Source organism: Thalassophryne amazonica, chromosome 9, assembly GCF_902500255.1.
Source record: "Thalassophryne amazonica chromosome 9, fThaAma1.1, whole genome shotgun sequence".
NCBI classification, from domain to species: domain Eukaryota; kingdom Metazoa; phylum Chordata; class Actinopteri; order Batrachoidiformes; family Batrachoididae; genus Thalassophryne; species Thalassophryne amazonica.
Window position 1 is genome coordinate 60,720,139 of NC_047111.1, and position 72,089 is coordinate 60,792,227.

The window sequence follows — 72,089 nt, forward strand, 5'->3', positions numbered from 1 at the left end:
GGCACTCAGATTCCATCCATCACCAACAAATCAAATCAATCAAATCAAATCAATTTTATTTATATAGCGCCAAATCACAACAAACAGTCGCCCCAGGCGCTTTATATTGTAAGGCAAAAGCCATACAATAATTACAGAAAAACCCCAACGGTCAAAACGACCCCCTATGAGCAAGCACTTGGCGACAGTGGGAAGGAAAACTCCCTTTTAACAGGAAGAAACCTCCAGCAGAACCAGGCTCAGGGAGGGGCAGTCTTCTGCTGGGACTGGTTGGGGCTGAAGGGAGAGAATCAGGAAAAAGACATGCAGTGGAAGAGAGCAGAGATCAATCGCCAATGATTAAAGCAGAGTGGTGCATACAGAGCAAAAGAGGTGAATAAAAAGAACACTGGGTGCATCATGGGAAACCCCCCAGCAGTCTAAGTCTATAGCAGCATAACTAAGGGATGGTTCAGGGTCACCTGATCCAGCCCTAACTATAAGCTTTTTCAAAAAGGAAAGTTTTAAACTTAATCTTAAAAGTAGAGAGGGTGTCTGTCTCCCTAATCCGAATTGGGAGCTGGTTCCACAGGCGAGGAGCCTGAAAGCTGAAGGCTCTGCCTCCCATTCTACTCTTACAAACCCTAGGAACTACAAGTAAGCCTGCAGTTTGAGAGCGAAGCGCTCTATTGGGGTGATATGGTACTAAGAGGTCCCTAAGATAAGATGGGACCTGATTATTCAAAACCTTATAAGTAAGAAGAAGAATTTTAAATTCTATTCTGGAATTAACAGGGAGCCAATGAAGAGAGGCCAGTATGGGTGAAATATGCTCTCTCCTTCTAGTCCCTGTCAGTACTCTAGCTGCAGCATTTTGAATTAACTGAAGGCTTTTCAGTGAACTTTTAGGACAACCTGATAATAATGAATTACAATAGTCCAGCCTAGAAGAAATAAATGCATGAATTAGCTTTTCAGCATCACTCTGAGACAAGACCTTTCTAATTTTAGAGATATTGCGCAAATGCAAAAAAGCAGTCCTACATATTTGCTTAATATGCGCATTGAAGGATATATCCTGATCAAAAATGACTCCAAGATTTCTCACAGTATTACTGGAGGTCAGGGTAATGCCATCCAGAGTAAGGATCTGGTTAGACACCATGTTTCGAAGATTTGTGGGGCCAAGTACAATAACTTCAGTTTTATCTGAATTTAAAAGCAGGAAATTAGAGGTCATCCATGTTTTTATGTATGAAAGACATTCCTGCAGTTTAACTAATTGGTGTGTGTCCTCTGGCTTCATGGATAGATAAAGCTGGGTATCATCTGCGTAACAATGAAAATTTAAGCAATGCTTTCCAATAATACTGCCTAAGGGAAGCATGTATAAAGTGAATAAAATTGGTCCTAGCACAGAACCTTGTGGAACTCCATAACTAACCTTAGTCTGTGAAGAAGTCTCCCCATTTACATGAACAAATTGTACTCTATTAGATAAATATGATTCAAACCACTGCAGCGCAGTGCCTTTAATACCTATGGCATGCTCTAATCTCTGTAATAAAATTTTATGGTCAATAGTATCAAAAGCTGCACTGAGGTCTAACAGGATGAGCACAGAGATGAGTCCACTGTCTGAGGCCATAAGAAGATCATTTGTAACCTTCACTAATGCTGTTTCTGTACTATGATGAATTCTGAAACCTGACTGAAACTCTTCAAATAGACCATTCCTCTACAGATGATCAGTTAGCTGTTTTACAACTACCCTTTCAAGAATTTTGAGAGAAAAGGAAGGTTGGAGATTGGCCTATAATTAGCTAAGATAGCTGGGTCAAGTGATGGCTTTTTAAGTAATGGTTTAATTACTGCCACCTTAAAAGCCTGTGGTACATAGCCAACTAATAAAGATAGATTGATCATATTTAAGATCGAAGCATTAATTAACGGCAGCAAGCCAGTGAAGAGCCTGGGGAAGGTTTTTGACTGCAGCCTGAAAGATACAGCAGCCATCCAGTTGACCAACCAGGAGTTAGAAGGTTGGTTAACCACCGTGGACAAGTCAGGTCTCCCGGGCAAGTTCAAGGCCTGGGTGTACCAGCATGGTATCCTCCCAAGAATTCTCTGGCCCCTTTTAGTGTACGAGGTACTCCACAGTCGAAGGCTTTGAGAAGACGATCAGCAGGTTCCTGCGGAAGTGGCTGGGTCTACCGCGAAGTCTGAGCAGCATCGCCCTGTATGGGAAAAACAACATGCTGAAGCTCCCCATCAGCAGCCTGAATGAGCAATTCCAGGTGAGCCACACTAGGGAGGTGCTGCAATACAGAGAGTCATGTGACCCAAAAATCTCTCAAGCTGGGACTGAAGTCAGGACCGGGTGGAAATTGAAGGCAGCAGAGGCCGTAGATGTTGCCGAATTACGGCGGTGGCACAGAGCTCTGGTGGAGACAGTGGTGCGGGGAAGAGCAGGCCTGGGCTGCAGTACAACACCTCACTACGACAAGGCAAAGGGGAAAGATAAGAGAGCACTGCTCCTGGAGGAAGTGCGAGTGGCAGTTGAAGATGAGAGAGCAGGCAGGATGGTGGGAATGCGGCAGCAGGGAGCCTGGACGCGATGGGAGCAGGCAGTGGAGCGCAAAGTCACTTGGACCGAGCTGTGGAGAGCCGAGCCCCAGCGCATAAAATTTCTGATCCAGGCTGTCTATGACGTACTGCCAAGCCCATCCAACCTGTTCTTGTGGGGGAAGGTGGAGTCTCCAGGGTGTGCTCTGTGCCAGAAGAAAGGGACCCTGGAGCACATCTTGAGCTGCTGTCCGAGTGGCCTGAGCGAGGGGCGCTACCATTGGCGGCATGACCAGGTCTTGAAGGCCATAGCAAACACCATCTGCATGGGGATTACGCAGTGCAAGCGTCTTTGCCTAGTGAAGAAGACCATTTCCTTCGTCAGAGCTGGGGAAGAACAAACAGCTGCCGCCAGGACCTCTTCTGCTGGCCTTCTAGCAACGGCATAAGACTGGGAACTGAAAGTGGACCTAGGGAAGCAATTAAGGTCCCCAGAGAATGTAGCCAAAACATCTCTAAGGCCAGATGTGGTGCTGACCTCAGTGAGCTCCAAGCAGGTGGTGCTCCTAGAACTTATGATCCCCTGGGAAGATCGTATCGAGTAGGCCAATGAGCGGAAGAGGGCCAAGTACCAGGATCTGCTGGAGGAGTGTGGTTGAACGGATGGCGAGCAAGATGTGAGCCCATTGAGGTGGGATGCAGAGGGTTCGCAGGCCAGTCCCTCTGCAGGGTCTACAACATCCTGGGCATCACTGGGGCCAACAAGCGTAGAGGCATTAAGGAATCCACAGAGATGGCAGAGGTTGCCTCGCGGTGGCTGTGGATCAGGCGAGGAGATCCATGGGTAGGGTAGCGCTTCCTGGACACAAGCTGGGGGATTGATCACCCCTGGCTGGGTCGCCCAGAGGAGAGTGTATGATGTCTGAAAGACCCGAAACACGCTGTGATCCCGGGTAACATCACTGATGATGTGTCCAGGATGCATCACTAGTTGATGTATGTTACAAGTAATTCTTTCATATCTATCTTTTTATCTTTTAAAATATTACATCCATCTAATATCAGGCTTATTTTTTCTTCTCATTTTATGACAACCTGTTCAAAATGTTGAACTGAATTTTCAATTGATTCTGAAATTTTGGAACTGATCTGGACAAAAGGGGTGGGAATGGTACATTAAATTAAAATCAATCAATCAATCAATAAATCAGTCACTTTTAACATTGCAAGATATGAACTGTTAGCAATCCTAGTCAATAATCAGATTTCTTATTGGTGTTTTTTTTTCCGTTTGTTTTGCGGTAATTCATTTCAATTTATTTTCATTTATATAGCGGCAAACCACAACAAAGCTGCCTCAAGGCGCTTCACACAAGTAAAGCCTAACCTTAACCTGGAGAGCAAGCACACAGGTGACAGTGGTAAGGAAAAACTCCCACTGATGATTTGAGGAAGAAACCTCAATCAGACCAGACTCAGCACCTCAAACAGAGAGAAAAAAACAGATTCAAGCATCAGAAAGACGTGACAGAAGTGACACTGTCACCGTTTAAAAGCGTCACAAATGCTGATTTCAGGTAGCTGCTTTAAACCTGTGATTGTTGCCGCTGGTAATGTCAAAAAAGATAAACCTTCATGTAAATGTACGTAGCTATCCACTAGATGGCGCCTGCGCTAAATTAATCTTTCTTCACATACGGAAGTGAAGGGACTTTTTTTTTTTTACATGCTGTCTGCAGAGCCTGTGTGCTGTAATGGCTAAAGCCACGCTGGATTTGGCTGAAAACCGAAGGCAATAATAACTTGCAGCCCTTGGAGAGCGGAGCGAGGTGTGTGTTTAGTGTTTGTGACATGTGAACATGCAAATGTATTATATTTTGGACATTTTGGTGGAATTAATTTACCTTTGTGGTTCAAGTGCATGTGCATATGGCCAATTATTGAAGTTGTTTTGTATATATTATGTGCCATTTGCATTTGTTTTTGTGGTGCCACTTGGTGCTTGGTGTTTGGTACTGATCAAATCAAATAAATTTTATTTATATAGCGCCAAATCACAACAAACAGTTGCCCCAAGGCGCTTTATATTGTAAGGCAAAGCCATACAATAATTACGGAAAAACCCCAACGGTCAAAACGACCCCCTGTGAGCAAGCACTTGGCGACAGTGGGAAGGAAAAACTCCCTTTTAACAGGAAGAAACCTCCAGCAGAACCAGGCTCAGGGAGGGGCAGTCTTCTGCTGGGACTGGTTGGGGCTGAGGGAGAGAACCAGGAAAAAGACATGCTGTGGAGGGGAGCAGAGATCAATCACTAATGATTAAATGCAGAGTGGTGCATACAGAGCAAAAAAAGAAAGAAACACTCAGTGCATTATGGGAACCCCCAGCAGTCTAAGTCTATAGCAGCATAACTAAGGGATGGTTCAGGGTCACCTGATCCAGCCCTAACTATAAGCTTTAGCAAAAAGGAAAGTTTTAAGCCTAATCTTAAAAGTAGAGAGGGTGTCTGTCTCCCTGATCCGAATTGGGAGCTGGTTCCAGAGGACAGGAGCCTGAAAGCTGAAGGCTCTGCCTCCCATTCTACTCTTACAAACCCTAGGAACTACAAGTAAGCCTGCAGTCTGAGAGTGAAGCGCTCTATTGGGGTGATATGGTACTATGAGGTCCCTAAGATAAGATGGGACCTGATTATTCAAAACCTTATAAGTAAGAAGAAGAATTTTAAATTCTATTCTGGAATTAACAGGAAGCCAATGAAGAGAGGCCAATATGGGTGAAATATGCTCTCTCCTTCAAGTCCCTGTCAGTATTCTAGCTGCAGCATTTTGAATTAATCAATTCAATCAATCAATTTTTTTTTTATATAGCGCCAAATCACAACAAACAGTTGCCCCAAGGCGCCTTATATTGTAAGGCAAGGCCATACAATAATTATGTAAAACCCCAACGGTCAAAACGACCCCCTGTGAGCAAGCACTTGGCTACAGTGGGAAGGAAAAACTCCCTTTTAACAGGAAGAAACCTCCAGCAGAACCAGGCTCAGGGAGGGGCAGTCTTCTGCTGGGACTGGTTGGGGCTGAGGGAGAGAACCAGGAAAAAGACATGCTGTGGAGGGGAGCAGAGATCGATCACTAATGATTAAATGCAGAGTGGTGCATACAGAGCAAAAGAGAAAGAAACAGTGCATCATGGGAACCCCCAGCAGTCTACATCTATAGCAGCATAACTAAGGGATGGTTCAGGGTCACCTGATCCAGCCCTAACTATAAGCTTTAGCAAAAAGGAAAGTTTTAAGCCTAATCTTAAAAGTAGAGAGGGTGTTATGTGTCGGACGCAGCCCGGAGAACCGACCAGCGTTTGAAGGACCCAGTATAAAATAAGCAGAACACGGTACAAAGGTACAGAGTTTAATGAACATAACAGTGCTGTGAAAAAATATAAAAGTGCGCGGTCTGGCGTGGTGGTTTTTGCGGTGCGCTCCCAGCAGCGCCAACGGTCCGGAGCCAGAACCAATTCGGACCCAAGGACCCCGCCGACACCCCCCAGGTGGCCGCGACAAACCGAGTCTGTGAAAGAAGGAATCATTATATGAGTCCACACTCAACACACAGAGAGAACGCTCAAAGGTGTACAAACAGCAAACACTTCCTGGCTCAATTGCAAATCAGCTTCCCACCCTGCAGGCATAGAACACCCTGTTCACAAAACTCCACTGCAGTGGAAGCTGATTTAAATGACCAACATACAGCTCAATATAATAAGGTGTGAGGGACACCACATTTACTGACTGTATAAATGTTAGTCACAAAATCTAACGTACCTCAGGAAGTGTGCTGACGAGCGTGAGACCTCACCCTCTCCTCTTTCACAGACCATGCATCAAACCTGGACGTTCTCTGCATCCACTGATGATGAGATGGCTCCCGAGACGACGATCTCACCCGTCTGGTCACAAGGTCGAGTCTCTGGCAAATACACACTGTGTACTCCAGTCTTAAATGCCACCATGTTCCAATCCATGTAGATGCACCACAGCTGTGAGTCCTGACGAGCCGCAGGTGATCAGCCTCAGGTGATCAGGGTGAGGTCCTGATAAACTCAGCTACACAGCCACTCAGTCCCAAATGCAAGCCACCTGGAAGGAAAAACAAAAGACAGGACAAAAGACAGAAACAAAAAGGCAGCCAGGCCCCCCCAGCCATACAACAGTACCCCACCCTCACGGGAAGCCTCCCGGCGACCACACAAACCTGGCCCAGGAGAACCACCCCCCTCCAGGGACCATGGCTGGAAACCGTATCCGCATTCATCTTCCAACAGAATCTTCATCTAACAGAACGGTTGATGTCCTCTCCTCTGGCTGCATCTTTGCCCCTGTTTCTATCAGTCAATTAGCACAGGTGTGGCCAGGAGTTCGTGAACCTGTGCGGTCAGCCTTTGTCCAACCATGTTCACAGTCTGATTAGTCATAAAACAAAAAAGACAAACACAAACAACCAAAACACCCCCCCTCCCCAGGGGACCGCCCCATCAAACCCCGGGAAGAGGAGAAAAGAAAAACAACCCAAACTTAAACTAGCAAATAAAAACACTAACACCCCCCCCCCCCCCTAACGACATGTAGGGACCAACACCCTCCAGAGGACATCCCGCCAGCTCCAGGAGTAATAACCACAGCCGAGGTCCCTCTGGGACCCAATGTCACCCACTGGGACTCCCAGCACCTCCCAGAGGACCATTCCATCAACCCCAGGAGACGCCTCCCCTCATGACCAACGGACCCAGCCCCGGCCGTCTATGGCTAGATGGACCCACAGCCTTTCCCCCCCAGAGGACACCACAGTCAAACCCTGAGGGCGGAAACTGGGGGGAAAAACAAAAAGAGAAAAAAAAAACATACAAACAAAACAACCCCAACCCCACCCCCTTGGCGCAGTGGAAACTGGAAGCACGTCCAGTGTCACCAACCGTGACTATACCCCAGAAGCCAACCGGGAGGAGTGGAACAGCGGTTATGGCAGACGGCACAAAACGGCGCCACTCCTCCGACTTCCAAACCAGCCACCAGCTGCGGGTATATCCCACTGCCCCAAACCTCAGCCACGCCGATGGCAGACGGCTCAAAGGCGCGCGCTGAAGCCGGAGGTGGAACAGGAAATCAACAAACAAAAACACCCCCCCCCCCCCCAGGTGCAGAGGTTACCTGGGAAACGCCCAGCATAACCAAACTGCACCACTCCAGCAACGCTGACACTACGGCTCACACGGCTGGAGCCAGAGGAGAAGAGAGGGAACAAAAAGAAAATACCCCAAACACCCCCCCCCCTCCCAGGTGCAGAGGTTACCTGGGAAACGCCCAGCATAACCAAACTGCACCACTCCAGCAACGCCGACTCTACGGCTCACCCGGCTGGAGTCAGAGGAGAAGAGAGGGCACAACAAAAAACAAAACAAAAAAAAAAGAAAAAAGAAAAAACAACCCAATTATTCCCCATCACCCCCCAGGGGACCGTCCCATCAAACCCTGGGGAGGTGAAACTAAAAGAAATAAAAAGAAAGACTAACAGACTAACATAAAGTTGCTTGGGTCCTTTTTTGTTGCTCCAAACAGGCTGCAGGGTCACAACCCCAGACACTAATAGTGGAAAACAAAAAATAAAATCCCACACAAAAACCAACTCAAAAAACACCCACACAAAATGAACTAACACAAAACAAATAAGTGATTTATACCGTCAAGCTCAAACAAATGGAACACACCTGTTCCAACTTAAGAGCTTGACGGTAATGCGACTCAGTCACCAACAGAGGGAGCCAGAGTGCTAAAAATGAAAAACCCCCTTTGGTGACAGAAAATAATTCATGCTGCTTTTCCTGTGAGCAGCTGTGAGCAACACACAACCAAAAATGTGATTCAACTAAATAACACCGGAGCTGACACAACAGACGCAGTAGCTATCATTACCCGGGGAAACAGGGCTACGACTGTAACACAGGAAGCACCGCGACCCGTGCCACAGAGCTCCGCCGTGCGCGTTCACCCATTACAGACCCACTCCTGCAGCTCCCGTTCAAACCTCTTATCCGGTCGAAGTGCGACGCGAAGCCGTCGCCAGTCACACTCCACCACGACCCACGGATAAGGCACAAACACAGGAACACGGCTGCACGAGCGCTCAAATCAGTATTCAGTAATGGGTTCTCCAACGCGCACCATCCGGGCGGAGAGCACCCGCAACTGATCCGGATAACTTCTGAACGCCTGCTGCCGCCTTCCCGGCGCGTTACCGTCTCTGCTACCGCTGGGTCCGTGATGTTTGGCCAGAGACTACTGTTATGTGTCGGACGCAGCCCGGAGAACCGACCAGCGTTTGAAGGACCCAGTATAAAATAAGCAGAGCACGGTACAAAGGATAACAGAGTTTAATGAACATAACAGTGCTGTGAAAAAATATAAAAGTGCGCGGTCTGGCGTGGTGGTTTTTGCGGTGCGCTCCCAGCAGCGCCAACGGTCCGGAGCCAGAACCAATTCGGACCCAAGGACCCCGCCGACACCCCCCAGGTGGCCGCGACAAACCGAGTCTGTGAAAGAAGGAATCATTATGTGAGTCCACAGTCAACACACAGAGAGAACGCTCAAAGGTGTACAAACAGCAAACATTTCCTGGCTCAATTGCAAATCAGCTTCCCACCCTGCAGGCATAGAACACCCTGTTCACAAAACTCCACTGCAGTGGAAGCTGATTTAAACGACCAACATACAGCTCAATATAATAAGGTATGAGGGACACCACATTTACTGACTGTATAAATGTTAGTCACAAAATCTAACATACCTCAGGAAGTGTGCTGACGAGCGTGAGACCTCACCCTCTCCTCTTTCACAGACCATGCATCAAACCTGGATGTTCTCTGCATCCACTGATGATGAGATGGCTCCCGAGACGACGATCTCACCCGTCTGGTCACAAGGTCGAGTCTCTGGCAAATACACACTGTGTACTCCAGTCTTAAATGCCACCATGTTCCAATCCATGTAGATGCACCACAGCTGTGAGTCCTGACGAGCCGCAGGTGATCAGCCTCAGGTGATCAGGGTGAGGTCCTGATAAACTCAGCTACACAGCCACTCAGTCCCAAATGCAAGCCACCTGGAAGGAAAAACAAAAGACAGGACAAAAGACAGAAACAAAAAGGCAGCCAGGCCCCCCCAGCCATACAACAGAGGGTGTCTGTCTCCCTGATCTGAATTGGGAGCTGGTTCCACAGGAGAGGAGCCTGAAAGCTGAAGGCTCTGCCTCCCATTCTACTCTTACAAACCCTAGGAACTACAAGTAAGCCTGCAGTCTGAGAGCGAAGTCTTTCAATTAACTGAAGGCTTTTCAGGGAACTTTTAGGACAACCTGATAATAATGAATTACAATAGTCCAGCCTAGAGGAAATAAATGCATGAATTAGTTTTTCAGCATCACTCTGAGACAAGACCTTTCTAATTTTAGAGATATTGTGCAAATGCAAAAAAGCAGTCCTACGTATTTGTTTAATATGCGCATTGAATGACATATCCTGATCAAAAATGACTCCAAGATTTCAAGTATTATTAGAGGTCAGGGTAATGCCATCCAGAGTAAGGATCTGGTTAGACACCATGTTTCTAAGATTTCTGGGGCCAAGTACAATAACTTCAGTTTTATCTGAGTTTAAAAGCAGGAAATTAGAGGTCATCCATGTCTTTATGTCTGTAAGACAATCCTGCAGTTTAGCTAATTGGTGTGTGTCCTCTGGCTTCATGGATAGATAATTCTGGGTATCATCTGCGTAACAATGAAAATTTAAGCAATGCTGTCTAATAATACTGCCTAAGGGAAGCATGTATAAAGTGAATAAAATTGGTCCTAGCACAGAACCTTGTGGAACTCCATAATTAACCTTAGTCTGTGAAGAAGATTCCCCATTTATATGAACAAATTGTAATCTATTAGATAAATATGATTCAAACCACTGCAGCGCAGTGCCTTTAATACCTATGGCATGCTCTAATCTCTGTAATAAAATTTTATGGTCAATAGTATCAAAAGCAGCACTGAGGTCTAACAGAACAAGCACAGAGATGAGTCCACTGTCTGAGGCCATAAGAACATCATTTGTAACCTTCACTAATGCTGTTTCTGTATTATGATGAATTCTAAAACCTGACTGAAACTCTTCAAATAGACCATTCCTCTGGAGATGATCAGTTAGCTGTTTTACAACTACCCTTTCAAGAATTTTTGAGAGAAAAGGAAGGTTGGAGATTGGCCTATAATTAGCTAAGATAGCTGGGTCAAGTGATGGCTTTTTAAGTAATGGTTTAATTACTGCCACCTTAAAAGCCTGTGGTACATAGCCAACTAATAAAGATAGATTGATCATATTTAAGATCGAAGCATTAATTAATGGTAGGGCTTCCTTGAGCAGACTGGTAGGAATGGGGTCTAATAGACATGTTGATGGTTTGGAGGAAGTAACTAATGAAAATAACTCAGACAGAACAATCGGAGAGAAAGAATCTAACCAAATACTGGCATCACTGAAAGCAGCCAAAGATAACGATATGTCTTTGGGATGGTTATGAGTAATTTTTTCTCTAATAGTTAAAATACTGATGCTCAATGATGCCAGTAAAAGAATTTTGCACCCGTCAGAAAATCTCTCTTATTTCTTCCGGGGCCTGCACAGTGAAAACTCAGCCATTGACGAGTGAATACTTAACCACTGATGAGTGAATACCCAATCCCAGAGAACGACAGTCCATTGCCCAGAGAGAAGACCCCTTCAGCCAGGGTACCTGAGTGTGGCCAGTTGATCCATAAGCCAGCCAACAGAGACTATGCCAGTCAAGCTCGTTGCCAGCTTGTCGCCAGCTGCCATCTTGAGTTCTGGAGTCCTACACTAAAGGCTGAGTCCAGTGCTGAGACTGTTGTTAGTCATAACTTGCCCGCGTTCATATTGAGTCAGTGCATTCTCTTAAACTGTTTAGGTCTGTCTGCTATTACTGTTTTAAGAGCTAAAGAGCAAGCCTCAGTAGTGTATCAGCAGTATTTGAGTTCACAACATTTTGCCATACATGTGTTTGCTTTACCCAGTACTAAAAAGGTGTAAATGTCTAAGTTGAGCATTGTGTTCCGAAGTGTAAAAGTTAAAACACAAAACTCATAATAGTAAGTCAAGACTTTATACCAAAGGCAACATACAAGTTAAGAAAACAAAATGTCAATTTCTGCTGAAGAAACAAATACCTCAAAGCTGAAAACAACTCCCTCAGCAGAGTTAAAATCAGACTTTATAAACCTCATAATACTAAGAAAAAAATTAGATCCAACCACTGTTACATCCGAGGTCAGAGTCAAATCAGACATAAGACACATATGGATTAAATTCTCATATGTGTTTTTATTTAGGAAAAAATAAGCAGATAAATTGAACACTGACTGACACGTGTGGTCATAGATCTGATGTACATCTGTCAAATGCTGTGAAAAGGACTACAAGAGACAGATTTGAACTTTTCTTTGCAGTGTAAACGCACTAAATCACACACACACACACACACACACACACACACACACACACACACACACACACACACACACACACACACACACACGAGGTCTGTTAGAAAAGTATCCGACCTTTTTATTTTTTTCAAAAACCTGATGGATTTGAATCACGCGTGCTTGCATGAGCCTACCTTGAACCGTCGTGCACATGCATGATTTTTTTCACGCCTGTCGGTTGCGTCATTTGCTTGTAAGCAGCCTTTGTGTGCAGATGGGTGTAGTCTCTCGTCGTTTTTTCTTTGCAAGGAAAATGGCACAACGACTGGAGCAGCGCGACTGCATCAAATTTTGCTAGAAACTGGGCGACAGCCAGGTGGAAACCATTCGGATTATTCAGACGGCTTTCGGTGGCTTTTTAGTCGTGTGACTATCCGAGAAATTGTGGAAGAGCTGGGCATGTCAGGGCATGTCCTGTGAGGCTTCATGACGGAGGCACTGTTGCTGTGCCATCAGCGTCCTGCCGATGAATTTCGCTGCAACTCTTTTCATGGCAAAATCTTCTTTCTCAGTGGAATGTGTCGAAAAAGTGCTGATGTCCACCTCTTCCGCAATTTCTCGGATAATCACACGACGGTCCCACATCAGCACAGCGTTCACTTTGGAAATGATCTGGTCGTTTCAGCATGTTGATGCCGCTCGGAGCGCAGCGCGCTCTCCACCGTTGTGCGGACGTCTTTAAACCGGTTGTACCGCTCCTTAATCTGTGTAATGCCCAGAGGATTGTCACCGAAAGCCGTCTGAATAATCCGAATGGTTTCCACCTGGCTGTCGCTCAGTTTCTGCCAAAATTTGATGCAGTCGTGCTGCTCCAGTCGTTCTGCCATTCCTTGCAAAGAAAAAACCCATCCACACACAAAGGCTGCTTACAAGCAAATGACGCAACCGACAGGCGTGAAAAAAATCACGTATGCGCACGAAGGTTCAAGGTTTGCTCATGCAAGCACATGTGATTCAAATCCATCAGGTTTTTGAAAAAAAATAAAAAGGTCGGCTGCTTTTCTAACAGACCTCGTATATATATGTGTGTGTGTGTGTGTGTGTGTGTGTGTGTGTGTGTGTGTGTGTGTGTGTGTGTGTGTGTGTGTGTGTGTGTGTATGAATGATGAGACTGCTGTGTGAACAGTCAGCTCAGACTCAGATAACTTCAGTACATGAAGATTAACCATCCAGACAACATCAGATCTGACCAAACAATCACCGACAACTCACAGCATGCAGATGAACAGCTGGAGTAGGTTATGAAATAAGTTTAAACTGGGCTGGTTGGAGATCAGCACTCAGGAGCAGCTGCACCTTAATTATGGTGATGGAGGACAGCTGGAGACAATCAAGATCTATGACATGTCAGTGGCCTCTGAGGAGGAACCCTGAACCTTTAAGGAGCACAGAAAAACAGCTGGAGACTGACTAAAGTGAGATTTTTCTTCCTTAAGTGAACAGCTGCTGCAGGGCTCCAGTTTCTTTGGATGAGGAAGAACTTTGTGATGACTTAACTGTGACGCACACAGGCCATATTTGGTAAGTCGGAACTGTTGCAGGCATTTGTATTTAAAACAGAATTTGTTGTCACGCGTGATGCTGCCGCGCCCTCTGTGTATCAGTGCATATGAAGACTGTCAGGGTGGAGAAAGGATGTGTGTGTGACTTTAATTTTTATTTTTTGTTAAAGGTATTAATGTAAGTGGTTTCACTGATCGTAGTGCAAAGAAGTGTAAGAGTGTTCCGTGATGCATAACACAAAATGACTGACACATCCAAAATGTCCTTGTATTTTGCAAAACTATCAGATCCTTTTACGGCTGTCTAACTGATAAAACCATTTGATCTTTTTATATATGTTTAATTGATAAAACCAAAGTATTCCTGTCTATTTGGAAAAAGAATCAGCATGGTGGAACACTCTGTTTTTATTGCATGAAACTACACTACATACATAAACACACACTATAAGATTTTTACATAACAACCATGAACACACCGCAAAGACACCGCCCACTTTCACCACCCTGCAGCCAGCTCACATAGACAGGTTCAGGACCACCCATATGGGGGTGGCTTAGGCTGATTATAAAAGTTAGAGAACAAAGAAAGTCTGGGTTCTTTGTTCCTGGTGTTTGCATGCGGCCAGGTCAAGATCCCAGCGCTGAGATAACTCTGTACCGGTGCAACAACTCTTTTCAATACAACATCTAAACTTTGAAGTCCGTTTCCTGTCCAATTCTTTTTGGAGGTCTCACCGTGATAAAAGAACCTAACAGAAACATCATGTTTTTGTTCTGTTAAATGGAGATGTTGGAGGAGGATAAACAGATTAGGGAAAAGATGGGGGAGGACCTAATGAGTTGTTTTCTTCCATGACTCCTCCCCCTCCACAGAGGCACTCCTATGTGGCCGTCCTCTTCAAACATCTCTCATTTGGTCGACTTCCCTGACTAACAGAACACTTGCCTCCTTCACAGAGACGAACCTCACTGCTGGACAGGTGTGACGACACATGGAGGCCTTTGAAGCTCAACAGAAAAAAAGGGGGACGAGCTTCAAACAAAGCAAGGGAAAGACCAGACCTGCTGTACAACATAGTGTCCACTGGGTTCCAAATGCTGGGAACGGCCCTGGGTATCCTGGGACGGATCGGTGCCATTGTCGTCTATTCCCATGTGGAAAGTCACCGCCTTTCTCGGCAGCAACATCATCACCTCGCAGACCACTTGGGAAGGCATCTGGATGACTTGTGTGGTCCAAAGCATGGGGCAGATGCAGTGTGATGTCTACGACTCCATGCTTAAACTTAGCAGTGACTTCCAGGCAGCCCGAGCCCTGACGGTCATCTCCATCCTGGTGGGCATCATGGCCATCCTGCTCGCTGTGGCCGGAGGCAAATGTACCAACTGTGTGGAGGATCCGGTGTCCAAAGCCAAGGTCTGGGGTCATGTTCATCATTGCTGGTGTTCTCTGCCTGGTTCCTGTCTGCTGGATGGCTCACACAATCATCAGTGAGTTTTACAACCCGCTGGTGGTCAATGCACAGAAGAGGGAGCTGGGCAAAGTGCTTTACATTGGCTGGGGGGCGTCTGCTCTCATGCTGATTGGTGGGGGGCTACTGTGCTGCAACTGCCCCCGGAAAGACGAAGACTCTTACACAGCAAAGTATAAAGCCACCCCCAGATCTGAGGCATCAGCCCCGATTTCTGGAAAACACTACGTGTAAACCAGTACTGGGAGGGAAATCAACATAGATCGGCATGGACACATGCACTACTGCTTCAAGGATGTGCATTTATATTTCAGGATTTTTTTTTTAATATGAGGTCTGTTAGAAAAGAATGCAACCTTTTTATTTTTCGCAAAAACTATATGGATTTGAATCATGTGTGCTTGCATCAGCCAAGCTTGAACCTTCGTGTGCATGCGTGAGTTTTTTCACGCCTGTCGGTTGCGTCCTTCGCCTGTGAGCACGCCTTGTGGGAGGAGTGGTCCAGCCTCCTCGGCGGATTTTCATTGTCAGGAAATTGGCTGAGCGACTGCCGCTTCACTGCATCAAAATTTTTTCAGAAACTGTGAGAGACAGCCAGGTGGAAACCATTTGGAAAATTCAGATGGCTTTCGGTGAAGATCTTATAGGGATCACACAGATTAAGGAGCATTACAACCGGATTAAAGACGGCCCACAGCGGCTGAGGGCGTGCTGCGTTCCAAACGGCGATCGACAGGCTGAAACGACTAGATCATTTCCAAACTGAACGCTGTGTTGATCCAGGACGTCATCTCACTACTACAGAAATAGCAGAAGAGGTGGACATACCACTTTTTTGGCACATTCCACTGTTACAGGAGTTTCTGTCATGGAAAGATGTGCGGAGGAATTCGTGCGTCGGGACAGAGCCGCATGTAACAGTAGAATGTGCCGAAAAAGTGGTATGTCCACCTCTTCTGCCATTTATGTAGTAGTCTGATGACGTCCCGGATCAACACAGCGTTCAGTTTGCAAATGATCTAGTCATTTCAGCCTGTTGATCGCCACTCAGAGCGGCGCGCCCTCAGCCGCTGTGGGCTGTCTTTAATCCGGTTGTAATGCTCCTTAATGTGTGTGATCCCCATAAAGTCTTCACCGAAAGCCATCTGAATTTTCCAAATGGTTTCCACCTGGCTGTCTCTCACAGTTTCTGAAAAGATTTTGATGCAGTAAAGCAGCAGTCGCTCAGCTAATTTCCTGACAATGAAAATCCGCCGATGAGGCTGGACCACTCCTCCCACAAGGCGTGCTCACAGGCGAATGACACAACTGACAGGCGTGAAAAAACTCACGCATGCGCACGAAGGTTCAAGCTTGGCTGATGCAAGCACACATGATTCAAATCCATATGGTTTTTGCAAAAAATAAAAAGGTCGGATTCTTTTCTAACAGACCTCGTAAAGGCAAAAAGACCACACCCAGAGAGGAAGTACGATTTTTAAGTTGCATCTTTATTTGTTTTAAGTAATTTTCTTAATTGTAACTTTGGCTTTTATTTTATAATGTTCACTTCTAAGCCTTATGTATGTGGGATGTTTATGAACCCGATGCTAATAAATATTGTCTATACACTAAATCGCCTCTCTTATTTTCAGATGTTAAAAATGAGCTGTTTATTACAGCCAGTCATTGGTCAAAAGTTAACTTTGCATTACCTTAACTTAATGTTTTATTTATTTATTTATTCCAAGTAAACATATAAACAATATAAACAAATAGTACAGTTTTATGTACACACTTGACACTGTTCATAAAATGGTGAAAAGAAAAAAGAAAATAAAGACAAAAAAGGCATAAATGAATTAACATAAGACAAACAATCAACTTGGAACGGAGTGGGATGAAGACAAGCTTAATGACTCCTGTTAGATAAAATGTACTGTACAAACATGATTATCATTTATTATCTTTTATTACATCTTTGAAATTGTTCCTTTTGTATCTTAAATTCTGCAAACTGTTTCTCTCAGATATTCCCAGATAGATAGCACAGCTGCAGGAGCCAGGTTAGCCTGTTTACGGTTTGACATTTAGCAAGCTTCAGCAAAACCACTCACTCTGTACCTAAGATCGGAATGATTCAGTTGATTGCAAACGTATCTGCACATGACTAATAGCACATGTTGTAACCGTGAACTCATGTAGCCCCCCACCCTTATCTTTGTTTTTTACACACAATAAAAGGGCCTCGCACAGAATGCCACAGTTGGAGAACTGCACATAGCAAGCTCTGCTGTGTCTCCCCTTTGTAAAGCTCAATAAAGACATCTCAACTCTCTGAGTTCCTGTCTCAAGTGTCATTTCTTGTATGTCTAGGCGAGGTCAAACCTGACAACTCCCACCCCCAATTCCATCCTCAATTAAATTAAATTACTTAGATTACACGGTTGCCATCATTTTGAGCTTAATATGTCATATATATTATATAAAGCATATAAATAATACAGTTATATATGTATGTGAACGTACACCCACACACATCCATATATACACACATACACACACCCATATATACACACACATATACACACATACACACATATATATATATATATATATATATATATATATATATATATATATATATATATATATATATATATATATATATATACATACATACATACATATGTGACGACCCCTACAGGTCACCAACAAAAAAACATTCTCAAACTAGGGTAAAAAGGACAGGCAGAGGCGTGGTTCCAAGTTACAATAATTACAATTTTATTTCCAAATATTTAAAATTGACATTGTTTTGTGGTTAAAAGTAATTAACAAATACTCACAAAAACATTGGGGGATTGGTCAACAGTGAGGGCTTACCGGTGAGAAGGACGCACCAGCAGTGATGGTCCCTAAAGAAAAAGATAAGCACCCCAGCCACACATGACACACGCCACAATCACACTGTGAAGGTCCAATCCTGCAGGGTGGGTGAAACACAACACACCAAAATCGAGGGATCCAACACCCTGGGCCCCTACACCACCACCATTGCCCAACAACTGAAAAACAAAAGAAATCAAGACAATCCCTCAAATGAAACATCATTCAAAACAAAGAATTTAAAATTAACCACAAACAACTAGGCACAAAAAAAAAAACATCAGCCAACATTAAAAAACAACACAAAACAGTTAAAAGAGAAAAAAAAGAATAAAATTAATAAACTCTGGCCCGAACACCCACAAGGGCTACTGCACCAAGAGACCTGGATATATTGCAGGTATCTAAGTTAGCCACCAGAAGGTATGCTAACGTTAGCATGGTCAGAAAACACACGCTAAAGCCAGATAAGGCAAAGCAGCAGTGGTCCTATGCAGCCAATCCAGAACTGCTGTCCACCCCAGGAATCAGTAAAAGAGCCACTTGGTCACAGGAAGGGAGGAAGGAGCGCCACAGTTGATGATGCCGCTGTAACAACCTGTGGATTACGTTTCCCCACAATATGATAGTACAGATTTCCTGTCTGCTGAACTGCAGAAAGCGAGGCGTATACCAAGGTAGCGCATGGAAGGAAGCTGGCAGCTCGCTGCACAATGACGTGCTGCACTGGGAGTGAAGCAAACAACCAGGTGGCGGAAGTGGAGCTGCTAAGAGTGCCTCCTCAATGCCATACAGAACCAGGAAGAGGCCAACCAGTAAGGCACTACTCCTTTTAAAGTGCGCCCCTAGCGAGGATTGGATGAACCAAATGACCATCATGGGAGAGAAGGAGAATACTACTCCTGCTACATTCTACCCCCACCTTTTTCATCATTGCCCCGATGATGCATCGATTCAACCTAAACTAATCCCAAGGTCTAAAAAGTGCAGTCATTGCATTGGACACTGGGCCAGAACCACCCACCATTCCATCCACCGCTTGACCCACGGGCCTGGGTAGGTGGTACTTATTGGAGTGCTGGCCTGCTGTTGACCGTGCAGTTCGCCTAACTGCTCCCCCACTGGCATTCAAGGGAATAGTTTGTGAACTTGTCAATGGGGCAGGTGGCAAATCAGTCACCTCAGGGGCAGGAGAAACTAGCGCCTGACCTGGAAGAACTGCACCACCCCGCAAAGGTGAGGTGCTTGGAATTACTGCCACCATGCGACTAGGGGTCCCATGACCAATTTCATGGGTCACCACAAAAAATCACATTCTGGGGGTTCCTCCTCCAGAAGTTCTCCTTCAGGAGAAAGGGGACCAAGGTCCGCAGGGGTACCAACTCCAGCCACCGCCTTCAACAGGGTTCTGTGGACCATTTTAATTTTGGCATGGTCTTCTGTGGGGGCAATAATATACACAGAGCCCCTGTCTTTTGGTGCTTTCAGGACTTGATACAAAACAGAACTCCAAAAATCCTGAATTTTGTTACGGCCCTTTACATTACAGTCCTGCAGCAACACCAACTGCCCCTCCTGCAGAGGAACATCATGGACCCGGTGATTGTAGTTGTTTCGTCGACGCGCCGTTGCCAACCTCAACCTCTCTCTGGCACCCTCAAATGCCATCCGCAACCGGGCTTGATGCTCCTGGATCCATTCAGAAACACCACCACGAACTGGACTTTGGACACGGCCCAACAAAAAGTCAACTGGGAGCCTAGGCTCTTGTCCAAACATTAAAAAGAATGGAGATTCACCTGTTGACTGATGGGGGTGGTGTTATATGAGTAAAGAAGTTGAGGTAGGCAGGAGTGCCACTCACGTTTCCGAGAGACAGGCAAATTACGCAGCAGGTTGTGGAGGGTTCGATTAAACCGTTCACACTGCCTGTTACCAGCTGGATGGTATGGGACTTTTCAACACCATAAAGACTGGAAAGCTGCTGGATCAGTAAGCTCTCAAAGTTACGACCCTGATCAGAGTGAATACGAGCGGGGACGCCAAACTTACAAAACCATTCTGTAACCAAAACTTGGTCATGGGTGGGAATGGCCAGTGTGTATTTACTAAAAACATCCGTCATGACGAGAACGTTCTCAAGACCTGTAGCAGTAGGTTCCAATACCGTAAAATCCATGGCCAAGTTCTCATTTGGCCAAGATGCGAGCAGGTGCCCCATAAAGCTGAGAGCAGCTGGTTGGGTGTTTTTGGCAACCTGGCACCTATCACAGGACTGGCACCACTGCACCACGTCAGCGGACATGCCTGGCCAGTAACAGCGTAAACGTAGTTCTAAGGTCCTTTCAACACCTTGATGGCCATGTCTCTGGTGTACTTCAGTTAGTACCTCTTCCTTTAATGCCGCAGGCAACACCAACTGCAACACCCCCTCGGTACCTTCAGGGCGGAAGGCCCACCGATACAACCAAGCGGTCCCACTGACAGAGCAGAACCAGGGCAGGGTGAGAGAGTTGTTTGCGCTCCACATAAGTTGGATGCTGCTTCTCCACCCAGAAAGCCAAACGTTCTTGAATAACAGGGTCAGCCTGTTGAAGCTGGGAGAGATCCCGGGGAGCATAATGAGGCAGAGCAACAACAGCACCCTGAATTGCTTCAGCTGCACTAGGCTGCAATACTTGCTGTAAGGCTACAGGAACCGGTGTAACAGGCAGCATAGCTTCCAGGTCTAATGGACCAGGAGGATGTCGCCGGGACAACGCATCAGCGTTCCTGTTAACCCTACCGGTTTGATAACAAATGTCGAAATCAAATTGAGCGAGTTGGGCAGCCCAGCACTGTTCCGTGGCATCAAGCTTAGTGGAGAAAAGGTGGCTCAAGGGATTGTTGTCGGTGTAGACCACACACTTATGACCAAGCAGGTATTCTCGAAATTTTTCAGTCATGGCCCACTTGAGCGCCAAAAACTCCAACTTCATGGAGCTATAATTTTCCATATTGCGCTCCGCGGGCCGTAGACCTCTGCTGGCATAAGTGATTGACCTAATCTGGCCATTCTGCTGCTGTGAGAGTACTGCCCCCAAACCGCCATAGCTTGCGTCAACCTCCAAGATGAAAGGAAGGGAAAAGTCGGCGTAAGCCAGCACAGGCGCGGTGGTGAGTTTGGTCTTCAATGACTCAAAACTCTGATGACACTCATCAGACCAGTGCTCAACCACGGTATGTGATCTATTTCTAGACCTTTTGCCTCCCAGCTCAGCCACCAATCTGTGTAAGGGCGCTGCCAACTTGGCAAAACCTTCCACAAACCAGCGGTAATAGCTGGCAAAATCCAAAAATGACTGCAGTTCGGAAATTGTGGTGGGAGGCTGCCAATTAGCCACCACTTCAACCTTGCTAGGGTCTGTGGCAACACCCTTATCAGAAATCACATGCCCCAAATAACACACTTCCCTCTGAAAAAAAGAGCATTTAGAAAGCTTTGCTTTGAGGCCCTCTCGCTGCAACCGCCCAAGCACCACCTCCAACCTTTGCAGGTGTTGATCAACAGTAGAGGAGAAGACCACAATATCATCCAGGTAAAGCAGCAATGACTGGCATTGCTGATCACCAAAAAGCCTCTGCATCAATCTCTGGAAGGTGCTCGGAGCATTACAGAGCCCAAAGGGCATACGATTCCACTCAAACAAGCCAAATGGTGGAGCAAAACACCGTTTTGGCTCGATCTCCCTCTGCAACCGGAACCTGATTATACCCACTGGCAAGGTCCATAGTTGAAAACCAGCTAGCCCCGGTCAGAGCATCCAAAGACTCCTCAATACGAGGCAGAGGGAAAGCATCCTTCCTGGTTTTACTGTTTAACCGCCTGTAATCCGCACACATGCGGAGGCTGCCATCCTTCTTTTTAACAAGGACAATGGGAGAAGCATACGGACTGCTGCTCTCCCGAATCACCTGAGCCTCCAGCAGTTGGTTTATGTGTGCTTTTACTACCTCATATTCAGATGGAGGAATACGCCTGTAGCGCTGCCGAACAGGAGCATCATCCAACAAAGGGATGTCATGGGTGATCAGGTTTGTACAACCAAGATCACCATCATGAGCAGCGAATACAGAAGCATACTTTGTGAGGAGAGCTCTGACCATACACTGATCTTCAGCAAACAAGGAAGCCAAGGGAAGGGAGGCAATCTGCTCAAGAACAGAAGTGGAAGCCGACTGAGATGAGACTGTGGCCACATTAGATGGTACTTCTGTGATCCCAACAGGAACACTCACAACATCTACCTCAGTTAGGCTGCCAACTACTTTACGGGGATAGAGCAGTGCTTCTGTAAAACCTACATTCACTATAGGAATGTAGGCTGTTCCCCCGACGGCCCGAACCAAGGCTGGTGAGGCAAGTAGTCCAGCAGGGAGACCAGATTCCGAAGGCTCAAACAATGTAGCAGTACCTGAGTAATGTCCAGAACAGGTTGCCACAACAATCTGCATTACCCCACCAGGAATTCGCCACATCCTCCCGCCACACACTTTGATCTCACTAGAGGCAGACCGACGGGTTGACACACTAGCTTGATGGCATGAATGTAGCGCCTGCACAACTGCTTCAGGGGCCTCAAACACAGACGGCAAATCAAACAATGCAAGACCATGTTGGCCAAACAGCTCCTGGTAGCACTTGCGTATGATGTTCATCCCCAAGACACCAGCGGCTGGCACCGATACACTATCAGGAGGATCCTGGACCACCAGAACCCCACACTGTGGCATGAGCTTGCCACAAAGCTCAATTGGAAGCTCCAAGTAGCCAATATAGGGGATAGCCAAACCATTGGCTGCTCTGAGTTGAAGCCACTGGCAAGACTGAAGCTTCTCCTCACCCCATGGCTTAAAGTGTTGAAGGAAGAAACTCTCTGTAATTGTAGAGACCATAGAACCAGTATCCACTAAGCAAGAGACACTGACTCCACCCATGCTCACAGCTAAATGGGGACAAGATGACACAAGTTTAGCAACTACAGAATTGCCAACGGCAAACTTTGAGCCTGTGGCTGCACCCTCCGAACTGTGGCTCTGCAATTCGGCGGGAACTAGTTTTCCAACAGTTCAACAGAATGGGTCTGCCGGCCGGTCATCCGTGCAGGAGGAGAAAACTGAGTGCCCGAGACCACACGAACCCCATCACATTCCCTAGCAAAGTGACCTGGTTGCTGACATCTTTTACAAATAAGAGGGCCACCATGGGAGCGACTACGCTGACGAGAGCTGCGTAACTGGGAGATGCTCTGAATGAGCTGATTGAGCTGCTCCTGCTGAGTTTGAGCATCTCCCTCATCTCAGTTAACTCGGACACATAAGATGGATTAACTGTGGGGCCACTGTTAACTGTCAGTGAAGGGACAGAAGGACTATGACCCCGAGCTCCCCCAGGCAGACCCTCCCGTTCCCACCGAATTGCCTCACCCCGAACCTCAAGTAATGTAGCAGTAGGCTGCTTGCGCACATATTGTGTCAACTCCCGATGGAGGGAACCATCACTAACATGCTCTACGAATTGATCGCGTAGCAGGATGTCAGCATTGGGCATGTCGCCCGAGGCACGCTGTTGAACAGATGCCATTAAACTCATCAATGCTAACGAAAACTCTTGCAACGTTTCACCTTCTTGTTGTCGTCAGGAGAAGAACGCTTCCTGCAAAGCAACATAAGAATCACAACAGCCATACAACTCGTGCAACACAGCAATAATTTTATCTGGGTCTTCCTGCTCTGCCCTCGGCCGAAATTTAATCTCTTCACACGCCTCCCCCTCAAGGTGATCGAACAAAAAGAATGCCCTGTCAAATGTAGATAGATGACGCGCTCTCATACAAGCCTCTACCTCCTCAATCCATTCACTCAGTCCTATCCATGATCTTCCCCTAAACATAGGGCATTTCCTGTCCCGAGGCACCAAAACTAGCCTCTCAGGAAGGGGAGCAACGGGAGGTCCAGCAGACACTAAAGTGCTAGGGCCCGACCCAACTGCGGCCTGCTCCTGTCACAACCCCTCATTGTCTGCCTTCAACTGAGCGATTAACTCTCTTAATTCCTGCAACTGTTCCTCCATGGCTACAACTTAACCAAAAAAGAAAAAAAAACGTCGGTGACGACGCCGTGTGGACACACCTTCTGTCAGCAGTGTCTAAAGAGGTGTTTGGACCACAACCCAAACTGTCCACTCTGTAAAGAAGAGCTGTCTGAGTACCTGGTCCAGAGGCAGTACTGTAAAACAGAACTAATGGAACAGCACCTTCAACTGCACCACAGACTAAAACAGTTAAATGTGGTCTATTAAATATTAGGTCTCTCTTCTAAGTCCCTGTTAGTAAATGATATAATAATTGATCAACATATTGATTTATTCTGTCTTACAGAAACCTGGTTACAGCAGGATGAATATGTTAGTTTAAATGAGTCAACACCCCCGAGTCACACTAACTGCCAGAATGCTCGTAGCACGGGCCGAGCTGGAGGATTAGCAGCAATCTTCCATTCCAGCTTATTAATTAATCAAAAACCCAGACAGAGCTTTAATTCATTTGAAAGCTTGACTCTTAGTCTTGTCCATCCAAATTGGAAGTCCCAAAAACCAGTTTTATTTGTTGTTATCTATCGTCCTCCTGGTCGTTACTGTGAGTTTCTCTGTGAATTTTCAGACCTTTTGTCTGACTTAATGCTTAGCTCAGATAAGATAATTATAGTGGGCGATTTTAACATCCACACAGATGCTGAGAATGACAGCCTCAACACTGCATTTAATCTATTATTAGACTCAATTGGCTTTGCTCAAAATGTAAATGAGTCCACCCACCACTTTAATCATATCTTAGATCTTGTTCTGACTTATGGTATGGAAATTGAAGACTTAACAGTATTCCCTGAAAACTCCCTTCTGTCTGATCATTTCTTAATAACATTTACATTTACTCTGATGGACTACCCAGCAGTGGGGAATAAGTTTCATTACACTAGAAGTCTTTCAGAAAGCGCTGTAACTAGGTTTAAGGATATGATTCCTTCTTTATGTTCTCTAATGCCATATACCAACACAGTGCAGAGTAGCTACCTAAACTCTGTAAGTGAGATAGAGTATCTCGTCAATAGTTTTACATCCTCATTGAAGACACTTTGGATGCTGTAGCTCCTCTGAAAAAGAGAGCTTTAAATCAGAAGTGCCTGACTCCGTGGTATAACTCACAAACTCGCAGCTTAAAGCAGATAACCCGTAAGTTGGAGAGGAAATGGCGTCTCACTAATTTAGAAGATCTTCACTTAGCCCTGGAAAAAGAGTCTGTTGCTCTATAAAAAAGCCCTCCGTAAAGCTAGGACATCTTACTACTCATCACTAATTGAAGAAAATAAGAACAACCCCAGGTTTCTTTTCAGCACTGTAGCCAGGCTGACAAAGAGTCAGAGCTCTATTGAGCCGAGTATTCCTTTAACTAGTAATGACTTCATGACTTTTTTTGCTAATAAAATTTTAACTATTAGAGAAAAAATTACTCATAACCATCCCAAAGACGTATCGTTATCTTTGGCTGCTTTCAGTGATGCCGGTATTTGGTTAGACTCTTTCTCTCAGATTGTTCTGTCTGAGTTATTTTCATTAGTTACTTCATCCAAACCATCAACATGTCTATTAGACCCCATTACTACCAGGCTGCTCAAGGAAGCCCTACCATTATTTAATGCTTCGATCTTAAATATGATCAATCTATCTTTATTAGTTGGCTATGTACCCACAGGCTTTTAAGGTGGCAGTAATTAAACCATTACTTAAAAAGCCATCACTTGACCCAGCTATCTTAGCTAATTATAGGCCAATCTCCAACCTTCCTTTTCTCTCAAAATTCTTGAAAGGGTAGTTGTAAAACAGCTAACTGATCATCTGCAGAGGAATGGTCTATTTGAAGAGTTTCAGTCAGGTTTTAGAATTCATCATAGTACAGAAACAGCATTAGTGAAGGTTACAAATGATCTTCTTATGGCCTCAGACAGTGGACTCATCTCTGTGCTTGTTCTGTTAGACCTCAGTGCTGCTTTTGATACTGTTGACCATAAAATTTTATTACAGAGATTAGAGCATGCCATAGGTATTAAAGGCACTGCGCTGCAGTGGTTTGAATCATATTTATCTAATAGATTACAATTTGTTCATGTAAATGGGGAATCTTCTTCACAGACTAAGGTTAATTATGGAGTTCCACAAGGTTCTGTGCTAGGACCAATTTTATTCACTTTATACATGCTTCCCTTGGGCAGTATTATTAGATGGCATTGCTTAAATTTTCATTGTTACGCAGATGATACCCAGCTTTATCTATCCATGAAGCCAGAGGACACACACCAATTAGCTAAACTGCAGGATTGTCTTACAGACATAAAGACATGGATGACCTCTAATTTCCTGCTTTTAAACTCAGATAAAACTGAAGTTATTGTACTTGGCCCCACAAATCTTAGAAACATGGTGTCTAACCAGATCCTTACTCTGGATGGCATTACCCTGACCTCCAGTAATACTGTGAGAAATCTTGGAGTCATTTTTGATCAGGATATGTCTTCAAAGCCCATATTAAACAAATATGTAGGACTGCTTTTTTGCATTTACGCAATATCTCTAAAATTAGAAAGGTCTTGTCTCAGAGTGATGCTGAAAAACTAATTCATGCATTTATTTCCTCTAGGCTGGACTATTGTAATTCATTATTATCAGGTTGTCCTAAAAGTTCCCTGAAAAGCCTTCAGTTAATTCACAATGCTGCAGCTAGAGTACTAATGGGGACTAGAAGGAGAGAGCATATCTCACCCATATTGGCCTCTCTTCATTGGCTTCCTGTTAATTCTAGAATATAATTTAAAATTCTTCTTCTTACTTATAAGGTTTTGAATAATCGGTCCCATCTTATCTTAGGGACCCTCATAGTACCATATCACCCCAATAGAGCGCTTCGCTCTCAGACTGCAGGCTTACTTGTAGTTCCTAGGGTTTGTAAGAGTAGAATGGGAGGCAGAGCCTTCAGCTTTCAGGCTCCTCTCCTGTGGAACCAGCTCCCAATTCGGATTAGGGAGACAGACACCCTCTCTACTTTTAAGATTAGGCTTAAAACTTTCCTTTTTGCTAAAGCTTATAGTTAGGGCTGGATCAGGTGACCCTGAACCATCCCTTAGTTATGCTGCTATAGACTTAGACTGCTGGGGGGTTCCCATGATGCACTGAGTGTTTTCTTTCTCTTTTTGCTCTGTATGCACCACTCTGCATTTAATCATTAGTGATTGATCTCTGCTCCCCTCCACAGCATGTCTTTTTCCTGGTTCTCTCCCTCAGCCCAACCAGTCCCAGCAGAAGACTGCCCCTCCCTGAGCCTGGTTCTGCTGGAGGTTTCTTCCTGTTAAAAGGGAGTTTTTCCTTCCCACTGTCGCCAAGTGCTCTGCTCACAGGGGGTCGTTTTGACCGTTGGGGTTTTTAACGTAATTATTGTATGGCCTTGCCTACAATATAAAGCGCCTTGGGGCAACTGTTTTGATTCTTCTGTTGTGATTTGGCGCTATATAAATAAAATTGATTGAATTGATTGATTGCAAACCCACTGCTGCTTTACCTCAAAACAATACCAAACAAACAAAAAAAAAAAACAAGTTGAGGAACACAGGTCTCTGCTCTTACCCTATGAGAATCCTGTTCATGATGCCAGATTGTGATGACCCCTACAGGTCACCAACAAAAAAAAAGATTCTCAAACTAGGGTAAAAAGGACAGGCAGAGGCGTGGTTCCAAGTTACAATAATTCACAATTTTATTTCCAAATATTTAAAATTGACAGATTGTTTTGTGGTTAAAAGTAATTAATAAATACTCACAAAAACATTGAGGGATTGGTCAACAGTGAGGGCTTAGCGGTGAGAAGGAGGCACCAGCAGTGATGATCCCTAAAGAAACAGATAAGCACCCCAGCCACACGTGACACACACGCCACAATCACACTGTGAAGGTCCAATCCTGCAGGGTGGGTGAAACACAACACACCAAAATCGAGGGTTCCAACACCCTGGGCCCCTACACCACCACCATTGCCCAACAACTGAAAAACAAATAAAAGAAATCAAGACAATCCCTCAAATGAAACATCATTCAAAACAAAGAATTTAAATTAACCACAAACAACTAGGCACAAAAAAAAACAAAAACATATCAGCCAACATGTTGTGTGTTGCCCTGGTTTCTGCTCCTCTTCTCTCTCTCTCTCTCTCTCTCTCTCCTCTCTCTCTCTCTCTTCTCTCTCTCCTCTCTCTCTCTCTCTCTCTGGTGGCATTCCTTGTGACCCCTGTGGAGAGGAACTATGATGTTGGGAACCGTGAACTTCTGGCTGTTAAGGAGGCTCTGGCGGAGTGGAGACATTGGCTGAAGGGGGCCACAGTTCCATTCACCCTTTGGACAGACCATAAGAACCTGGAATACATAAAGACAGCCAAACATCTCAATTCCCGTCAGTCCAGGTGGTCCTTGTTTTTGGACGCTTCAACTTCCATCTTACCTACCGACCCGGAACCAAGAACGGAAAAACCAGGCGCCTATCCCGCCAGTTCAAAACTCACAGATCCCCCCTCCATGTCGGACACCAATCCTGCCTCGTTCCATGGTCATAGGGGCCCTTACCTGGGATGTTGGGAGAGTCGTCCGGGAGGCTTTGGACAGACATCTGGATCCTGGAGGAGGGCCTCCTGGGCGGCTTTTTGTTCCGCCAGAAGCTTGATCGGACGTCCTCACCTTCTGCCATGCGTCTAAACTCGCCTGCAATCCCGGGGTTTCCCGAACCATAGACCTGGTACGTCATCGCTTCTGGTGGCCCTCAGTCCAGGCGGATGTGCGTGCCTACGTCCAAGCTTGTACCGTCTGCGCCAGGGGCAAGTCTCTTCATCGTCCAAAAGCTGGGTTTCTTCATCCGCTTCCCACACCAAGCCATCCCTGGTCCCACATCTGTCTGGACTTTGTCACAGGACTACCTTCACCCCAGGGTAACACCGTGGTCCTCACGATCATGGATCGATTTTCTAAGGCGGCACACTTTGTGGCTCTGCCGGTTATTCCAACGGCCCAGGAGACAGCAGACCTCCTAGTCCACCATGTGGTGCGGTTGCATGGCATACCCTTGGATGTGGTGTCAGACCGAGGTCCCCAATTCACCTCTCAGGTCTGGAGGAACTTCTGTGCGGCACTCGGGGCCTCGGTAAGCCTCTCCTCCGGTTACCATCCTCAGAGCAATGGTCAGGTGGAACGGGCCATCCAGGACCTGGAATCCACCCTGAGGTGTGTCTCGTCCTCCCATCTGACTGAATGGAGCACCCACCTTCCTTGGATTGAATATGCTCACAACTCTCAGGTCTCCTTGGCAACTGGTCTTACTCCTTTCGAAGTGTCACTGGGTTATCAACCTCCCCTATTCCCTCTACAGGAAGCAGACATTGCAGTGCCTTCAGTTCAGGCCCACCTCAGGCGTTGTCGTCGGGTGTGGAGGACAGCCCGTTCTGCCCTTCTGTGGGCGAAGGAGAGGATGGGACATCATGCTAACCATCACCGCGCCCCGACCCCTGTCTAGCAGCCCGGGCAGGAGGTGTGGCTCTCTTCGCGGGACATTGCTCTACAGACGGAGTCCCCCAAACTCACTCCTCGCTACATTGGTCCATTTGTGGTTGATCGGGTGGTCAACCCTACCTCTGTGCGTCTCTGTCTGCCTCGTTCCCTGCAGATCCACTCGGTCTTCCATGTGTCCCGGCTCAGGCCCGTATGCTCCAGTCCTCTGTGTTCACCGGCTCCACCGCCTCCTCCTGCCTGGATTGTCGGCGGTCATCCGGCCTGGACAGTCAACAAGATGTTGGATGTTCGTCGGCGTGGTCGGGGTTTTCAGTATCTGGTGGACTGGGAGGGTTATGGGCCTGAAGAAGCTCTTGGGTCAAGCGGGGCCTTATCTTGGACCCTTCCCTCCTCCGGGACTTCTACCGGGAGCATCCTGATTGGCCCGGTAGGTCGCCTTGGGGCTCCCGTTGGGGGGGCGGGTACTGTTGTGTGTTGCCGTGGTTTCTGCTCCTCTGCTCTCTATCTCTCTCTTCCAGGTGGCATTCCTTGTGGAGCTGATGAGCACACCTGTCTACAATCAATCTGCCTCCATATACACCCTGGTCCAACAGCTCATCTGTGCCAGAGACTCAGTGTTCACAACCTGGTACCTGGCCTCTCTATTTGTGGATAGAGTCAACTATTTGCGTTCCATCGCAGTTACTCCTGGACTCAGTGAATGTTATCAATCTGATTTTTGACTCCTGTGCTATTTTTTGGTTCTTAGCTCTTGCACACTGCTACCCTCATACTGTTTCTCCGTCTCTATAGTGAAACCTCCCTCTGTCAGCTCCACTGGAGGCCACCTGGACCCCGGACCTCACAAAATTCCACACCTGGGAACCCTATCTGCACACCGGATCCACTTGGGGCTGCGACCTCCAGTTTCCACCGCAACGCGGGCCGGGTTTTCACTTGGCTAACCTCCAAGACTGAACTCACCATTCCCACAGCATTTGTTCCTGTACAATAAATCTGGTTTTCTTTTTCCATTCAGCCTCCCTGCTTTGGAGTCTAACCCAGGCTTTTGGGGATCAAATTCATAACACAACATTAAAAAAACAACACAAAACAGTTAAAAGAGAAAAAAAGAATAAAATTAATAAACTCTGGCCCCTACACCACCACCATTAGGGCTACTGCACCAAGAGACCTGGATATATTGCAGGTGTCTAAGTTAGCCACCAGAAGGTATGCTAACATTAGCACGGTCAGAAAACACACGCTAAAGCCAGATAAGGCAAAGCAGCAGCGATCCTATGCAGCCAATCCAGAACTGCTGTCCACCCCAGGAATCAGTAAAAGAGCCACTTGGTCACACGAAGGGAGGGAGGAGCGCCCCAGCTGATGATGCTGCCGTAACAACCTGCGGATTACGTTTCCCCACAACACGATAGTACAAATTTCCTGTCTGCTGAACTGCAGAAAGCGAGGTGCATACCCAGGTAGCGCACGGAAGGAGGCTGGCAGCTCGCTGCACGATGACGTGCTGCACCAGGAGTGAAGCAAACAACCAGGTGGCGGAAGTGGAACAGCTAAGAGTGCCTGCTCAATGCCATACAGAACCAGGAAGAGGCCAACCACTAAGGCACTACTCCTTTTAAAGTGCGCCCCTAGCGAGGATTGGATGAACCAAATGACCATCAGGGGAGAGAAGGAGAATACTACTCCTGCTACACATACATACACGCATGCGCATACACATATACGAGGTCTGTTAGAAAAGAATCTGACCTTTTTATTTTTTGCAAAAACTATATGGATTTTTCATGCCTGTCGGTTGCGTCATTCGCCTATGAGCACGCCTTGTGGGAGGAGTGGTCCAGCCTCCTCGGTGGATTTTCATTGTCAGGAAACTGGCTGATTGACTGCCACTTTACTGCATCAAAATTTTTTCAGAAACTGTGAGAGACAGGCAGGTGGAAACCATTCAGAAAATTCAGATGGCTTTCTGTGAAGATCTTATGGGGATCACACAGATTAAGGAGCATTACAACAGGATTAAAGACGGCCCATAGCGGCGGAGGGCGCGCCGCGCTCCGAGTGGCAATCGACAGGCTGAAACGACCAGATCATTTGCAAACTGAACGCTGTGTTGATCCGGGACGTCGTCTGACTACCAGAGAAATGGCAAGAGAGCTGGACATAGCACTTTTTCGGCACATTCCACTGTTACAGGAGTTTTTGTCATGGAGAGAGGAGCGGAGGAATTCGCCATGGAGCTGCTAATGCCGCGGGACAAAAGCACCTCCGTGTTGGTCTCACAGGACATGCCCTGACATGCCCAGCTCTTGCACCATTCGGAAGATTCAGACGGCTTTCGGTGGCTTTTCAGTCGTGTGACTATCCGCGAAATTGTGGACGAGCTGGACATGCCACAACATGTCCTATGAGGCTTCATCACGGCATTGCTTTTTGTTCTGCACCATGCGCCTCCGTCCCGACGTGCAAATTCCTCCGCAAGTCTTTTCATGCCGAAAAAGTGCTGATGTCCAACTTTTCTGCCATTTCTCTGGTAGTCAGACGACGTCCCGGATCAACAAAGCGTTCACTTTGGAAATGAACGGCACATTCCACTGTTACAGGAGTTTTTGTCATATGTCATATGACATAAGGACAACACACCAAACAACAAGGACAAACACACAAACATGTTGGTTATCAATCTAATCTGTGTTATATTCATATTACTATATAATATAAATAGATATTTCATTAAGCCACTTAGTGATGTGTCGTGTGCCAATGCCATCGCCAGGTACCACAGTGGGCATGAGTGCAACTGGGAGCAGCAGCGTGAAGGCCTCGCTCTTTGGAAAACCTTTATTTGACTTCGACTGTGTTCACTGCAGCGTTGAAACTGGGCGTTGTGAAGTAGCTAGCCACCGTCATGTTTGTAGTTGTATTCACTGAGTCACCGGTGTTGTTCAGACTCTGGCTCCTCACCTGCAGTGAAAGATGGAGAGCCAGCAGCAGCACAACCACAAAAACCAGACACAGCTTCATCTCAATACAGTCAGCACTCAAACCCAAGGCCCACTTTGGATCCTCTAATCACATATATAATCAATAAGACACTATAATATAGGCAGTTATTTATATTGTTTTACATTCCTGAAACTGTTCTAATTTTTTTTTAAATATATAATCATGACCCTCCTAACCAACAGCCCTATTGTGACCAAATCATTTCCTTATACTTTGATTTGAAGTAATGAATATTTGTACATTGCTTAAATTGCTGCCCCAGTCGGTTCCAGAGTTTAACCCCACACACAGACACAAACTTTTCCTCGTAGTTCTTACTGGCTGAATCTTAAAGTTACTACAGCCCCTCAGGCTATAACCCCCTTCTCTGTGTGTGAAGAGCTTTTGAATATCAATAGGCAGGATATTTCTATTTGCTTTGTACAGAAGTTGTGCCGTATAAAAATCGACTAACTCATATAGTTTTAACAACTTAGACTGCAGGAATAGATTATGAGTGTGCTCGTAATATCATACCTTGTGTATAACTCTAATAGCACGTTTCTGGAGTATAAAGAGGGGATGTAGTGAACTTTTATAGTTATTGCCCCAAATTTCAATGCAGTAGGTTAGGTAGGGCAACACTAATGAACAATACAGTAAATACAATGCATTATAACCTAAGAAGTATTTAACCTTGTTAATAACTGAGACACTTTTAGAAACTTTACTTTGTATGTGTCTGATGTGTGCTTTCCAGGTTAATTTGCCGTCTATAGTTATTTCTAAGAATTTTATTTCTGATACACTATCTATACTGACACCATCTATATTTATTATCTGATTTAATTTTTCCTTGTAGTGTCCAAAGAATATTACTTTAGTTTTATTTAAATTTAGGGAAAGTCTGTTAATATCCATCCATAATTTCAGTTTAAGTAATTCATTATTTATACTATGAATTAGGTCTTGATAATTGTCACTAGAATAGAATATATTAGTATCATCTGCAAATAGAATTAGTTTTAACAACATTGGACCCAATACAGATCCCTGTGGGACCCCCACAAGCAATGCCCAAATACCCTGACTGAAATTCACCCATCTTCACAAACTTGTCTCTCTGTTAAATAACTTTGGATCCAGTTCAAAGCCACTCCCCTAATGGCATAACTTTCCAATTTTTTAAGTAAAATTCCATGATTAAGAGAATCAAAGGCTTTTTTGAGATCAATAAATATTCCAGCTGCATATTTCTTCTTGTCAGATTTATTTGTGATTTCTTCAACCGCTTCAATTATGGCCATTGATGTTGACCTGGCTGACCTAAAGCCATACCGACTTTCATTAATTATGTTCTGTTTATCTATAAATTTCTCTAATCTGTTGTTAAAGAGTTTCTCTAATATTTCTGAAAACTGATGGAGTAGAGAGACTGGTCTGTAGTTAGTGAGGATGTGTTTGTTTCCATTTTTATACAATGGTATTACTTTTGCAATTTTCATTTTGTTTGGAAATGTTCCTGTTTGCAATGATAGGTTGCATATATATGTTAAAGGTTTAGAAATAGTCTGCATAATTCTTTTTATTACAGTCATATCTATATCATAACAATCAGTAGATGATTTGCTCTTACACTTATTAACAGTGTCTATTAGTTCAGCCTCGGTTACTCCAGACAGAAACATTGTCTTTGAATTATTTTCTATGGGTGAATTGTCAAGCTGATTTTCTTTGCACTTAGGAATTTTATCAGCCAAGTCTGGTCCAACATTTACAAAAAAATTGTTAAAACTATTTACAATGTCATTCATATTATAGTTATCAAAATTCTTATCAGTAAAATAGTCTGGATATGATTTATTACTTTTACAACCCTTAACAGTATTCAATATTCCCCAAACCTTTTTAGTGTTATTCCTATTGTTATGTAATAAATTGCTATAGTTTTTTTTGCTAGTTCTCATGGTATTGGTCAGTTTATTTTTATAAATTTTATATTTATGTTCAGATTCCTCAGTCCTTAAACTAATAAACTGTCTATATAAATTATTTTTCTTTTTACAAGCATTATGTAACCCCTTGGTCTTTTTATAGCTATATTGTTTTTATTAATTTGACAAACTGGGCAGTTTTTATTATATACTGAAGTAAAGATTTCTAAAAAATTATCAAATGCTGAATCCACATTTCTTTCCCTATATACTGTATGCCAATCTTGTTCTAGCAGGTTATGATATAGTGAGTTGATAGCATTGTCATTTTTTATTTGTTTGTATATGGGTTTTTGGGGTGTTTTACAGTGATTACAGTTGTCATCATATACTATAAAGACAGGCAGGTGGTCAGATATGTCGCAGATCATTAGGCCGCTGATACTTGTAGACTGCATGTCATTTGTGAAATTGTTGTCAATGAGAGTAGCACTATGAGATGTAATTCTACTAGGTTTAGTGATAGCTGGATAAAAACTCATACTGTGCATCCTATTGATATAGTCATCGGTTGGTTTGTGATTATTTGGGTTCATCAAATCAATATTGAAATCTCCACAGATAAATATTTTTTTGTTACCTATTGTGGAAAATGTTTTTTCCACCCATTCTGTAAAAAATTCCAGACTTGAACCAGGTGACCTGTATAAGCAACTTACAATAATATTTTCTTTTTTGCATTGAGTATCTCTATTGTTATGCATTCTAATGTGTCATATATTGTCACTGTCATATTTCCTATTACTTTGAATTTAATGTTATTATGGACATATATAGCAACTCCACCTCCCATTTTATTTCCTCTGTTTACATAGTTCAAGCTATAACCTTGTAACTCGAAATCTATGCCTTTATCCTCATTAAACCGTGTTTCTGAAATCGCAATAATGTGGCGGGGTAAATTGTTGTAAATAATCTTTGATGTGGATGAAGTTACTATATAAGGTGCTCCTACTATTGAAATGAATAATTGAGAGTTTCCCTTTGGAGTCAACAAAATAGTTATAATCATCTTCAGATAAATATTTGCAATCTATTGGGTTGGATAACAAAAACAGGTTGCTATCAGGATCTAATTCATCTTCCAAATCTAATTCCCTAGTGTACTCAAATGATTTCAGTTCCAAGTGTCCATAGTCCAGAATCCTTTGTTGTATCCCTACATCATTTTCTTCCATGATAGAAGAATTATTGTTGGATGTCATTATATCGGTGCAATACAGTTATGTTTTATCCTCATTCTTATTTTTTTAGTTCTTCTATGTCTTTGATGACGAATACTTTGGCTTCCTCAGGTGTACCTTTAAGTTTAATGTATACTTTGCAGTTCATAACCCATGTGTTCTGTATTTTGTTTTGTTTCCGTAAATATCTGGCTTTCTTAGCAATGTCCGCAATCCTTTTTGTTAAGTGGTCATTCAAGTAAACATTCATGCCCTTTAGCTTTTTCCCTTGTTTCATTTTGTTTTTCCTGTTTACAAACCTCAAGATCACAGCTGGCGTGCTGTTGTCCCTAGCTGGCAGAGGGTGGCAAGCCTCGATGGTATCCACGTCCAGATTAATGTCTCTGGTTGCGAGAAAAGCTGCCACTTGTTGTTCCACGGAGCTCATCTCCAGCTTGCCGGCTCTGTCCTCGCTGTCTGCGGTCACAGCATGCGCGTATGACCGGGGTCTTAACTTCAACCCGGTCACAATAACATCATTTATTCTTGAATATTGCTCCAAGTCATCCACTCTTCGCTCCAGTGCTGCAATCTTCCTGTCCCTCTCCTCGACTTGCGCCCGTAGTTTTGCGACTTCTTCCACAAGTTGCAAAATCTTGTCTTGTTTAGACTTAATCTCATAAACGTCATGTGAGAGAAAGTCGAGTGCCTTCCTAATGTCCTCATTTTCCTCGGTTAATGGGGTTTTTTGGTGGCATGACAACGAGAAGACTGAGTTAGCGGCTAACCGATAGCTAACCTTTAGCTTCTGCTCACCAAACAGCATAAAATGACACCCAAATTTACACACAGAGGTTTAATCAGTGTCCGATCTTAACAGCAAATATCCACAATCCTTACTCGTAATCCTTAATCGTTCAAAATATTTCTGTGAACAAGTACTCACGCCACAATTCAAAATGACGTACAACCATACACCGGAACCCGTAAATGTTCACGACAGGCTTTGAGACGTATCTATTGTCCTCTGTTTCTGGTTGATAGGTTTAAGTGTGGCGGAAAACTGGTTGGCTGATCTGCTTTTTTTCTACAAAATTAAACAACTGAATGAACATCCTCTGAGGCCGGTGATTCCATCATTTTTGCCAGGGGTTGTACACAAACTTTAAATAGGATTCCAAAATTGTTCTGTCAACTTGGAAAAACAGTTCAAAAATAGATGATGTAGTCCGTGATGCTTCCAAAAAACCCCAAACTAAAACAAAAATAAGTTCCTCAGTCCAGCGAAAAATTGTATCAGAAATTTGTCCAGGCTTTCATCTGAACAGCTCTTCATGCCTCCAGATGGCTTATGGCATAGTGGATTTGTTTGTGTGTGTGTGTGTGTGTGAGAAGAATTAACGCCGTCAATTAGCTTGTTTAAATCGTCATCCTTCAACAAAACAAACTCTGCCATGTTTAGCTGGGCGGGGATCGCAGCGTGCAATGGTACAAAACGTATGGAACCACATTTTCACAGTAAATGTAACCATGTCACGTGACATACAAAGCACCAATCAAATGACAAGGATCCACTCAGCCATTACATAAATAACATTAGCGGATCGATCAGACGCAGGTGACCTTGAATGCACCTGTTGGCAAAATGCCTTGCAGTAAATGCACCGTTGTTACATTCTGAATGCACATAGTCGATGTGCGTAAATCTCACGTGACTCCAAGCCCCGCTGTCGACATAGAGGGAAAGTGCATATTTGTCCAAAATGCGTGGGGTGCGGCTCTCTGGAACGCAGACTAGGACCTGATGCCATCCATATCCAAGACCGATGGTCCCTCTGATATGGATACTTTGGTTTAGGTTAAATTCAGGAGGTCTGAGAGAGCCGCTGGGGAGAGACAAGGGCAAGCCGAGCGACCCCAAGAACTCAGAGCACAGGGACAATATCCAAGAGGTGAGTTCAACTTCAGCAGCTTTCAATGCACCTTTTACTGTTTTTAAATGCCTGAACGATATTGTGCTAGTGTTTTTTGTTCATGACGACTGGAGCAGTGCACTTTCTTTTTGATGAATGAATGGAACATTGCATTTTTAATAGCGCTCTACAATCTGCCTGAGAATGCTCCGTGATGGAAAACGCTGCTGTTTTTCTGACTTTCCTCCCAAACACAGCTATCATTTGTGCAAAGTACTTTTGAATTAAGACATTAAATGTAGTTTCACACAAGCTATTTTTATTTTTGTGATGTTGAATATTTTTCATGAAAAAAGCCGTGAAAAAAATGCGCACACAGTGCGTACAGGATTACAACTCTATGCACCAATGTTCAATATTGTCTTATTGTTCTGATTGTCCCATCTTGGACACATTTAAGGGACTTTGTCCACCCTTCACTGGGCAAGTTACAGACTTTTGTTTTTAATTTATGTGGAATGGTTTGTTCCACATAAGCGGAGTACTCAGCTGCATGTGCCAAACCATTTACCAACAGTCTATTCACTGTTTCCCATGGGATCCTCTCAAAATACAGACTGTATCAGCAATAGTTAACTGTAATTTTGTGATATCCTATAGAAATAAATGTACTTCATATCAACTAGATTTCAACACAAAGCAGAGTCTGTTTGTAGAAAATCATAAAGGAACACAGCTTTAAGGATATACAGTGCCACCTCTGGAGTGTCTGGCTACAAAATCAACTTAGAATACCTATATGAGCTTACTGAAAAGATGCATAATATAACCCTGTGAAGACAAAAATCCAGCCAACAGGTGAACAAACGACAAGGTGTGGGTGTGGGTGTGTGCATCTATGGGCACAGGTGAGACAGGGATCCATTGTTCGTTCCTGAAGCAGTGCTTCGGTGTAACAATGAAAAGTAAGAAAACAAGGGTTTTGGATATCAGGTCTCAGCTTTCAGCTTTTGTTTGGAAGTGCAGAAAAAAACTCCTGAAAGCACAACAGAAGGCAGTTATCTTCTCACAGTGAGACCTGGGAGCATTAGAAGCAAAGCCCCGTGTTTTGAGACTCAGTTGTGCCTTTGACACATTCACTGTCCATTTCACGTTGGACGCTCCTTCAAGTTTCCTAATCGACTCTGGACTGCAGTACCGATGGCTTCTCTGGGTCTCCAGATCATGGGCATGCTGCTGGCCTTCATTGGCTGGCTGGGCACCATCATCACATGCATACTCCCCATGTGGAGGGTCACTTCGTTTGTCAGCATGAACATTATCACTGCCCAGGAGATCTGGGAAGGTTTGTGGATGAGCTGTGTGATGCAGAGCACGGGACAGATGCAGTGCGATATGTACGACTCCATGCTGTCTTTGCCTCAGGACCTGCAGGCTGCCCGGGCCATGGTGGTTGTCTCTGCCATAAGTGGTGTGTTCGGGGTCTTCACAGCCGTGGTTGGAGGAAAATGCATGAACTGCATTGAGGATGAAACAACCAAAGCCAAAGCCTGCATTATGTCTGGGGTGATTTTCATCATAGCCGCTCTACTGGTCCTGATTCCAGTGTCGTGGTCAGCTCACACAGTGATCCGGGACTTTTATAATCCCCTGCTGACCGATGCTCAGAGGAGGGAGCTCGGGGAAGCCCTCTACATTGGCTGGGCTTCCTCTCTTCTGCTGCTGCTGGGAGGAGGTTTGCTCTGCAGCAGCTGCCCCTCGGGAGACAGCAGACCCTACGTACCTTCTAAGTTTGTTCCTGTGAAAAAAACATCCTCGGCTGTGGACTATGTGTGAGTGTTTAAAATGAAGCTGTGGGATGAAATGTTTTTCTTATGTTATGACCAAATCCACTGGTTCTTTTTCGCACTCAGACTGTAGCTGTGAAGTTTCATGCCAAAAACCTCAAAAAGACACAATTTTGTGTTGGAATAAAATATATTCTGTGCAAACTATGTTCAGAGCATTTTTTCATCTGCAAATAGTTTAATTCTTTCATATCTATCTTTCTATCTTTTAAAATATTACATCCATCTAATATCAGGCTTGTTTTTTCTTCTCATTTTATGACAAACTGGTCAAAATGTTGAACTGAATTTTCAATTGATTCTGAAATTTTGGAACTGATCTGGACAAAAGGGGTGGGAATGGCACATTAAATTTAAATAAATCATTCAATCAATAAATCAATCACTTTTAACATTGCAAGATATGAACTGTTAGCAATCCTAGTCAATAATCATATTTCTTATTGGTGTTTTTTTCCGTTTGTTTTATGGTAATTCATTTCAATTTATTTTCATTTATATAGCGCCAAACCACAACAAAGCTGCTTCAAGGCGCTTCACACAAGTAAAGTAACCTTAACAACCTGGAGCGCAAGCACACAGGTGACAGTGGTAAGGAAAAACTCCGTCTGATGATTTGAGGAAGAAACCTCAATCAGACCAGACTCAAAGGGGTGACCCTTTGCTTGGGCCATGCTACCAACACAACTGACAAAACAATCTACAAAACAAATATACAGGAAATGTTGCCGATGCGCAGGACGGGAGGCCTGCAGAAGAAGACACCGCTCCCATCTCTGGATGGAGTTGCACCATCAGAAAGATGTGACAGAAGTGACACTGTCACCATTTAAAAGCGACAGATATCCCATCACAATTGCTGATTTCAGGTAGTTGCTTTAAACCTGTGATTGTTGCTGCTGGTAATGTAAAAAAAGATAAACCTTCATGTAAATGTACGTAAGCTGTCCACTAGATGGCGCCTGCGCTAAATTAATCTTTCTTCTTCACATACGGAAGTGAAGGGACTTTTTTTAACATGCTGTCTGCAGCATAGGCATATATATGAATAGACCCCGCATTGGCTGCTGTGGCACAACAAATGCGGCCGCCATCTTGGAAGGGGCGTCCTACCAATTAGTCCTATTGTAAACAAAACAAGTCCACAAAGTCACAGAAGATGCCTGCCCACTGTGCGGCCTATTTTTGTTCACATAGGCAGACTATTGGCAGCAGGGATTAGGGGATTACTTTTCACAAGTAAGATTGAACATTATTATTGTATTTTGTGAATAGAATATTACTTACTGTACCACTAGCGAGATGCCGGCCGGCTAACTATAGTTTAGTGCCGGAGGCTAACTGAGACATAACAGCTGTATTACAACTGACAAAAGAATGCTCCTGTCGAAATAAAATAAATATTACTGGTATAACAATGATCAGCTAATTTTACACAGGTGGCAGAGACTGCATTATTCACATGTAGCTAATTATTTCACTTTAAAACAGTATAGGCTACCTCTCGTGTCTCAAACCCACCCACTTACATCCTTAAAAATCCTGACAACAGAATATCTGATTGTAGAATAGTTTGCAAAACAAGCTTACTCACAGTTTTCAGCAGCTTTGTCTGACTGCGGGATGGTGTTATTCCATCCATCTTCAGCTTCCCGGTTCACCTCCAAAGAGTAGGTGTAGGCTTTAGTGTTAAAAAATGTGCTATATATATATATATATATATGTGTGTGTGTGTGTGTGTGTGTGTGTTTGTATGTCTGTCTATCTATCTATCTTCATTGCATGTGAATTTGAATGATTTGTCTATAATACTAAATACATGTCCCACGTCCCACTTTAGGACAATGCTGAATGGGTTGTCTGAGAAATGTTGGCACTCTTACTATAAATGGTCTAAGTATTTCATTCTGGAGTGTGAGGTCTACATTTTCTTTTTTTATTTGAGTAGAAAACAAAGTAAGGATTACAAAAATGTTATTGAGTGTATATATAGTCAATTGAATTCATATCACAATTTACTTCAATATTCTGAAATGCAAAAAATTAAGGCAATGCACCCTATAGGTATATCAGAATATATTACTTCTAAGCCCACTATAAATATTAAAATTACATACATTGAACCATGTGCCCTGCCTCATGGCTACATGCATAACGTTTGAAACAAACAAACAAAAAAAAATCGTGAAAATCTGTTTTGTATACAGCGAGTTATGATTGATTAAACGCACTGACACTTCATTGCACCTGTCAAATAGATGACACTTAGCGGAGCAGGTGCCCCTTCCAAGATGGCGGCCCTACGGCTCGCCAACGCCAGTAGGAAGCAGCGGTCAATGCGGGGTCTACTCTTATATATGCCTATGGACTGCAGAGCCTGTGTGCTGTAATGGCTAAAGCCACGCTGGACTTTGGCTGAAAACCGAAGGCAATAATAACTTGCAGCCCTTGGAGAGCGGCGCGAGGTGTGTGTTTAGTGTTTGTGACGTGAACAATCAATCAATCAATCAATCAATCAATCAATCATCAATCAATTTTATTTATATAGCGCCAAATCACAACAAACAGTTGCCCCAAGACACTTTATATTGTAAGGCAAGGCCATACAATAATTATGTAAAAAACCCCAACGGTCAAAACGACCCCCTGTGAGCAAGCACTTGGCGACAGTGGGAAGGAAAAACTCCCTTTTAACAGGAAGAAACCTCCAGCAGAACCAGGCTCAGGGAGGGGCAGTCTTCTGCTGGGACTGGTTGGGGCTGAAGGAGAGAACCAGGAAAAAGACATGCTGTGGAGGGGAGCAGAGATCAATCACTAATGATTAAATGCAGAGTGGTGCATACAGAGCAAAAAGAGAAAGAAACACTCAGTGCATCATGGGAACCCCCCAGCAGTCTAAGTCTATAGCAGCATAACTAAGGGATGGTTCAGGGTCACCTGATCCAGCCCTAACTATAAGCTTTAGCAAAAAGGAAAGTTTTAAGCCTAATCTTAAAAGTAGAGAGGGTGTCTGTCTCCCTGATCCGAATTGGGAGCTGGTTCCACAGGAGAGGAGCCTGAAAGCTGAAGGCTCTGCCTCCCATTCTACTCTTACAAACCCTAGGAACTACAAGTAAGCCTGCAGTCAAAGAGCGAAGCGCTCTATTGGGGTGATATGGTACTATGAGGTCCCTAAGATAAGATGGGACCTGATTATTCAAAACCTTATAAGTAAGAAGAAGAATTTTAAATTCTATTCTAGAATTAACGGGAAGCCAATGAAGAGAGGCCAATATGGGTGAGATATGCTCTCTCCTTCTAGTCCCCGTTAGTACTCTAGCTGCAGCATTTTGAATTAACTGAAGGCTTTTCAGGGAACTTTTAGGACAACCTGATAATAATGAATTACAATAGTCCAGCCTAGAGGAAATAAATGCATGAATTAGTTTTTCAGCATCACTCTGAGACAAGACCTTTCTAATTTAGAGATATTGCGTAAATGCAAAAAAGCAGTCCTACATATTTGTTTAATATGCGCTTTGAATGACATATTCTGATCAAAAATGACTCCAAGATTTCTCACAGTATTACTAGAGGTCAGGGTAATGCCATCCAGAGTAAGGATCTGGTTAGACACCATGTTTCTAAGATTTGTGGGGCCAAGTACAATAACTTCAGTTTTATCTGAGTTTAAAAGCAGGAAATTAGAGGTCATCCATGTCTTTATGTCTGTAAGACAATCCTGCTGTTTAGCTAATTGGTGTGTGTCCTCTGGCTTCATGGATAGATAAAGCTGGGTATCATCTGCGTAACAATGAAAATTTAAGCAATGCCATCTAATAATACTGCCTAAGGGAAGCATGTATAAAGTGAATAAAATTGGTCCTAGCACAGAACCTTGTGGAACTCCATAATTAATCTTAGTCTGTGAAGAAGATTCCCCATTTACATGAACAAATTGTAATCTATTAGATAAATATGATTCAAACCACCGCAGCGCAGTGCCTTTAATACCTATGGCATGCTCTAATCTCTGTAATAAAATTTTATGGTCAACAGTATCAAAAGCAGCACTGAGGTCTAACAGAACAAGCACAGAGATGAGTCCACTGTCTGAGGCCATAAGAAGATCATTTGTAACCTTCACTAATGCTGTTTCTGTACTATGATGAATTCTAAAACCTGACTGAAACTCTTCAAATAGACCATTCCTCTGCAGATGATCAGTTAGCTGTTTTACAACTACCCTTTCAAGAATTTTTGAGAGAAAAGGAAGGTTGGAGATTGGCCTATAATTAGCTAAGATAGCTGGGTCAAGTGATGGCTTTTTAAGTAATGGTTTAATTACTGCCACCTTAAAAGCCTGTGGTACATAGCCAACTAATAAAGATAGATTGATCATATTTAAGATCAAAGCATTAAATAATGGTAGGTGTTATGTGTCGGACGCAGCTCGGAGAACCGACCAGCGTTTGAAGGACCCAGTATGAAATAAGCAGAGCACGGTACAAAGGCTAACTGAATTTAATACATAACAGTGATCATAATATAACAAAAAGGTGCGGTCTGGCGTGGTGCGCTCCCAGCAGCGCTAATGGTCCGGAGCCAGAAGCTGTTTCGGACCCAAGGACCCCGCCGACACCCCCCAGGTGGCCGCAACAACCGAGTCTGTGAAAGAAGGAACCATTATGTGAGTCCACACTCTACACACAGAACACTTAAAGGTGTACAAACAGCAAACACTTCCTGGCTTGATTACTGATCAGCTTCCAACCTGCAGGCATGGAACATCTCGTTCACAAATCACCACAGCAGTGGAAGCTGATACATGACTAACATACAGCTCAATACAATAAGGTGTGAGGGACACCACATTTACTGACTGTATAACTGTTAGTCACAAAATCCAACGTACCTCAGGAAGTGTGCTGACGAGCGTGAGACCTCACCCTCTCCTCTTTCACAGACCGTGCATCAAACCTGGACGTTTCTCAGCGTCCGCTGCTGATGAGATGGCTCCCAAGACGACGATCTCACCCGTCTGGTCACAAGGTCGAGTCTCTGGCAAATGCACACTGTGCACTTCAGTCTTAAATGCCAACATACTCCAATCCCTCCAGATGCACCTCAGCTGTGAGTCCTGACGAGTCGCAGGTGATCAGGGTGAAGTCCTAACAGCCTCAGCAACACAGCCACTCAGTCCCAAATGCATGCCACCTGGGAGGAAACAAAAGGCAAACAAACCAGCAGCCAGGCCCCCCCAGCCATACAACAGTAGGGCTTCCTTGAGCAGCCTGGTAGTAATGGGGTCTAATAGACATGTTGATGGTTTGGATGAAGTAACTAATGAAAATAACTCAGACAGAACAATCGGAGAGAAAGAGTCTAACCAAATACCGGCATCACTGAAAGCAGCCAAAGATAACGATACGTCTTTGGGATGGTTATGAGTAATTTTTTCTCTAATAGTTAAAATTTTATTAGCAAAGAAAGTCCTGAAGTCATTACTAGTTAAAGTTAAAGGAATACTCGGCTCAATAGAGCTCTGACTCTTTGTCAGCCTGGCTACAGTGCTGAAAAGAAACCTGGGGTTGTTCTTATTTTCTTCAATTAGTGATGAGTAGTAAGATGTCCTAGCTTTACGGAGGGCTTTTTTGTAGAGCAACAGACTCTTTTTCCAGGCTAAGTGAAGATCTTCTAAATTAGTGAGACGCCATTTCCTCTCCAACTTACGGGTTATCTGCTTTAAGCTGCGAGTTTGTGAGTTATACCACGGAGTCAGGCACTTCTGATTTAAAGCTCTCTTTTTCAGAAGAGCTACAGCATCCAAAGTTGTCTTCAATGAGGATGTAAAACTATTGACGAGATACTCTATCTCACTTACAGAGTTTAGGTAGCTACTCTGCACTGTGTTGGTATATGGCATAAGAGAACATAAAGAAGGAATCATATCCTTAAACCTAGTTACAGCGCTTTCTGAAAGACTTCTAGTGTAATGAAACTTATTCCCCACTGCTGGGTAGTCCATCAGAGTAAATGTAAATGTTATTAAGAAATGATCAGACAGAAGGGAGTTTTCAGGGAATACTGTTAAGTCTTCAATTTCCATACCATAAGTCAGAACAAGATCTAAGATATGATTAAAGTGGTGGGTGGACTCATTTACATTTTGAGCAAAGCCAATTGAGTCTAATAATAGATTAAATGCAGTGTTGAGGCTGTCATTCTCAGCATCTGTGTGGATGTTAAAATCGCCCACTATAATTATCTTGTCTGAGCTAAGCACTAAGTCAGACAAAAGGTCTGAAAATTCACAGAGAAACTCACAGTAACGACCAGGTGGACGATAGATAACAACAAATAAAACTGGTTTTTGGGACTTCCAATTTGGATGGACAAGACTAAGAGTCAAGCTTTCAAATGAATTAAAGCTCTGTCTGGGTTTTTGATTAATTAATAAACTGGAATGGAAGATTGCTGCTAATCCTCCGCCTCGGCCCGTGCTACGAGCATTCTGACAGTTAGTGTGACTCGGGGGTGTTGACTCATTTAAACTAACATATTCATCCTGCTGTAACCAGGTTTCTGTAAGGCAGAATAAATCAATATGTTGATCAATTATTATATCATTTACTAACAGGGACTTAGAAGAGAGAGACCTAATGTTTAATACACCACATTTAACTGTTTTAGTCTGTGGTGCAGTTGAAGGTGCTATATTATTTTTTCTTTTTGAATTTTTATGCTTAAATAGATTTTTACTGGCTATTGGTGGTCTGGGAGCAGGCACCATCTCTACGGGGATGGGGTAATGAGGGGATGGCAGGGGGAGAGAAGCTGCAGAGAGGTGTGTAAGACAACAACTCTGCTTCCTGGTCCCAACCCTGGATAGTCACGGTTTGGAGGATTTAAGAAAATTGGCCAGATTTCTAGAAATGAGAGCTGCTCCATCCAATTATCTATGAAGCCCACCTCATTTTTTGGACACCACTCAGACAGCCAGCAATTCAAGGAGAACATGCGGCTAAACATGTCACTCCCGGTCTGATTGGGGAGGGGCCCAGAGAAAACTACAGAGTCCGACATTGTTTTTGCAAAGTTACACACCAATTCAATGTTAATTTTAGTGACCTCCGATTGGCGTAACCGGGTGTCATTACTGCCGACGTGAATTACAATCTTACCAAATTTACGCTTAGCCTTAGCCAGCAGTTTCAAATTTCCTTCAATGTCGCCTGCTCTGGCCCCCGGAAGACAATTGACTATGGTTGCTGGTGTCGCTAACTTCACATTTCTCAAAACAGAGTCGCCAATAACCAGAGTTGATCCTCGGTGGGTGTGTCGCCGAGTGGGGAAAAACGGTTAGAAATGTGAACGGGTTGGCGGTGTACACGAACATGCAAATGTATTATATTTTGGTCGAATTAATTTACCTTTGTGGTTCAAGTGCATGTGCATATGGCCAATTATTGAAGTTGTTTTGTATATATTATGTGCCAATTGCATTTATTTTTGTTTTCCTTTTAGTTTTCACGGTGCCACTTGATGCTTGGTGTTTGGTACTGATGCTCAATGATGCCAGTAAAAGAATTTTGCACCCGTCAGAAAATCTCTCATATTTCTTCTGGGGACTGCTACACTTCACTTTTTAGTGTCATCCACAGAGACTTTGTGAGAGCGCAGAAGTACAATAGAATAGAGCCTTTATTGTTACTGTACATACAACGAAATTTGTCGTCTGCATTTAACCCATCCTAATTACAGTTAGACACAATCCAACCACTCGGACCAGTGGGCAGCTACAGTCTGGCGCCCGGGGACCAACTCCAGATGTAGACTCTACCTTGGTCAGGGACAGAGAAAGGAGCAGACTGTAAATAAGCATGTTTTTGACTGTGGGAGGAAACCCGGACAGACACGGGGAGAACATGCAAACTCCACACAGAAAGAGCAGGAAGCGATCCCATGACCCTCTTGCTGTGAGGCACCAGTACTAACCACTAAGCCACCGTCCCCCCAACGTCTGTATGTATCTGGACAGCGACGCAGCTTTTAGCATCAACAACAACACCTGAGAGTTGAAAGCCAAAGTCAACATGAGGTAGCAGGACAGACAGTCTTTGAGTTTTCCACATCATCACATCACTGTCTTTGTGTGTGTGTGAGTGTGTGTGTGAGTGCAGTCCCCCATTTTTAAAGGGTGAAAAGTATAATAGAACAATCAGCAAGTATTTGTGTATTATTAATTTTACAAATCAATAGATAAAAAGTCTAGATTTGAGTTCAGTTAATTTGGTCATTAAGAAACCTAAAGAGTACGGCACAGTAAGATTAATCTTTCCACAATATTCCGATGATGACTGTGCATGAAAAAAGGACTGCATTAACATCTTTGCATGTTAAATTGTGATATAATAAACAAAAAGACTTTTGATAGCAGTTACTCTGATATGTGTAGAAATGATCAGGTGAAAAACGGTGTGATGAATGAATTTTTTTTTTTTTGGATGGGACACAGCTTGGAAAAATGGGAGGGGGGACTCCCCTATAAATTAATAGTGTGAAACCATTAAAATCACAATAATGTCATCAAATGTTGAAAAATGAATGTTGCTTTATTTGTGTATGGTGAGAACATACTGTATCTGGCTGACATGTTTGAGGTGCTGTAATCAACTGCTTTTGCAATAAAGTGCTGAGTTACAGTTTCTGTCTTGAATAAAACAGATGTGAGTGCCCACATTGTGGGCCTTTGGCTTTACGTTGCCATGGATTCCTTTTCTTTGTCCCAAGAATGAATATTTACACACTGACAACAGCATATCTGCCGAAGTCTTGTCTGGGTGTTTTACTGTGCAAAGATCTCGTTTGCTTTTCTTTTTGTTCATTGACATTTTGACACCACATTCACATGAAATAACAGTCCTGTGCAAAGGAATGGTTTTAAAAAAAAACAAGAGCAATTAGAGATTTCTGACCAATCCACCGATCCGGATCACCTCCAAAATTCTTCTTCTATGTCTTCTATGCACTAAAAACTATCTGTGGTGCAAATTTGGTGAGTATTTGTTAAGTAGTTTTGCTGTAATCCTTCAAAGCCTATATAAAGGGAAATCTTGATCCAGAATCTGGATCCGGATCACCTCGAAAATTTATTGGAGTCTTCCATGGCATAAAATGTATCTGTGGAGGAAATTTCGTCAAAATCCATGCAGTAATTTTGATGTAATCCTGCTAACAGGACAGACAGATAAATAAATAAATAAATGCAGATGATTTATTATGTCTTTGGCGGATGTAAAATTGTTGTTTGATATTCTTGAAATGTAAAAATATTATTCTAAATAGAGAAACTTTTTATGGATGGGCTTGTGTGATGGTGGTGGGATTTAGCACAGACTGTAATTCCATTACAGTACTTTTGTTTTACTTCAACAAAACTGATTTTTTTTCATCCATTTATTCCCCATTTTCAAATAAAAAAAACAAAGAAAAATAAGGTATTCCTTTTTCTTTGCAAGTGTACTTTCTGGTAGGTGACAAAATACTAAGATGGTTGCCAACAGTGACACACTGATACAATGGTATACATACATACCCCCCCACCCCCACCAAAAAATGGACCAGAATATTTTCATTATGTCCCATGTAAAATTCCTGAGAAATGAATGACAACATCACAAATTTTTCTATGCTGTAGCATTAAAAGTCAGGTCAGGCTATGCTAGTGTTACGCGTTGCCACAACCACCACACTATGGAACCGGCTTGGGGCCTGGATGGTAACCGCCAAGCAGAGAACCAGTCCATCACCAATCCAGTTCTCAAAAATACAGTGGGGTATAAAAGCATTTAGTCAGCCCTTGATTGTGCAAGTTCTCCTACTTAGAAAGATGAGCGAGGTCTATAATTTTCATCATAGGTACACTTCAACTACGAGAGACAAAACGAGAAAAAAAAATCCAGAAAATCACATTGTAGGATTTTTAAAGAATTTATTTGTAAATTATGGTGGAAAATAAGTATTTGGTCTCCCACAAACAAGCAAGATTTCTGGCTCTCACAGACCTGTAACTTCTTCTTTAAGAAGCTCTTCTGTCCTCTACCTGTTACCTGGATTAATGGCACCTGTTTGAACTCATCTGTATAAAAGATAGCTATCCACAGCCTCAAACAGTCAGACTCCAAACTCAACCATGGCCAAGACCAAAGAGCTGTTGAAGGACACCAGGAAGAACATTGTAGATGTGCACCAGGCTGGGAAGAGTGAATCTACAATAGTCAAGCAGGTTGGTATGAATAAATCAACTGTAATTGTAAGAAAATGGAAGACATACAAGACTACCGATAATCTCCCTCAATCTGGGGCTCCACGCAAGATGTCATCCCGTGGGGTCAAAATGATCATGAGAACGGTGAACAGAAATCCCACAACTACACGGAGGGAGCTGATGAATGACCTGCAGAGAGCTGGGACCAAAGTAACAAAGGCTACACACTATGCAGAGAAGGACTTAAGTCCGGCAGTGCCAGGCGTGTCCCCCTGCTTAAGACAGTACGTGTCCAGGCCCGTCTAAAGTTTGCCAGAGAGCATGGACGATCCAGAAGAGGACTGGGAGAATATCATGTGGTCAGATGAAACCAAAATAGAACATTTTAGTAAAAACTCAACTTGTCATGTTTGGAGGAAGAAGAATGCTGAGTTGCATCCCAAGAACACCATACCTACTGTGAAGCATGGTGGTGGAAACATTATGCTTTGGGGCTGTTTTTCTGCAAAGGGGACAGGACGACTGATCTGTGTACTGATCTGAGTTAAGGGAAGAATGAACGGAGCAATGTATCGTGAGATTTTAAGCCAAAACCTCCTTCCATCAGTGAGGGCATTGAAGATGCAACGTGGCTGGGTCTTCCAACATGACAGTGATCCCAAACACACCACTCAGGCAACGAAGGAGTGGCTCCGTAAAAAGCATTTCAAGGTCCTGGAGTGGCCAAGCCAGTCTCCAGACCTCAACCCCATAGAAAATTTGTGGAGGGAGTTGAAAGTCCGTGTTGCCCAGCGACAGCCCCAAAACATCACTGCTCTAGAGATCTGCATGGAGGAATGGGCCAAAATACCAGCTACAGTGTGTCCAAACCTGGTGAAGACTTACAGGAAACGTTTGACCTCTGTCATTGCCAACAAAGATTATGTTACAAAGTATTGAGTTGGACTTTTGTTATTAACCAAATACTTAGTTTCCACCATAATTTACAAATAAATTATTTAAAAATCCTACAATGTGATTTCCTGGATTCCTCATTTTGTCTCTCACAGTTGAAGTGTACCTATGTTGAAAATTACAGACCTCTCTCATCTTTCTAAGTAGGAGAACTTGCACAATCAGGGACTGACTAACTACTTTTTTGCCCCACTATAACCATCTATCTTTGGCAACCAGATGAAATGGGGACATCTCCTTGGCTTCTACAGCCACTGTTGTCTCAGTGTCACATGACCAAACCATCATTGCTGATGTTCCCTCACGATGCACGTGCTACTCCTCATCTGAGTCACCCTAAGTAATCTTTTGTTTGACACAAAGTCACTCTAGTGATACCCAAGGATCGTCTCAAGAAACTTTCTCTCTCTGTTTAGCAGTTTTACTTGAAATGTGCCTTTACTTCTCGAGTAAATGTGCCTAAAACCTTTGCACAACACTTTTTTCCTTCTTGGTTTTCACTTGCCACTAATTGTGGTCATCAGAGAGATCCTTTACCTCCCTCATCCCCCTCCCTCTAGTTCTACATGGTGAAACACACTGACACACAGCATTGGATGTTCCCAAGTGGTCTCCCAGCAACCAATTCTTTTTTATTTTTAACTCTGTTATATATGAGATCGGCTGTGCTCTGAGCTGCAGCTTCACAACAATCCACGGGCCTGATTTGTGAAGATCCCAGATTTGCTTTTCACCTTGATGAATCATGTTACGTATGCAAACATCCCCTATTTGCATGTTCCCTCCAACAATTTTGTGCACTTGGGTGGAAAAACCCAAATATGCATATTCATGAAGCGAACACGCTAAATCAACAGTGCACACTATTTTGCACATTTGAAAGATGAAATCCTCAGTACACACTGTTAGTAAGTCAGCATGCACATTTTTAGTGAGTGTTAGGTTGTTTTTGCATGTTTTAACACACGCAAACCTTAAGTAAATCAGACCCTAAATCTGTATACACGTATAACTGTATATAGCTTTTTTGTTGTGATTTTACGAGGTCTGTTAGAAAAGTATCGTACCTTTTGATTTTTTTCAAAAACTATATGGATTTGATTCATATGTTTTTACGTCAGCCAAGCTTGAACCTTCATGCGCATGCGTGAGTTTTTCCACACCTGTCGGTTGCGTCATTCGCCTGTGGGCAGGCTTTGAGTGAGCACTGCTCCACCCCTCTCGTTGTTTCATTGCGAGGAAATGGCGGAATGATTTGGGCTTTTTTTCCATCAAAATTTTTTCAGAAACTGTTAGAGACAGGCAGCTGGAAACCATTCGAAAAATTTATCTGGCTTTCGGTGAAAATTTTACGGGCTTCACATGCCTAACTCGGCTTTCAGTGCTTACCAGTCGAGTGAGTATAAGAGAAATTGTGGAGAGCTGGGCATGTCCCAACTTGTCCTCTAACACTCCAAAACATTGGTGTTCCTTTGTCTCGCTTCATCAGCGAATCGGTCGTGATGCGTGAAGCCTCCGCGCGGCTTTCCATGACAAAATCTCTTGTTAAAAGTGAAATCTGCCGGAAAATGGCTGATGTCCAGCTCTTGTGATAACCAGAGAAATTGCACACGACGGTCCACACAGCCATCTGTTTAGAAATGATGTGGTGGTTTCTGCCTCTTGATGGCGGCTCGGAGCGCGGCGCGCCGTGCGCCCTTGTGGGCCATCCTTAAAGCTGTAGTAACACTCCTTATTCTCTGTGAAGCCCGTAAAATTTTCACCGAAAGCCAGATAAATTTTTTGAATGGTTTTCAGCTGCCTGTCTCTAACAGTTTCTGAAAAAATTCTGATGGAAAAAAAGCCCAAATCATTCCGCCATTTCCTTGCAATGAAACGACGACGAGAGGGGTGGAGCAGTGCTCATTCAAAGCCTGCCCACAGGAGAATGATGCAACCGACAGGCGTGGAAAAACTCACGCATGCGCACGAAGGTTCAAGCTTGGCTGACGTAAAAACATATGAATCAAATCCATATAGTTTTTGAAAAAAATAAAAAGGTCCGTTACTTTTCTAACAGACCTCGTATATCAGACATTAAAAACGGTATTGCAAAAAATTGTTTATTGTCTGAATGAAAAACAAAGTATGAAATCACACTTCACTGTGCAACAAAATACTTTGTCTGTGGTGAAACATCAGGTGAGCCTGAGCCATAATATTAAAATGTCAAAATAATAACACAAACTATTTTCAATTTCAATTTATTTTCATTTATATAGCACCAAATCACAACAGAGTTGCCTCAAGGCGCTTCACACAAGTAAGGTCTAACCTTACTAACCCGTACCAACTATGAACTGAATTTGTTTAAAGTCATATCTTCAGTATGAGTAACTCTAACACAGTTAGTCAAAAGAAATTAGTCACAATGTAACTCTCATGGTTTAAAACTCAGGTTTGTAGAATCCCTCAAAATGCTGCTGTGGTGCAGCAGATCAGACATATTCCTTCCCTGGAGTTGTGGATTTAGGTGATGTGTACTTTGCTCCATTATAGCGGTCTGGACGTGGCGGACACTGACAGCAGAGAAGAGCCCCGCCAATCAGCAACAATCCTGATGCACCCCAGCCCACATACAAGCATGCACCGAGCTCTCTCCTTTGTGCATCAGGAACCATGGGGTTGTAGAAGTCCTTTATGATGGTGTTTGCAGGCAGAGACACTGTCACCAAGCACAGCGCCCCACTCAGGACGAAGAACACGCCTGCAGAGATGGTCACTCGGGCTTTTGCTGCTTTGTCACCAATGCAGGTGGTGCATTTTCCTCCAACCACCGAGAGCAAGAGGCCAAACAGCGAGAGCAGGATGGAGATGACGATCATGGCTCGAGCAGCCTGGAGATCTGGAGGCAAAGCCAGCAGGGAATCGTAGACCTTGCACTGCATCTGTCCCGTGCTCTGCACCACACAGGTCATCCAGAGACCTTCCCATATGGCCTGCGCCACCACGATGTTGTTCCCAATAAAAGCGGACACTTTCCACATGGGCAGCATGCAGATTATTATGTTTCCAATCCATCCAAGTACTGCCAGCCCCACTCCCAAAATCTGCAGCCCGAGAGATGCCATCACTGTGCACTGGTTTTCTTCTGTTGCAGTTTCTGGGTTTGCTTGCAGTGAGATACAACTAAAAGTCATCCTGCTGCAGTGAGGCTTTTATACCCGGAGCAGCCCCATCCACTGGGTGGGCTTTGGCTCAAGTGCACAGACACAAACAATCATCACACTGCCTGTAGGTTTAGAAGTGTTTTTCTCCTGCACATGGCCCCACTCATGTGCCACCTAATTCTTGAATAAAAAAAAATGTGAACACTGTGGTTTGTGAACTGTTTTCTAAATGTTTCAGAATCAGAGGCGATTTTAGACTTCCAGTTTTAAGGGGTGCTTAGCACATTTTTAAAATTTTTAAAATCTAGTTGTCCAGAAATACAATTTCCCATGATTTCAGAGTGAAAACATTGCTTGTAAAAGCTGCATTCATTGTCAAAATGATAAAAAAAACAAAACAAAAAACATATTAGCAATGGAAAACGGCCCATACATAAAATTCCTGCATTCTGGTGCAGTTTATATAACAAATAATTTAATCTCCTAACGTGGTGAGGGCAAATAGTAATTGCAACTTAGGAGCAGGTCTGAAATATTCAGAGGCTGAGTAAAGTATATTGTCCTTGTTTTGGGGTCAAACACGTATAAGGCCTTTGAGTGGCCCATTTTTAAAATACTTAAAATAAAGATATATTTGGTCATTTTCCAAACATTTGGAATGTAGTGTATACATGCATGTGTGTGAAAACTTCAAACAAAGATATTTTAGTGTTTTTAAACTTAAATTAATAGGGCAACAACCTTAAAAAAGTCATTTGGGGCAACCATAATTGATCTCAAAATTAATATATTTACTTAACATAACTTATATTTTAATATGTATCAGTAATTAAATTAACTGTTTAAGAAAGATAGAGTCGTGTCCTTTCATTTTTTGTAAACATTTTAAAATAAATTTTATCTGTAAGGGCAGTGTCTCCCGGTCATAAAGCCGTTAGATATATTTTTTACTCTAGAATTCATAAAACTGATTTAAAATGTGTACAGATAGTATCCACTTATGCATGCTATACCAATGATTAATATTTGAACCAAGACTGATAGACATTAAATTTTGAATTTAGTACAGAATTGCCAATTGTTGGTTACCCCGCATGACAGGTGGTCACCCCAAATGATGAGAAACAGCGGGCAGTTTAGGCTATTCAATAATTTACAGAATTGAGACAATTTTTTAATGAAAATCTTTTATTAAAGAATCAGCATAACCATTTTCATTTAATTTTCATTTGACACAATAACATAACATTCGCATTTTCCTTACTATTTCATTTAACACTTGAACATAATTCAATTCAATTTATTTCCTTTATATAGTGCCAAATCACAACAGAGTTGCCTCAAGGTGCTTCACACAGGTAAGGTCTAACCTTACCAACCCCCAGAGCAACAGCAACTCCCTCTGAGGAAGAAACCTCAAGCAGACCAGACTCAAAGGGGTGACCCTCTGCTCGGGCCATGCTACAAACATAAATTACAGAAATAATTCACAGAACAATTCACGGACGAATATACAAAATTGCTGTTAGTGCACAGGACAGGAGGATCGCCAACACAAACACAACTCCCATCTCTGGATGGAGCTGCACCTTAAACAATCAATCAATCAATCAATTTTTTTATATAGCGCCAAATCACAACAAACAGTTGCCCCAAGGCGCTTTATATTGTAAGGCAAGGCCATACAATAATTATGTAAAACCCCAACGGTCAAAACGACCCCCTGTGAGCAAGCACTTGGCTACAGTGGGAAGGAAAAACTCCCTTTAACAGGAAGAAACCTCCAGCAGAACCAGGCTCAGGGAGGGGCAGTCTTCTGCTGGGACTGGTTGGGGCTGAGGGAGAGAACCAGGAAAAAGACATGCTGTGGAGGGGAGCAGAGATCGATCACTAATGATTAAATGCAGAGTGGTGCATACAGAGCAAAAAGAGAAAGAAACAGTGCATCATGGGAACCCCCCAGCAGTCTACGTCTATAGCAGCATAACTAAGGGATGGTTCAGGGTCACCTGATCCAGCCCTAACTATAAGCTTTAGCAAAAAGGAAAGTTTTAAGCCTAATCTTAAAAGTAGAGAGGGTGTCTGTCTCCCTGATCTGAATTGGGAGCTGGTTCCACAGGAGAGGAGCCTGAAAGCTGAAGGCTCTGCCTCCCATTCTACTCTTACAAACCCTAGGAACTACAAGTAACAAAGATAGATTGATCATATTTAAGATCGAAGCATTAAATAATGGTAGGGCTTCCTTGAGCAGCCTGGTAGGAATGGGGTCTAATAAACATGTTGATGGTTTGGATGAAGTAACTAATGAAAATAACTCAGACAGAACAATCGGAGAGAAAGAGTCTAACCAAATACCGGCATCACTGAAAGCAGCCAAAGATAACGATACGTCTTTGGGATGGTTATGAGTAATTTTTTCTCTAACAGTTAAAATTTTGTTAGCAAAGAAAGTCATGAAGTCATTACTAGTTAAAGTTAATGGAATACTCAGCTCAATAGAGCTCTGACTCTTTGTCAGCCTGGCTACAGTGCTGAAAAGAAACCTGGGGTTGTTCTTATTTTCTTCAATTAGTGATGAGTAGAAAGATGTCCTAGCTTTACGGAGGGCTTTTTTATAGAGCAACAGACTCTTTTTCCAGGCTAAGTGAAGATCTTCTAAATTAGTGAGATGCCATTTCCTCTCCAACTTATGGGTTATCTGCTTTAAGCTACGAGTTTGTGAGTTATACCACGGAGTCAGGCACTTCTGATTTAAAGCTCTCTTTTTTAGAGGAGCTACAGCATCCAAAGTTGTCTTCAATGAGGATGTAAAACTATTGACGAGATACTCTATCTCACTTACAGAGTTTAGGTAGCTACTCTGCACTGTGTTGGTATATGGCATTAGAGAACATAAAGAAGGAATCATATCCTTAAACCTAGTTACAGCGCTTTCTGAAAGACTTCTAGTGTAATGAAACTTATTCCCCACTGCTGGGTAGTCCATCAGAGTAAATGTAAATGTTATTAAGAAATGATCAGACAGAAGGGAGTTTTCAGGGAATACTGTTAAGTCTTCTATTTCCATACCATAAGTCAGAACAAGATCTAAGATATGATTAAAGTGGTGGGTGGACTCATTTACTTTTTGAGCAAAGCCAATAGAGTCTAATAATAGATTAAATGCAGTGTTGAGGCTGTCATTCTCAGCATCTGTGTGGATGTTAAAATCGCCCACTATAATTATCTTATCTGAGCTAAGCACTAACTCAGACAAAAGGTCTGAAAATTCACAGAGAAACTCAGTAACGACCAGGTGGACGATAGATAATAACAAATAAAACTGGTTTTTGGGACTTCCAATTTGGATGGACAAGACTAAGAGTCAAGCTTTCAAATGAATTAAAGCTCTGTCTGGGTTTTGATTAATTAATAAGCTGGAATGGAAGATTGCTGCTAATCCTCCGCTCCGGCCCGTGCTACGAGCATTCTGACAGTTAGTGTGACTCGGGGGTGTTGACTCATTTAAACTAACATATTCATCCTGCTGTAACCAGGTTTCTGTAAGGCAGAATAAATCAATATGTTGATCAATTATTATATCATTTACCAACAGGGACTTAGAAGAGAGAGACCTAATGTTTAATAGACCACATTTAACTGTTTTAGTCTGTGGTGCAGTTGAAGGTGCTATATTATTTTTTCTTTTGAATTTTTATGCTTAAATAGATTTTGCTGGTTATTGGTAGTCTGGGAGCAGGCACCGTCTCTACGGGGATGGGGTAATGAGGGGATGGCAGGGGGAGAGAAGCTGCAGAGAGGTGTGTAAGACTACAACTCTGCTTCCTGGTCCCAACCCTGGATAGTCACGGTTTGGAGGATTTAAGAAAATTGGCCAGATTTCTAGAAATGAGAGCTGCTCCATCCAAAGTGGGATGGATGCCGTCTCTCCTAACAAGACCAGGTTTTCCCCAGAAGCTTTGCCAATTATCTATGAAGCCCACCTCATTTTTTGGACACCACTCAGACAGCCAGCAATTCAAGGAGAACATGCGGCTAAACATGTCACTCCCGGTCTGATTGGGGAGGGGCCCAGAGAAAACTACAGAGTCCGACATTGTTTTTGCAAAGTTACACACCGATTTAATGTTAATTTTAGTGACCTCCAATTGGCGTAACCGGGTGTCATTACTGCCGACGTGAATTACAATCTTACCAAATTTACGCTTAGCCTTAGCCAGCAGTTTCAAATTTCCTTCAATGTCGCCTGCTCTGGCCCCCGGAAGACAATTGACTATGGTTGCTGGTGTCGCTAACTTCACATTTCGCAAAACAGAGTCGCCAATAACCAGAGTTTGATCCTCGGCGGGTGTGTCATCGAGTGGGGAAAAACGGTTAGAAATGTGAACGGGTTGGCGGTGTACACGGGGCTTCTGTTTAGGGCTACGCTTCCTCCTCACAGTCACCCAGTCAGCCTGCTTTCCCGGCTGCTCGGGATCTGCCAGGGGGTAACTAACGGAGAAAAAACAGAGAAAAAACAGAATGTAAAGCCCGGGCAGGTACATAAGGTTTAATTAGGTCAGCTAGGTAGGGAGGTGCCAGTCCATGAATAATTTTATAGGTTAGTAGCAGAACCTTAAAATCTGATCTCACTGGGACAGGAAGCCAGTGAAGAGACGCCAAAATGGGTGTAATGTGGTCAAACTTTCTGCTTCGTGTCAAAAGTCTGGCTGCAGCATTCTGAACCAATTGGAGACCCCTAATGCTAGACTGTGGTAAACCAGAAAATAGAACATTGCAGTAGTCCAATCTAGAAGAGATAAATGCATGGATCAGGGTCTCAGCATCAGCCATAGACAGGATGGGACGAATCTTCGCTATATTTCGCAGGTGGAAGAAAGCAGTCCTAGTAATATTTCTAATATGGAGACCAAAGAACAACGAAGGATCAAAAATTACCCCAGGGTTCATCACTTTGTCAGTGTGATGTATGACACACGAGCCTAGGCTGAGTGTTAACTGGTCAAATTGATGCAGATGTCTCACTGGACCAAGAACCAGCATTTCAGTCTTTTCAGAGATTAAAAGTAGGACGTTTCTAGATATCCAACTTCTCACTGATGCAAGGCAATCTTCTAAGGATTTTATGTGAACGAGATTACCAGCAGTTATCGGCATATATAACTGAGTATCATCTACAAAGCAGTGAAAGGTAATCCCAAAATGCCGCATTATGTGCCCAAGGGGTGCTATATAAAGGGAGAAAAGCAGGGGGCCTAAGACAGACCCCTGAGGAACCCCAAATTTCATGTCACTAAGGTTAGAGGTAGTGTTACAGAAGATCATTCACCACTTTAGTGAGAGCCGTTTCTGTGGAAAGATATTTTCTAAAAGCAGACTGCAGCAGCTCAAAGAGATTATTCTCAGTAAGATAGTCTACAAGCTGCCGTGACACCACTTTTTCCAGAATTTTAGAGCAAAATGATAGATTTGATATCGGCCGATAGTTTTTCAATACACTAGGGTCAAGATTAGGTTTCTTAAGTAATGGTTTAATCACTGCATATTTGAAACGTTTAGGAACACATCCAGAAGTTAAAGAAAGATTAATCATTTCCAGCACAATCGGCCCAAGAGTGGGCCACAGGTCCTTAAACAGTTTTGTTGGTATAGGATCAAATAAACAGGTTGTGCTTTTTGTTGACGTTACGAGTTTCATCACCATGTCTAGAGAGATACCATCAAATTCTGTAAATCTAGGTAATACCTCAGTAGTGGCACCCACCTCAATAGCAGGGTGTAGTGGCTGGGTTAAGGCATGCTGGGATATGTTCAACCTAATGTTATCTATTTTCTTCTCAAAGTAATCCAGGAAATCTTGTGCTGTAAAAGGAGAGTGAACTACAGGTGGTTGTCCATGAATAAGTGTTGCCACCGTGTTGAACAAGAACTTTGAGTTATGCTTGTTTTTGTTGATCAAATCAGAGTAATAGGTCCTCTTTGTAGCCAATAGTGCATGCTTATAGTCTAAGATAGCATCACGCCATGCAAGGTGGAATACTTCTAATTTTGAACGACGTCATTTCTGTTCTAGACCTCTTGCTTTATGATTGAGGTCACGCAGGTAATCATTGAACCAAGGTGACTGTGATTTGGGGGAGCACGTTTTCAAAACAGGTGGTGCAATCATGTCGAGTGTCGTTTTGAGCACTGAGTTTAAACTATCCACAAGTCTGTCTACTGACTGGGTATTTATCAAAAGTGAGGCTAAGACATCAGGCAGTCTAGCTTCTAGTTCAGTCTTAGTTGAGGAGTTGATGCATCGCCGTAATGATAAATAAGGTTGTTCCACTAAACACGGCAGTGAAACTGTAAACTTAATAAGTGAGTGATCAGAGACCACTGATGTAAGAGGCATGTCAATATTCGTGACAGCGATACCACGTGCGAGAACCAGATCCAGGGTATTTCCACTAATGTGCGTCGAATCCCGAATGCATTGCCGAAATCCTAATGCATCCACAATTTCCATAAATGATTTGCAGAGGGGATCAGAAGGCTTATTTATATGAACGTTAAAGTCACCAATGATCAGAATGTTATCTGCTCTCGTTGACAAGTTAGAAATGAACGCACCAAATTCATCTAAGAATTCAGAATATGGGCCAGGAGGCCTATATACAGTGACAAAGTAATACGGCTGATTTTGATTCTTCTGACCTTGGCAACAAGGTCAGAACAACATTCGCATTTTCCTTACTATTTCATTTACCACTTTAACATAACATTAGCATTTTCCTAACTCCAGACACATTGCAGGCTTAATATGGAGGCATTTCTTTAACCCCAAGCATTTCTGAACGTTACCCACTCTTGGCAGGTCAACTTCGAAAAACGTGAGGTTGCTGGCTCAGGCTCTGAAATGACAGCATGAACATCTTTCCTAAAGTAGAAAGTAACATCTGGATTTTGTGGCCACAAGAACAGGTTCTTGTCATCATACTGTTGCATACAGCTGATCTGCAGTTCCTCTTCCACAACCTTTAGGACCTGGCCTACATATGGAAGCTCATCGTAAGTTACTATCACAAACCTGCCACATAGATCTAGGACACTTTCTTGTTCCCTAGTTGCCTCAGGTGGAGAGCTTGACAGGTTCTCAGTTAGAACACTTTCTTGTTCCTTAGGTGGCTCAGGTTTCTCAGTTTGGCGTATGGTGGCTTTCAGGTCTACAGTTACTGGCTGGTAACAAGGGCATGGACTCATCTTTAAGTGCGTGCAGAAGCAAGACACCTCCCTGTGCATGATCTTTGCAGGCTGTGATGACACAACTTGGTGGATCTTCATGGTGCCTTTCAAGCAGAAGTGTCAAGAAGGTCAAAAAGTAGTCATCTCTAAAGTAGTATGGAAATGATTGAAATTTAGAAAAATATATGTTGAAATATAGAAAGAGTTATGTTAAAACAAATAACTAAATGTATATCAAGAATGAAAACATAAGCATAAAGAAACTACAAACACAGGACATGTATTTTCTATCATGTAAACCGTCGGTGGTGGTCGCCCCACATGATGCTCGGTCGCCCCAGATGATGTTTTCAAGTTTAATCAAATATAACAGGCTAATGGTTTGCTATAGAATCCAAGCTAGCTACATCTTACCACATATCACTAACAAATTTACCTTCAAAATATAGATTTGCGAATAAAACTCATTATCCACAGTTTTAGGGTGGTCGCCAGACATGATATCCAAATGTGACGTATACATTGCAGCAGTTAAATAGAGGATTTATTTGTAAAGATGAGAGAGACTACTGACCTGCAAGTTGTCTCTCTGGGACCCTCACAGTGTGACTGGCTGATGCAACATCCTCGTTGAGATGATTGTTAAAATAAAAGTTCCATAATTGTATTTTCTTGATGGTCGCCCCAGATTATATTTCAGACAATGAACATATTCGGACAAGATTTGTTTGTGTATTATGATTGAAATGTATGTATAAATGCTTCATACCTTTGTCAATAAATGTTAAACAAGTTTGAAATGATGCCAAATAGGGCAAGGATTATATTTAAATTGTTTTAATGTGATTTAAAACCAGTTGTCCAAACAGAAGTCAAGGTCGGACAGTCGCCCCACATGATGTTTTCACACATCAGATGGCAGAAAATGACCAATAACCAACATGTTTAAAGAAATAAGAGTGGGCACATGTATAAGGAAGGTATTAGACATACATGTTATATTTTTATTCATTTTAATGTTTATTATTAGGTAAAAAGTTTGATTGGACAGAAAAAGCAAGCGTCACGTCTTTGACCCTTTTATATTAGTCTTATGAGCCTATAATTATTGAAGATTTTTTATTTCATCTTAACAGATTTTTATGTCATAGTACTTAGTACAGAACATTCACCCTGGTATCACTTTTCAATTACATTTGGACAGTTTTAGGCATTACTTAGATTGTGTTTTAGTTTTGGCTATTCATTTATTTATTCTACAAACTGATTGATGTCTTGGTTTTTCTGGCAGCGCGCACATCCAAGTTGTAAGTCAAAAATACAGTAGTTGCAGTTGTTATGATCAGTGAGGTTCAGTGCCGTGTGCAGGAGGACCTGGTTTAGCACAGCGACAGCAGCACTCCACTATAAGGCTGGATGGAGAACACAGATGGTACACTGCACATAAATGGGTTCAGGATAAGAAATATATGAATATGAATTATTTATTGAATTAACAGCAAAGCATAGAAAGGACAGACAAGATCTAATGAAGTCCTTAAAAGTAAGAAAAATAAAAATGTGTGACTTAAAAGTCAGAATCTTACCAAAACACCAGTAACACAAGTAAGGCACCTCCACAGTCTGATACACATATTCAATTTCCACTTAGCTTCACTTTCCATCCTTTGCTATTCTCAATGTCCATATCTACTATCACATAAGGTCTATAGAGTGCACAAACCTCACCTGAAGCTTTTTTTGCTTTTGAAAAAATGCTCTGATATCCATCACTGCACTGCAGGCTTGTCACTTACTGCCAACAAATAAAAATACAAAATGAGTTTTATGATTTATGCCTTTTTAGCAGGAATTTAAATTATTCACTTATTATCATGCTGTGCATTAAACTTTGTGGTAAAGTTTAGTGTCTTAATTCTGAAATGTTTAGTTAAGGACCTTAACTAAGCATTTCAGGTCAGATCTGTGTACATGGTATTTGATGTAGGAGAGTGATTTGTTAATAGAAGCTACACAGACTGAAGGTCGAGCACCATTTAGTAGCTGACAAGAGGATTTAGTTGAAAAAAAAAGACAACACTGAATCAATCTTACATTTGACCACGCACAGCGCACACTAATTTGGAGAGCAATATACTGTGTTTAGCGATAGGTAGGTGAGTAAAATAAGCACTTTTCAGAAAGTTGCACTTGCTCTTCACATTCAGAGACATAAACTGTGAATAAATACCTTGCAAATGTGACAGTCACCTGGCAATCACTTGACAGCGCGGCTGGGCGAGGTTACCACCAGTGCTCACAGGACAGCACCTCTGCTAAATGAGCGCCACCCACAGCAGCACCACACGACACAAACACGTGCCAGAGCAGAGAGATAGATGAATGTAGGCGTGCTTCGTGGATTGAACCATTTGCCCAAGAATGGGAGATGATCAAATTACTGTGTTCTTGTAATACATATTTTGGCATAATGCTTGAAATAGGTTGTTTAAAAAAAATAGTAGTATAGAAGCATATACGAGGTCTGTCCAAAAAGTATTGTACCTTTTTATTTTTTTCAAAAACTATATGGATTTGAATCACGTGTGATTGCATCAGCCAAGCTTGAACCTTCGTGCACATGCGTGAGTTTTTCCACGCCTGTCGGTTGCATCATTCGCCTGTGGGCAGGCTTTGAGTGAGCACTGGTCCACCCCTCCAGTTGGATTTCTTTTGTCTGAGAACTTGCTGAGAGACTGCCGCTTTGCTCCACGAAATTTTTTTCTGAAACTGTTAGAGACAGGCAGTTGGAAACCATTCGATAGATTCAGTTGGATATCGGTGAAGATTCTGTCGGCGTCACGCGGATTATGGACTGTTAAAACCTTTTTAAAGACGGCCCACAACGGCGGAGGGCGCGTGGCGCGCGCACGCCGAGCGGCCATTCAACAGGCTGGCTCGACCAGATCATTTCTAAACTGAATGCTGTGTTGATCCAGGACATCATGTGACTACCACAGAAATGGCAACAGAGCTGGACATAGCACTTTTGCGGCACATTCCACTGTTACAGGAGATTTTGTAATGAAAGACGTGCGGAAGATTTCGCGCATCGGCACGAAGCAGCTCAGGACGCACAGCAAAAAAACACCTCCGTCTTGGAAATCTCACAGGACATGTTGGGGCATGTCCAGCTGTTACACAATTTCTCGGATACTCACTCGACTGAAAGCCATCTGAATCTTCTGAATGGTTTCCAACACGGAGGTGTTTTTTTTGCTGCGTGTCCTGAGCTGCTCCGTGCCGACGCGCAAAATCCTCCACGTCTTTCATTACAAAATCTCTTGTAACAGTGGAATGTGCCGCAAAAGTGCTATGTCCAGCTCTGTTGCCATTTCTGTGGTAGTCACATGATGTCCCGGATCAACACAGCGTTCAGTTTAGAAATGATCTGGTCGATCCAGCCTGTCGATTGATTACGGACGTTGTATTGAAAATCATAACGGTCCAAAATTATAGCGTAACGGGCCGTAACGCAAGTTTGCGCTAGCTAGAACCCTGATATATATTTTTTTAGGGGTGCTTGAGCACCCCTAAAAATAGGCCAACTCCGCCCCGACCAGAATCCTCATATATCAATGTTGAGTACATGATTCCAACTTGGGGGACGGGGCTCAAACAGTTCTCTCTCTCTCTCTCTCTCTCTCTCTCTCTCTCTCTCTCTCTCTCTCTCTCTCTCTCTCTCTCTCTATATATATATATATATATATATATATATGGATGGTGCAATGTAATACAATTTCCACCACCCCTAAACTGGAACACACGTATGACTTCTTAAATGCGTTGTCTGCCTGCCTCTCTCTCATCGTCATAATGGCTCACTTACGTCTCTGTTCCAGTGTGTGTAAGGTCAAATGCCCTGCTCTTCCCCCAGAAGGATCTATGGCCTTGGTGAAGGAATTCGGCTCCCCCTTCTTATCTATCTACCCCACCTCTCCAGCCTGCTGCTGCCTAGCAACGTCAGACTTTATTCACACATGGACAGAAACTGACACAAACTTAACTCATCTCATCTCTCATCTCAAACCAACAGACATTCCATTTGGTTAATGCTGTTTACACTCTTGTTTATAGACTATTTTCTTCCTTTCATTTTCTATACCCGTTGAAGCCCTTGTAGACCAATGTAGAGTTGCGTAATGCGGCGTACTGACTACGCTGATCTTATGCAGCTCTATGTGGCAATACACTGAGGGACACAAAGGGGTCCGCGAAATGAATGCAAAAAATTAAGCATGTTTAATTTTTTTCATGGACTTTCGGCATAGAGCACCGGACGCAGTGCTCTGCACTTCTGTACACCAAGCCTACGCAATTGTATGCAACCCTACGCCAGTCTGGCGAAAAATCCTTTTAGATTTTTTTTTATCTGTACATACCTGCATTGCTAGATTTTATTCATCCCGCTGGACTCTGCTGAACTTTGCTGGCAGCGAACCTTCAAAACCACAGAAGAAGAAGAGGCGGACCAAGCCCCCCCCCCCACGTGAAATTTAAGGAGCCATTCCTGCGTACTAGATACGCAGCACAATGTGACTCTACGCAGGCCTGGTGTGAAAGGGGCTTTGGTCCAATCAAGGGTTGGGGGGGGGATCCCAGCAGTCATAGGGTGTGAGGCGGGGTACAGCCTGGACATGACACCAGTCTGTTGACCACACATAGACAGACAAGGTCATTCACACATGTACTCACACTTACAGACAATTTAGTCAACGACTGACCTTGCATTTCTTTGGAAGTGGGAAGAAGCCAACGCACCTTCATGAACATATGCAAAACATGCCAACTCCACAGAGGGAGAGGCAGGTGGGAAGCGATCTCACAAACTTCATGATGTGAGGTAACAGTGCTAACCACTAAGCGACTGTGCTGTCCTTCTTACCTTCAGAGGTTTTCAAGTAAAGTCTGTCAGGTGGTTATTTATGAATGCTAACATTAGCTAGTTTCTAGCTTTCATCTTAAGTTACAGTTAAACTAACTAAGGTTGACATGCTAAAGCTAATGGTGCGTTTCCAAATAACGACGACAAGTCACGAATGCCACGAAGTACACATTCTTGGCCGCTGATCACGAATGTGATTATTCGGGGCAGAGGCGTCAGGTGTCCTCAGGAACTGCTGCAACCTGTTACCACACGTTACGATTAATGGCACGTGTTGCTGGAGAATTATCAGGAACCATTATGCACAGTCAAGAATAGTGTTCTGCATTGTTGCGCGCTATTGCGCGTAACTGCGCATCGTTAAATTCTGTCACGTTGTGAACGAGGTGAATTGTCTCCACACACACACCCATATTCATCCAACCGAATTCAGATCGCTCCAGTTTTTCAGAAGAACTTCATGACTGCATGCGTAGTTGGGCTCTGTGGCATGGAGTGGCGCAGAGAGGAGGAGGAGACGGACAGAGCCAGATGTGTGGCTTCATGCGGCTCGTCTCGCGCATTTTCCCAAACATCAGGCACATGCAGCAGGTGGAACACTTGCAGGAGCGCGCTGAAGAGCACTGAAATTAGACTTTTAGCCGACTTGGTGTCAGCAATCAAACTGAATGCGGTACAGCAGGGTTTAATTGTGTGCGCGCTTCTTCCTCCGCCGGACTGGAGGAGGTGCAGAGACGTCTGGCTGCACGTGAGTGTCCTCTCACTCCTCTGGTTCCTCTGGCTCAGACTCGTTCTCCCGCTCATCGGTTACAGCAGCAGGTGGAACACCTTTAGGAGCGTCCTGAGGAGCTTCAGCAGGAACTGTGGAACGACATTTGGAGCCGAGTTTAATTGTGTGCATGTGACAGAAAACGGATTTGTCGTGGCGCGCAGTGAAATGTGACGCCGCGTTACAAGTCATGTCAAAACTTGACAGTTTCCATGTCACTTCGTAATAAGGCGTGACAGTTTGGGCTCCAAGAACCATCACAGGAACCACTACGAACGTTGTCACGTTCTATTAAGGATCAATACTCATCAAGACGGATCAACACGCTCAGTTGCGACCTCCACGACGTGAGACGAAATGAGGGTGGTGTGTGACATTCGTGGAAGATTTTTTAACAGGCAAAAACATGCTCCACGAATATCAAGAATATCACACACCAACACGCACTATTAAGAAACCTATTCAGATGCGTTAAGTCACATTAAGAATGTCAGGAATGTGTCACGAATGACAGAAAAATGATATTCGTAACGCGTCTTGGTTATGTGTAAACGCACCTTAACATTTGCCTGACCGAACATTAAGATGAGGTAAGGATTGGCTGATTCCCATTGTACACTTTGCACTCTGTCTTAATTCAAGTGAAAGATAAATGTGTGTGTGTGCAGGAACATTTCTCAGCAAAGTGGTGGATTTATTAATTTGTACTTATATCTGAAAAGGTGTGTAAATTTAAGCAAACATCTGACCATGCATAAACTGCTGCTGAGATAACATCCACCAAATAAACAAATCAAATCACAAACTATGTGGAGAATATAAGCACTCATCTATTCTGTTTTGCACTAAACTAATTCAAAACTAATTCATGCATTTATTTCTTCTAGGCTGGACTATTGTAATTCATTATCATCAGGTTGTCCTAAAAGTTCCCTGAAAAGCCTTCAGTTAATTCAAAATGCTGCAGCTAGAGTACTGACAGGGACTAGAAGGAGAGAGCATATCTCACCCATATTGGCCTCTCTTCATTGGCTTCCTGTTAATTCTAGAATAGAATTTAAAATTCTTCTTCTTACTTATAAGGTTTTGAATAATCAGGTCCCATCTTATCTTAGGGACCTCATAGTACCATATCACCCCAATAGAGTGCTTCGCTCTCAGACTGCAGGCTTACTTGTAGTTCCTAGGGTTTTTAAGAGTAGAATGGGAGGCAGAGCCTTCAGCTTTCAGGCTCCTCTCCTGTGGAACCAGCTCCCAATTCAGCTCAGGGAGACAGACACCCTCTCTACTTTTAAGATTAGGCTTAAAACTTTCCTTTTTGCTAAAGCTTATAGTTAGGGCTGGATCAGGTGACCCTGAACCATCCCTTAGTTATGCTGCTATAGACTTAGACTGCTGGGGGGTTCCCATGATGCACTGAGTGTTTCTTTCTCTTTTTGCTCTGTATGCACGACTCTGCATTTAATCATTAGTGATTGATCTCTGCTCTCTTCCACAGCATGTCTTTTTCCTAGTTCTCTCCCTCAGCCCCAACCAGTCCCAGCAGAAGACTGCCCCTCCCTGAGCCTGGTTCTGCTGGAGGTTTCTTCCTGTTAAAAGGGAGTTTTTCCTTCCCACTGTCACCAAGTGCTTGCTCACAGGGGGTCGTTTTGACCGTTGGGGTTTTTCTGTAATTATTTTATGGCTTTTGCCTTACAATATAAAGCGCCTTGGGGCAACTGTTTGTTGTGATTTGGCGCTATATAAATAAAATTGATTTGATTTGATTTGTTTATTGTAGTCTGCTTCATAAACATGCAACACTTAAAGTAAATAATAAAGTCAATTACACAGACAATGGATTTCAGGTTTGGAGGCAGTTTTTGGAGATCATCTGGAATCATAACAGGATCGGGGACTCAGGATAAGGATCCGTTCACTGATCCTGATCCTTGTAATCCTGACTACAGGATCAAAGCCAGGCACACAGACAAATGGCAATGAATACATGACTCTCGCCAAGGTATCAAAGCAGTTATGAATCAGGATCAAAGTTTAGGGTCCCTTTACGCATAACACAATTGAAGCCCATGAAGGAGGAATCCACATTTGTCTTGATACAAGTTTTACACAGAATGCCCCTCCTCATACAACTCTAGTTCAACATGGATAAACACATGCGCAGTTCACTGTAAAAAAAAAGTTGAGACTACTTCAAATTTGCAGGCAACAGTCTGCACTAAGACTTTTATGTTGTGCCGATGATAAACTATATACTATAACATATATTTCATCATCGGCACAACATAAAAGTCTTAGTGCAGACTGTTGCCTGCAGATTTTAAGTATTCTCAACAATTTTTTTTACAGTGTTGTTGGTGTTCTCTAAAACAAAATCTATCCAGCAGCTATCCTACTTAAATCCTGAGAGCTGACCAGATCAGGGGCCTGTACTACGAAGCGGGGTTACTGGCTTATCAGGGTAACTTCGGGAGTAAGTTGATGACGTGTGGAGTAACTTCTCGGTTAACCCGTACTACGAAAGGTGGATAGGTTTTGATCGAGGTATGCTGCCATCGCAATTTACGCTGCATGCCAAACCTGCTCCGAGCAGGTTATGTTCTAGGTTAGCTTGAGGTTTTCGCTTAATCACTCCCTTTATAAGTACTGCCCATCCACCTTCAATCACTCCGAAGACAATGCCGGCCTACCTGGATGATCCGTTTGATATTGGGGCACAAATTGTGAGGGGCTCTCTTCGCAGGGCGAGGGTTTTTAAAGGCCGCCAGAATCCGCTGACATACCCAGACGATATTCTCCATGAAAGATATAGATTCTCAGCCGAGGGAATTCGTTATCTTTGTCAGCTGATCGGGCCATACGTCTGTAACATCACCCATCATAGCAATGCCCTGACGATTGAGCAGATAATGTGCCTTGCGCTTAGATATTTTGCCAGTGGACAATTTATGTATTCCATCGGTGATGCTAAACATCTGAGCAAGAATACTGTATGTCGTATGATTCCCAAGGTAGTACTTGCTCTATCTAAACTGTTGGATGTATTTGTCATTTTCCCTGCATTTATCCGCAATGCAAATCAAAGAAGGGTTTTATGCAATCGCGGGTAATTACTAATATCAAAATAGGTCTAATGCATGTCCATTAATTAGGCGACGTGGGGCTTATCAATAACAATTTCTCCTAGGTTTCCCAAGAGTAATACGAGCCATTGATTGCAAATCCCAATCAGTGCACCCCTGGAAGAGCACGAGGGCGATTATGTCAATCGCAAATCTTTTCACAGTATCAATGTGCAGGTATAGCCGTTCTGTTCGGCCTATTTCATATACCCATTATCGTGTAGTCCACTCTAAGCTCACCTTCTTTTCACTTATTTCAGCCACATAAGGGTTGCTTTGGTTTGGGTGATTTTTCTAAATATTCTAATATACAATTACTATAATTACATATTTCATATTTTTTTTCTCCCCACATGGGGCTGTCCTGTTGGATAACCTTCATGCCAAAGTGATATATATGTAACTATGTTAACAGAATGACCATTAATGGCTTTAAATCCTTAGATAGGTAGCCTATTTAGGAAACATTAAATTAACCTAACATCTATTAGTAGGCCTATGCTCACTTCTGAATTGTGTTGCATCTGGGCGTAATTAATGAAAGAAGGTCATTATTTTACACATATCAGACATTCCACAGGTTAATCATCTGTAACAGATTTGGAGAACAATTGAATTGTACTTACGCATTTACCCGATCTGTTGTGGGCTGGGGTGTTTGGCTGGCTTGGTTTTTGTTTTCTGTTTCTCCCACCAGGTGGTATGCATTCAGGACTGAGTGGCTGAGCATCAGGACCTCACCCTGAACACCTGAGGCTTGTTATCACGTGCAGGTCAACAGGACTCATAGCTGTGGTGTATTTTGTCTTAATCAGAGATTGCTGCATTTAAACCTTGAATGCACAGTGTGTGATTGCCAGAGACTCGACCTTGTGAGCAGACGTGTGAGATCGACGTCAGGAGAACAATCTCACCATCACGGATGCAGAGACCGCTCCAGGTTTGACACCACAGTCTGTGAAGGAGGATTGGGTGAGGTCTCACGCTCTTCAGCACACTTCCTGAGGTAATTCGGTTTTTGGTGACTTTTGTGAAGTAATGACAGTGGATTTGGTGTCCCTCACACCTTGTGTTAGTGAGCTGTCACGTTATGCTAACTGTCTAATCAGCTTCTGCTGCAGTGGAGATTTGAACTGAGTTGTTCCGTGCCTGCAGGGTAAGAAGCTGATGTATAGATTTAAGCCAGGAAGTGTTTGCTGATTGCGTGCACCTTTTGAGTTGTGTCTCTCTGTGTGGAGTTGGACTCACCTCATGTTTTCTTTCTTCACAGACTCGGTTTGTCGCAGCCACCTGGGGGGTGTCGGCGGGGTCCCTGGGTCCGAACTGCTGTGGCTCTGGACCGTTTGCGCTGTTGAGAGCGCGCCGTGTTTCCACCTCACCAGACCGCGGACATTTTAGTTGTTTAGCACGTCACTCACGGTTATGTTTATTAAATTCTGTTATCCTTTGAACCGTGCTCTGCTTATTTTATGCTGGGTCCTTTCAAACGCTGGGTCGGTCCTCCAACCGCGTCCGAAACATTACACAATCAGCAATACATTGCCAACAAGCCTGTCTCACTTTATTGGCAGACGATCCACATAATAATCATGCATTCTTCTTCGGTAAAGTAAGGTGACCGCACCACCATTGAAAAATGGTGACGTGCGCTGCAACCTGCCCCTTTTATGTGAACGCGCACAAACTCCAATTAGGTTAACACAGGTTCAACAAATCAACATCTTAATCAGCGTCGTAGTACCGATTAACACCACTTGAGAACACCAGGCTTTGTCAACCCCGGTTTAAGAAGTTAACCCTGGGTTACATCTGAGTAAGTTAACCCCGCTTCGTAGTACAGGCCCCAGGTGTGCACAGAGCAGCATGGCTGCACCAATCAGTGTTTACAACTAGATGGTGAAAAAGACCTGTTTTGAATTTATTTTCAATGGAAAAGTGTTCGTTTGATAAGATTACATTTTAGATAAATATTTATTTGTTGTAATATCAAATTTTAACTGATTCCTCTTTCAGTTGTACTCAGTCAACTCAGACTTTAAGGTTCTGCTACTAGTCTATAAAATTGTTCATGGACTGGTACCTCTCTACTTAGCTGACCTAATTAAACCCTACGTACCGGCCCGGGCTTTGCGTTCTCAGGGTGCAGGACTACTTTGTGTCCCTAGG

The 72,089-nt window shown here is 43.3% G+C and overlaps 2 protein-coding genes, 1 long non-coding RNA gene and 1 pseudogene across 3 annotated transcripts; 2 read left to right on the forward strand and 2 right to left on the reverse strand.

Annotated features, from left to right (window-relative positions):
• The first annotated feature begins 14,443 nt into the window (after positions 1-14,443).
• On the forward strand, positions 14,444-15,404 carry LOC117517232 (annotated as a pseudogene).
• A 14,677-nt stretch (positions 15,405-30,081) lies between these two features.
• Positions 30,082-35,898, reverse strand: LOC117517233. Its single transcript, XR_004562683.1, has 3 exons — positions 35,888-35,898; positions 30,348-30,354; positions 30,082-30,261 (listed from the first exon to the last, which is right to left on the reverse strand). It is a non-coding gene; the product is annotated as an uncharacterized LOC117517233 (long non-coding RNA).
• A 2,931-nt stretch (positions 35,899-38,829) lies between these two features.
• On the forward strand, positions 38,830-39,537 carry LOC117517231 (claudin-4-like). The gene has a single exon (XM_034178176.1). The coding sequence runs from the start codon at positions 38,883-38,885 to the stop codon at positions 39,516-39,518; it is 636 nt and encodes a 211-aa protein (XP_034034067.1). The 5' UTR covers positions 38,830-38,882; the 3' UTR covers positions 39,519-39,537.
• A 13,528-nt stretch (positions 39,538-53,065) lies between these two features.
• LOC117517234 (claudin-4-like) lies at positions 53,066-53,909 on the reverse strand. The gene has a single exon (XM_034178177.1). The coding sequence runs from the start codon at positions 53,840-53,842 to the stop codon at positions 53,210-53,212; it is 633 nt and encodes a 210-aa protein (XP_034034068.1). The 5' UTR covers positions 53,843-53,909; the 3' UTR covers positions 53,066-53,209.
• Between the last annotated feature and the right edge of the window lie 18,180 nt (positions 53,910-72,089).

Excerpts from the sequence above, each read along its gene's own strand:
- LOC117517231 (XM_034178176.1), top strand. The coding sequence starts at position 38,883 with ATGGCTTCTCTGGGTCTCCAGATCATGGGCATGCTGCTGGCCTTCATT.
- LOC117517234 (XM_034178177.1), bottom strand. The coding sequence starts at position 53,842 with ATGGCATCTCTCGGGCTGCAGATTTTGGGAGTGGGGCTGGCAGTACTT.